Source organism: Sitophilus oryzae, unplaced genomic scaffold (genome assembly GCF_002938485.1).
Source record: "Sitophilus oryzae breed Bouriz unplaced genomic scaffold, Soryzae_2.0 scaffold_1494_pilon_pilon, whole genome shotgun sequence".
Taxonomy (NCBI): domain Eukaryota; kingdom Metazoa; phylum Arthropoda; class Insecta; order Coleoptera; family Curculionidae; genus Sitophilus; species Sitophilus oryzae.
Genome location: NW_022146163.1, coordinates 5610488 through 5682576, shown reverse-complemented (window position 1 = coordinate 5682576; position 72089 = coordinate 5610488). Strand labels below are relative to the sequence as shown.

Genomic DNA, 72089 nt, shown 5'->3' with positions numbered 1-72089 from the left:
AAGTTAAAACAAAAATCTCAAACAATATTTAGAAAATTATTACCTTTATAACAATTTTCTTATTTCTTTTTACTTAAAACCTCCAGTTTCGTTATTAAAACACTACATTTTCATTCAAATAAGCGAAAGAGTACCACCATCCTTAACTCCTAGTTATTCAGGCTAAGAAATTCTTCTTCACTTAAGATAAACTTTACCTGGCACTTTTACAAAACACTAATCAATATCCGATTGGGATAAATCGACAAAATCACTAATTTCGTACACTAAAACTAGTAAACTGTCCTTTTTAGATGTGTCTCGGCAACAAATCGAACATACGGCAACGCGAAAAGGTGGTACCATTCAACCGAACGACGAGCGGTACCATTGTACCATTGCAGTACCAGCGGCAAATGAGAGACGCGCGAAGAGAGGGGGTTCGGAATTCCTACAAGGTACAGGTAAAATCAACGAGGTTCGAACGGTTGGAGATCGCTGGATAACTATCTAGTACTATCTACAATTGAAGGGTAAAGCCCCACACTCACACTTCGCTCCTTCGTCCCTTCGAGACGTTACTTCACTTCGTTCCTTCGTCCCTTCGCTTTCTTCCTTCGTCTATTCGATGCTTGGAAATTAGTCGATTATGCAACAACAACAACCGAGGCAACAACACACCACAAAATATTTTAATATAGCAGCTACATGTTTATTACGAAATACCTAGTAACCTCTAAAATTATTAAAAAATCCGAAAGGCGCATAATTTTTATTTTATAAAACTGCAACTCTTTGTCGTGTCAAAAATAAAAATTGAATTTTAATAATATATTTTTTTAATAAATCGAATGTTTCAATATCAATTTATATCGAAACTATGAAATATGACATACTAATTAAACGTTGATGTAAATCCCCATTTCTTCAGATATTTTTGTAAAGGCATCATGCACTCTATTTCTATTTTTTTATTTTTGTCGCTGCGATTACATAAATATGGACATGTATTTCTTCACAAATATGAAGACAATATATTATTGTCTTTTCCTTCCATTTTTAAGAATATTGTGTGTTATATCTATTTTTATTTTTATATCGACTGGCGATTTCTAGATGTTCAGGGTGTCCCATTTTTGTGTGTTTTATGGGGTTTCTGGTTTATGAGTAGAGATATAAAAGATGCCCTTTTCACATCGTTGTTCTACTTATTATGAAACTAAATATGCTACACACAGATTTGTCCTAGCCTTCTTAGTTCAAATTTATTTCTTATTTCTTTCTTTTATACTTTTTATTTTTTAATTAGTAGAATTTTTTGCATTTTTCGATAACATTTGTATCTCCATTATCTTATAACTTATCGAAAAGGTGAAAAGGGTAGTAATGGGCTGTGGGTAAATACCCAATTTGTAGATAAATAGAATCTGGGTTGTAGTTTGGTAGTAAATCTGGGTAGGAGTTTAGGACGACCGCATAGTAAATACCCGGTATAATACCGGGAATAGGAATATACCAATATATATTAGAAATATTGTAGAGATATTACTGGTATACCTGGTATACCTGGTATACGTGATATTACTGGTATATTTCTGGTATTATACCTGGTATTTACTTATAATTACTATGCGGTCGTTGGAAATACCTTTTATAAAATTAGACTGTTCATCTAAATGTACAGGTATATACTGGATACCCTGATTTTGTTTTGTTCTATCCAATGAGTACTTACCCACCGCCAGTGTCTCGTTTTCCAGGTAGAATGCAGTGACAACACTAGTTCTTCGTTGGGAGCTGTCTATTTCGAAAAATGACTCAAACTTATGTTCTTTTTTTAAACAGGACACACTCTATATATTATTTTTTATTTTATTTGCCTTGTTATGAGCTTTCTAAAATTATAATATACTCTATACTTATTTATTTAGGTACTACTAAACTGCTAAACGGCTCTTATTTTATTTAACTTAATGTTACCAGATAATTTTGCTTTGCATCGTGATATTTTGATAAACTACACGGAAACTGAACTTGTGCTGCTTTTAAATAACATGCTCTCAATCAGAGTTATATCACGGGTTATATTATAACTATACATAAAAATTAGCGTGGCCAATAACCAACATTTTACGTCGAATAAATTAGTTGATTGTTTTGATTATCTAATTTAAACCGGCCGACTATGTAATAAAGTTAAATAATGCGTTTTTACCCCGTTTATGAAAATAAGTATTTTAGAACGCCCGTAACAAGGAAAATAAAATAATATACAAAATATCGCATTTAAAGAAACATATAAGTTTTAGTCAATTTAAAAAGACAGATTCCAACGAAGAAATAGTTACGTCACTGCATTCTACGTGAAAAACTGTACGGGAGACCGTTTTCGCCTTTTCGATAAGTTATGATACAAAGGGGATCAAAAAATGCAATAATTTCAGATTCGCCCTGTATTTTAGGAAGTAAGAGAGCTAGGACATATATGTATGTAGCGTCTTTAATTTCATAAAAAAGTAACATCGTAATGTGAAAACCGCATCTTTGTATCTCGACTCATAAACAAGAAACCCTGCAAACACACGAAAATGGGACACCCTGTACAGAGGTACTGCCAAATCAAGAAATCAACTACGAATGAAATCCAAGATCGATTTATATATTTTAATATTTTTTTGTGTTCATGATAATTCCTTTGCTACTTCGTCCAAAAACCGACAGTACGGGGAAGGAGCGTTTTGAGGAAGTAAACGGACGAAGAAGCGTTTTGACGAAGGAACACACAGTCGCATAAAATCAACAATTTCCCATAGTAAATATAGGATTTTTGGACGAAGGGACGCGACGAAGGAACGAAGTGAAGTAGCGAAGTGTGAGTATGGGGCTTAAGGGGAAAAACGGTTGATGTTCATTTTATGTAATCAATTTAATATTATGAGAATACCAAGTCCTAAACACATGCTAAATTATAATTGAATATAGCAAACGTCAAAAAATTATGTCTAAATTATCACGCATACAGTATTGGTGTATCTTTAACATGGTATTTGGCAACATTAAATCAGTTTCCCCTTACACTTCATTTGTTTTGTTTATTAATAAAATTAAATAAAAATTGCCAAACTCCAACCGTACGACCTCAATGATTTGCTTTCTTCGCGAAACGTAGGTTAGTACTGCCGCCTCAGTTGAATGTAGGCATCGCATGAGCCACTCCTTAAACAATAGATCTGAGTACCACGTAGTGAAATATATTTTTGTCGAAATACAAACACACATACAAATTCAACTCTAAAAAAGGCACCATATGGTACTTTCTGAATCACATTTTATGATTGACGTTCAATTCTGTATTAGTCTATTTAAACAAAAATAATTCTCATATTTAATATTTTTACGCAAATAGATACACAGAAATTTAATGTTAGCACTATTTTTAAAATCCAATACGCCCATACTCACTATGTGCTTATGCAGTTCGTCGATGCGGTTCGTTAACGCGTCGATGCGATAAATTGTGCGGCGGTTCGGCGGAATATCGGTTTTTGGGCGCACCGTCAAAAGAAATTTCACGAACACAATGTACGAATTGCATCGACGCATCACATCAATGAACCGCATTAGTCATTATAAGTGCATGGAGGCATGGACGGCTTTTAAGCCCCATAAATTTCATTCGTCCATGCGTCCATGCATGCATAGCGAATACAATGCAGTTCGTCGATGCCATTCATTAGTTAGTTTGGAAATTCGTACAATCCTACATATTTCTGTTGATGGTTCCAAAATCCGACATTCCACCGAACCGCTGTCAACCACGCACTGAAGAACCGCATCAGCGCATAGTTTAAAAACTTAATTTCAGTGTAAAAATATAATATTATAGGTATGTATATAGATAGGTAGAGTTCATATCAAATCTTTGAATAAAATATTAAGGCAGGAGTATAATGCTATCCATATATTCATGCACGGTAGACGGAAAAAGGGCCCTAGGGTGGGGATCCTTTACAGTTCTGTTTGACGATTCATTTAACACATTTAAATTTGTTGTGAAATTTTGAGAGATTGCCAGTCTTTACCGAGCTTATTTTATGTTATTTATTATTTATTTTACTACTGATAGTTGTTGAAAGGTAGTAAATCTAGAAGGAAATTGTGTCAGAACTTAAATTAACAGTGACACTATTGCGATTTATCGAAAAAGAAAAAGACTGTAAAATAGTTGGTTGTGTAGCGTGCTGTAGATCTCGGTCAAAAATCGAGGGAAATAATGGAATAACTTTTGGCTAGTAAGTGACCATATAATATAAAAAATACGTGTAGTAAACCGATCATTTATGAAATTCATTTAAAATTAAGTAATTTTATATTTTTTCTTGCATTTTTGCCTTTATTTGCTACTTGTCAAAGATTAGATGTCAAAGAATTTAGATACGTCAATTTGACTTACCTGCTTCAGTAGCGTATCGGATGTTTGTGTTAATAAATAAATAATTATTATAACTTCTCTATTTTTAAGAATTATATATTTTTATAACAATTTTTTAAAATAAAATAACAAATTATTGAGTCTACTAAGTTTTGAATAAAATTAGAACGGCACTGATAAACCGGAATTTAAGTCGGCCATTTTAGGACCCCGTCGCGCGTTCGATGCAGGATTTTTGATATACTCATTCCTTAATATTTTTATTCAAAGTATCAAATGAACTTTTAATCACGTGATTAAACTTGACCGGCACAGCATTGCCCACTTTTACATATTTTCGTTTAATAAAAATATTTTAGGGAACAAAAATAAATTAATTATAAATATATAAACAGTTATTATTTACATCAACAAAACTCACCTCCTTAAAAGCACTTAAGGAACATAAAGGGTCATTATACCGTTTACCCGGGCCCTTTCCCGTTCAAAATATTCTAATAAAGTTGCGATGTGTTTTTAACGGATATTAATGTTCGACTGCAAGGTCTGCTAGTAAAATTTTTTAAGCTTAATGTATCACGACACAATTCATTTAAACCAAAAACTCGTAATTCAAAACTAAAGTGTCAAAACGAATGACAATATCAGGAAATAAATAAATAAATGTGGCAACTTGGCATTTTTACAGCAGAACTATCACCTGAATCCCCAGCGGGAAATTTAAATTCCAGTTAGTCAGCCCGGCACCGAATATATCCATGGTTGGCAACAATGAATTTAAAAATCGCGCCTTCGATTACGTAACTAAAAGTTTAATTGGTATCGAATATATGTGTATACTACACAAAACGTAAATATGTCTTTATGATACAAAGAAAAACTATATTTTGTGAAAATAAATAAATCAATTTTTTAATAGAATATACATATTTAATACTATACGACCGAAAAAAAGCGGCGTCAAAGACAGCTGGGGACTGACAAAAAATGATAATTTTAGCGAGGTCAAGCCCTAGACGTCATTACTTAGTCCATACTCTTCTTTTTTTAATGGAGCTTACTGCCAGTTGGCCGTAACGGAGGGTCCACATTTAGTAACATGTTATATAACATTGCTATTTAACAAGCTACATGTAACATGTTAAAAAACCGGGAGTCGTCCACATTATAATTTTCGTAGTCATGAATCGTTTTGGCGAGAAAGCAAGGTCTAGAACTGAACTCAATTAGCTTATCTTTTCAATATTTGCCTCGGCTGTTTCTCGTGGTGTGTTTCTGTCTTTTAAAAACATTAATAACTAAAAGCAAAAGCAAACCATTTTGAATTATCCACTTCATCTAAACCATGCAGTACCTGATTTGCCTTTCTTTTGTTCCCTCTGGAACTGGCCTATTAGATAACGCATTTTTTTCTCAACTTTTTCTCTTTCCAAATACTTACTATGAAATGAAGATCGCTGTCATTTTATATGGAAAATTATATGGGGAATGTCATCGATTGTCATGTCCAAGCCAACTGGACGGAGGCCGACGGGACGCAGTTTTTTTTCCGATCATACGGTATTATTGACCAGTAAATAAACAAACCAAGATCAGCTCACTACAAGCCCCATACTCACACTTCGCTCCTTCCTCGCGTTACTTCCTCGCGTCCCTTCGTTCAAAAATCATATATTTACTATGGGAAAATGTAGATTTTATGCGACTGTGTGTTCCTTCCTCCTTCGTCAAAACGCTGCTTCGTCCGTTTACTTCCTCGAAACGGTCCGTCCACGTAACTGTTGGTTTTTGGAGGAAGTAGCAAAGGAATTATCACGAACACAAAAAAATATTAAAATATATAAAATATTTAAATCGATCTTGGATTTCATTCGTAGTTGATTTCTTGACTTGGCAGTACGTCTGTACAGGGTGTCCCATTTTCGTGTTGTAGGGTTTCTCGTTTATGAGTCAAAATACAAAGATACGGTTTTCACATTACGCTGTTACTTTTTTTATGAAACTAAAGATGCTACATACAGATATGTCCTAGCTCTCTTACTTCCTAAAATACAGGGCGAATCTGAAATTATTGCATTTTTCGATCCCCTTTGTATCATAACTTATCGAAAAGGTAAAAACGGTCTCCCGTACAGTTTTTCACATAGAATGCAGTGACGTAACTCTGACGTCTTTTTTTAAATTGACTAAAACTTATATGTTCTTTTAAATACGATATTTTGTATATTATTTTATTTTCCTTGTTACGAGCTTTCTAAAATACTTATTTTCATAAACGGGGTAAAAATGCATTATTTAACTTTATTACATAGTCGGCCGGTTTAAATCAGGTAATCAAAACAATCAACTAATTTATTCGACGTAAAATGTTGGTTATTGGCATGTTATTTAAAAGCAGCACAAGTTCAGTTTCCGTGTAGTTTATCAAAATATCACGATGCAAAGCAAAATTATCTGGTAAAATTAAGTTAAATAAAATAAGAGCCGTTTAGCAGTTTAGCAGTACCTAAATAAATAAATATAACAGTATATTATAATTTTCGAAAGCTCTCGTTAATCAAGGATTAACAAGGCAAATAAAATAACAAATAATATATAGAGTGTCCTGTTTAAAAAAAAGAACATAAGTTTGAGTCATTTTTCGAAATAGACAGCTCCCAACGAAGAACCACTTTCGTCACTGCCATTCTACCTGAAAAACGAGACACGGGTGGTGGGTAAGTACTCAATAGGTAGAACAAAACAAAAATCAGGGTATCCGGTATATACCTGTACATTTAGATGAACAGTCTAATTTTATAAATGGTATTTCCAACGACCGCATAGTAAATACCCGATAGAATACCAGTAATGTCAGGAATACGAGTATAGCGAGTATATCTACAATATTTCTTATATATATTGTAGATATTATATATTGGTATATTTCTATTCCCGGCATTATACCGGGTATTTACTATGCCGTCGTCGGAAACTCCTTTTATTAAAATTAGGATGTTCAACTAAATCTACATATATACCCAGATTTTATTTATCTACAAATTGGGTACTTACCCACCGCCCATCACTGACCCTTTTCACCTTTTCGATAAGTTATAAGATAATCGAGATAAAAAGGTTATCGAAAAATGCAAAAATTTCTACTAATTAAAAAAAAAAGTAAAAGAAAGAAATAAGAAATAACTTTGAACTAAGAAGGCTAGGATAAATATGTATTTCAAAGTTATTTCTTATTTCTTATGTAGCATATTTAGTTTCATAATAAGTAGAACAATGATGTGAAAACAGCATCTTTATATCTCTACTCATAAACCAGAAACCCCATAAAACACACACACTAGCAATCGCCAATCGATATAAAAATAATTCACACACAATAGTCTAAAAAATGGAAGAAAAAAACAATATTGTCTTCATATTTGTGAAAAAATGCATGTCCATATTTATGTAATCGTAGCGACAAAAATAAAAAAATAGAAATAATGTGCATGATGCCTTTACAAAAATATCTGAAGAAATGGGGATTGACATCATTAACGTTTAATTAGTATGTCATATTTCATGGTTTCGATATAAATTACATAATGAACTTTACTCTATTGTTGACTCGCCTTGTACATTCATACTGATATACCTTGTACATTCATACTGATATACCTTGTACATGATACTAAAATATTCGGACTTATTAAAAAAAATATATTATTAAAATTCAATTTTTATTTTTGACACGACAAAGAATTGCAGTTTTATAAAATAAAAATTATGCGCCTTTCGGATTTTTTAAAAATTTTAGAGGTTACTAGATATTTCGTATTAAACATGTAGCTGCTATATTAAAAATATTTTGTGGTGTGTTGTTGCATAACTGACTAATTTCCAAGCATCGAATAGACGAAGAAAGGAAGCGAAGGGACGAAGGAACGCGAGGAAGTAAGGCGAGGAAGGAGCGAAGTGTGAGTATGGGGCTTAAGATTCTGTCGCGCACGTCCCTGAAAATATGAGCTGCTAAACTAGAAATTTAGCAAGTGTGGACACGTTGTTTCATGTTACAATAGCAATGTTGCACAACATCTTTTGATCTTTACCGACTACAAATGGATAACATCTAGCAAGTTATATAGCATCGAAATTTGCTAAATATAACTAAAAAATATGTAAAATGTTATATAACTTTGCTATACAGCAGTGTTATATAGCAAGTGTGGACCGTCCTTAACAAGGCTGTAATTTATTTTTATATTGAATAAAAATTATTTTTAAATGGTGTAGTAAGAGAATTTTTTTTAGTAAATGATTTCGAAAGATTGACATCCACAAAATGATCATCGATTGTCAGTCGTCAGCCTTCTTTGACGTCGTTTTTTTTTCGATTATACGGTACCTTAATTATTAATTTATATAGTGCTCAACAGAACTTAAATGAAGTATTTACCGTGCTTATTTGGAATAATACAGAATTGAATGCCAAAATATTACTAGGTACATACATATTTTATAAAATATACCGTATGATCTTTAAAAAAACGGTATCACGTTGTCTTAGAAATACCGATCTTTATTCGATCACACGGTAATGATCTAATAATTATATTTTTGATGGATGTAGACTCTCTAACTAAATCTAATAAATACGGAATATTTCACTTACCTTTACTAGGGCCAATGTCCGTCCAAGTGTGATGGTCATCATGTAATTAGGTCTATAGGAATGCAATTAAATTTACATAGAAAAACGCTTTCCGCTTAAATTTGAATGAAGTTCTTCATTTCATATTCAATCGGGCTGTTAATTTGTAAATATATTTAAATTATTTAGGATAAAACAATTTACCGTTGTGATTATATTATGTTTCGTATGATTTAAAATGATAAATCGGCGTGAAGAATTGGTATTTGATTCAGTACAGGGTGTTTCAAAAAATATGTACCCTCTCTCGTAGGGGGATTCGTGTGTAAAAAAAGATTTGTTTTTTATATCTACATAGGTCCGATTCTGCCTTGTTTCGTATAACTACATGGGGTTAAATCATTTTTTTTTTCGATTTATTATAATTTTCGTCCAAGAGTTTTAGTGATTAGAATGAAATTTTATTTGTAAAAAAGTATCGTTAGATTCACCACGGATGTGCATATGGGATACCACTAGAATATTTTTCTAAAAAAAACATGTGCGCCACTGAGTTTTTTCTCTTGTTAGCAAAATTGTGTAGTCCGTTTAATGCCGATTAAAAGTTATCTCTTGATATTTTATCGATTTCGATCTCCTTGATGAGATAAACGCAATTTTATTAATGACAATTAATAAAATTAAATTAATAAATTATTTATTCAATCTAAAGCTTCATTCAGAACCTCGAAATCAGTGGAATAAATTAGTGATTTCAATTAGCGTAGAAGTTTGTTCATCTAATTTTAATGTAAGCATTCAGAACGTCATAATTAGTAGTAGTAATTTTCAATTATTGGAAAAAGTTAACAAACTTTTGACTTTTTCACTGATTATACTTTGATTATCACCCGTCAACAAAAATTTTGGTTAGAAATCAAAAGTTTATTATTTTATAAGCTAAATATTATGCTTTCTCTGTGGGTTCAACCAGGATACCAGACTACCGGAAGCTGTTGCTAGGATATTTTATTAATTTTAATTGTGTTTTTTAGACATTGTGAATGATCGTAAATTAAAAAGTATAAAGTGTAATTGAAACCACTAATTTATTCCACTAATTGCGAGGTTCTGAATGAAGCTTAATTATCAATAAATTTTGAAAAAAGAATGGTGTTTAAGATAAATACAAGATCTATTTTATAAAAGTTTTAACATTCTGTAACTTTAAAACTATGCTATTTCGCGCTCGTTGTTTACCTATAGGAGCTTTTATTTATTTTCATATTTCATTTTTATAAGGAAACAGTTAATACATACAGTGGTGGCCAAAAGTATGGAAACTTTTTTAATTTGTCATTTATGCTGAGAAATTAAAATATAAAATAAAACGACTTATATAATCGTGACCTACAAATAATTTCCTACAAAACCTAATACATTTAAATAAAAAATTACAGCTATCAAAAAATATATAAAAAATTATGAATATTTTCTTGGTCAAAAGTATGGAAACTTAAGAAGAATGTTTATTAAAATTCAAGATAATATAAAAATTACTAATATTTAGTGGAATATCCCTTTGAATTAATTACTTCTCTACATCTTCGTGGCATCGAATCAATCAATCTCGTACAATCTTTACTGGAAATGGCCGCCCATTCAGTATTTAGGACTTCCCATAATTCATTTTTATTTGAAATAGAATGGCTTCGAATTTTGCTATCCAAATGGTCCCATAAATTTTCTATGGGGTTAAGATCCGGAGACTGTGAGGGCCACTAATGGATTAGTGGAACATTATGTTCATTTAACCAATTTTGAACAAACCGAGATTTGTGCTTGGGATCATTGTCTTGCTAGAACAACCATCTGAGTGGCATTTCTTCATCAGCATGAGGCAGCATATTATTCTCCAATATGTCTTTGTACAAAAAACGGTCCATTATCCCATCAATTTTAACAAGAGGACCAACACCTGAGCGAGAAAAACACCCCCATACCATTATACTCCCACACCCCATGTTTTACTGTGGGCATCTGGTACTTATGGCTGTATCGTGTACCTTTTGGTCTTCGGACATAACGTCTCCCGTCACTACCAAACAGTTGAAACTTGCTTTCGTCGCTAAACAGTACAGTATTCCATTTCTGATAAGACCAGGTGAGATGATCTTGAACAAATTTAAAGCGGGCCATCCTATTTTTCTTTGATATTAGTGGTTTCTTCACCGCAACTCTTCCAAAAAGTCCCATGTCATCCAACCTTCTTCTCACCGTGCGTGCAGACACCGATATTCCCCTTGCACCCATTTCTCGAGAAATGTCTGTGGATGTTTTTCTTGGATCTCCCATTGATATTCTCTTCATTACTTTCATTGTCCTGTTGCACAACTTTCTTGGTCTTCCTGACTTAAAAGCTGTTGAAACGTTCCCTGTTTTATTAAATTTACGAATTATTTTCGGAAACGGTGCCTTTTAAAATGTTTAAATTTTTACTTATTTGAATTTGTTTATAACCGCTCTTGTATAATTCAACTATTTTATTTTTTAAATCCGTAGAGAAATATTTAGACTTGGGCATGATGTTTATATTTATCTGAAGCAAATCGTACCGTTTATCAGCTTAAACTAAATAATTTTAATGTATTTATTTATGGTTTCCATACTTTTGGCTACAAGAAATCTATTGCTCTCCTACAAAAACTGCTAAACAGTTTTTTTTCGCTGTGTAATTTTTGGAATACTTTTATTTGCTGATGAGCAGCATTTATATTCCTGAGAGTTTAAGCATAGCAATATTTTCTGTGATATTTTAAAAAGTAAAAAGTTTCCATACTTTTGGCCACCACTGTATTTAACACTTTGGCCGGTTAATGATATTAGAAAATTTTAAAGGCTGCTTTTAGACTTGAGTTAAGGCAAATTAATATAATTGCGTTTATCTCATCAAGGGGACCGAAATCGACAAAATATCAGGAGACAATTTTTAATCGGAATTAAACACAATTTTGCCAATCGGCCTACACAGTTCTGCTATCAAGATAAATAATCATTGGCGCACATATTTTTTTTAGAAAAACATTCTAGTTATAACAGAGTAAGTAGACGGTTTACTTACTCTGGTTATAACCCTTATGCACGTCCCGAGTGAATATGTCGACACTATCTTAGCATTAAAATATATCGCAACTATAGTAACTTTTTCTCCTCAAAATTTCATTAAAATCGCTAAAACTAAAAGCACTTGACAGAAAATTATAATAAATCGAAAAAAGTTGACGACTTTAACCCCCTGTAGCCACGACCTAGGTTGATATAAAAATATTATTTTTACGTAAAGAATCTCCTCAAAGAGGGAATTTCGAGTCTACACCAAATTTTAGTTATTTATATATTATAGTTACCAGAGACAGTTTTGTATTATTAAAAACAATATTAAAATTCGCGACCTTTCTTTTTCATTTTTGCGTGAGCAACTTGCACATTGCACACGCATATACAACACATTACAACTTGCATATTTCATGGAAAAATTTTGAATATCGTCAAAAAAATCATAACCGCTGTACAAATACAAGATCCCTGACAAAAAGCAGTGATCAAAATGAGATTATTTTATTTTTGATTAAGTTCTCTCCGATTCGTATTATAAACTTCTTCCGAAAACAAGATACAAATTCAAAATATGCCAGTTCAGGCAAATTATACACAAATTAAACGAATATACACTTGAAAGATTAAAGGAAATAGTTGATAAAAATTTCAGGAAAAAATTAGTTATAAACTGGCCGTTTCTAATTTTTTTGTATTGTAATCATTACAAAATATCTCATGATTGATTTATGATTAATTTTTCGTAATAGGTTATTGACTGATTTTTTTGACTGAAACATTTTACTGTCTAGATCCATCAAAAATATTATGACAATTTAAAAATATAATATTCAAATAATTTTAACATTTTTTATTTAATATAAATATATGTAGATATATATAGTGATCAAATTAGTATTTAAATTGCCACCAGATTATGGATTTTAAAAAGGTCGAAAATCCAAATAAATTAACTATGTATACAGGGTGTTAAAAAAGTGTTCGATATGTAAAATTACCCTGTATACAAACGTACTACATCTTATATTAACCTTTTAAAATCCATAATATTAGTATCCCGTCACCTCAACAAATGCCTATTACTTACCTGGTACTGTTTCCCCGTTAAACTTGATGTCAACTCGATGTGGTAAGGCCTGGTGAGGAGTGAAGGCCGCCCTAAACCGCTGGCCTCCCAAACTCCTCACACTTGAGGTCACGCGACCTCCTTCGACCAATATTTCCAAATCGCCAGAACCAGCACCGCTTCCATCGACTGTAATTTTCAAAAGAAAAACGTAATTGTAAACAAAGGTATTGGAAAAAAACTTTCAGTAATTATGTACAGGATGTCCCATTTTGCTTGAAATCATACAGTATCTCCGTTATTAGTGAAGATAGAAGGGTGCGATTTACACAAACCTGTCCCACTTTTTTGTCAAATGGGAGAATGGCCGTAAACAAAATTTTCATAGCCCTCTGAGCTACAGGATCTTTTTAAACATTTTGCAATTAGGGACACCCTATGTATCTCTGTTATTGTTAAGGGTATCGCAAAGGTAAAAACTGTTGTAAAATTGTAGAACTTTTTACGGGTAGAATAGAGGTGCCGTAGTCTGTTATTCTTCGAAAAGAATATTTTTAAAGATATGAACTAAAGTTGTGTTTTCTTAAATGGAACACCCTGTATATTTATAAATGATATGATCTGGCTTGCCATAAACGTCTCAAAAATATATATCACTCTATATTTATTTTCACTATTTTCTGCAAATTTAAAACTTTTTATTAAAAGATTTGATTTATTATTAGGCCATGATTGATAACAAAAGAAACTAAAGAATTATTAAAAGTATACTGCTACTTGTCTCTTGTTTTATTTTGGGAACCACTAATAAATTCTTTATATATTAGGGAAACTTAACTCTATATCGCTATTTATAAATCTTGGAAGCTATCGTACTGGAACTTTTAGATATTCCTTTAGCCAATTTACGTGAAATATACTTTCAGCACGATGGGACTCCCGCTCGTAACTAAGTAATATGAGAATAGTGAATGTAACATGAAAAAATATGAGAATTTTTTTAACCAGTATTTGAATTTGGACCAATGGGCCCATACGATGGCCTTCCATATCCCGGGATTTGACCGTTCTCGATTTCTGTATTCAGGGATTTAGGATTTTTGAAAAATTAAATACATCGTAGCAACTATGTAACAACAATGTCGAACACCTGGAAAATGCTTTAAAAATGCATTCAATAATGCATGATTTTAGATATTTGCAAACCCATCCCGTTATAATAAATTCCGTTATAAAAAAAATATACTCAAAGATTCAGTGGTAGCAGGATCAAGAGTAAAATATATCAATCCCAAATAAAAGTTCAATGTGTATGACTATTTTAGTAAATACGATTTTAATTTTTTTGTTATTTATCACGGCCTTCTAATTAAAATCATATACAGGGTGTCCCAGAAATAAGTGCAAGTATTTTAAGGGCTACCACCCCTTAAAATACTTGCACTTATTTCTGGGACACCCTGTATCTCGATAAAAGAAACATATTTTCTCTTTATCGTTTTTCAAATAAGTCCAAAATAACGGAGTTATTTTACTTTGAAATTTTCCAAAAAAAGTGATTTTTTGCTAAAATTTTGAGAACCACAGAATCTTTTCTGAATTTTCTTTCTTGTAAATTTAATCTAATACCTATGTTGCCATATTATCAAGAAATTATGTTTTTTAACTATAAACTAAAAAAAATTGCAAAAAATTTCGAATTTTCATTTTTTTTTTCGCGAAAAAAACCTCATAGGCGTGTTTCTGGGGTTGAACTATACTACCAGTTAAAATACTTGCACTTATTTCTGGGACACCCTGTATTTTAAATATTGCAGTAAATAATGAAACTAAATATAGAGTGATATATATCTTTGAGAAGCTCATAGCAGAACGGATCATATGATTTATAAATATACAGGGTGTTCTGTTTAAAAAAACATAACTTCAGTTCATATTTCAAAAATATTTTTTTCGTAGAAAAACAGAGTACGCCACTGTATTCTACGTAAAAATTTCTACAAGAACCAGTTTTCCTGAATAATCGAAAAATTGAATAAAATACAGTGTGTTGCATGCAAGTTGATATTAGCCACTACTACAAGACACACTTTGATAATTACATACTAACTTGGCCGGCTGATAACTGAATAGGCTGTTATATAATATCGTTTATTTACTTTCAAATTCCACAGGTTGTCCAAGAACCCCATCGGGTACCGGCTGGACCTTCACAGATGACGCACCACCGGCAGAACCCTTCGAACTGGTTTTGTAAATGGGAGAACTCCTTCCGTAGCTTCTTTCGTTGTAACTGTCGACGTTGTTCGTATATTTTTCGGAGTAATTGTGCTTGTAATCGGAATGTGACGACGTCGTGTACTTCTGCTCGTTCAATAAAAATCTAAAATTAATTATTATTAATATCAAATTTACATCTTCTATTTACTCTAATCTCACAAATACAATTAAAATCCAAAAGGAACAAAGCCAATTCGCATAGGAAGAGGTGTCAGACAGGGTGACACAATATCCCCTAAACTCTTTAACCAGGCATTAGAAGACGTTTTCAAAAATTTAGACTGGTAAGAAAAATGTATCAAAATATGTAGACAATACTTGAATCACCTAAGATATGCGGATGATATCGCCTTAATAACAGAAAAAGAAAGAAGAACTGGTAGAAATGCTGGAAGAACTGGATACAGCAGCTAGAAGAATAGGCCTACATATGAACTACACTAAAACTAAAATCATAACAAACAGATGAAAACATAACAACCAGAATAAACCAAGAAAAAATAGTTGAAGAGTATATACAGAATGGTCCGAACTGTATTCCGAAAACTTCGGCGGTGTATTCTGCAGATAAAAATAAGTAAAAAAGTTCGTATAAATGTATATCCTAAAATGCTTAGTTTCAGAGATACAGGGTGTAGAAGTTTCATTTTTATTTCGATTTTTTCTAAATAATTTCTGAAATAACGTCAATATTTGGATGAAAATTGGTGTCTGGGAGTTTTTTGACATGATAAAATTGATTTTGATGTCAATATGACTCCTACTAGTAGAGGGCGCCACCTACGTGTGTTTTAACTGTTTTGAAGCGTAGTAACTTTTTATCCGTACCTGTATAAAACTAGCGAGTGACAAAATATACATCTCTGTGATTTTTTACGTAAAAAATATCTCTTTATAAAAATCGTTACGAGCAACCGTTCTTAAGATATTTAGAATGGAAATAGTAAATACATGTCATTATTGACGAAAAATAACGTTGAATAGATAGTTATTTCACTGAAATAATAAATTTGGGAAATTTTTATTTTTTTAAATTAATCATTAATTTTTCTGCAAAAAATGATGATAAAACCGTTTCTGTTGAACATTTGACACAAAAACATTTCAAATTTATGATTTGAGTCTAATAACTATTTAGTCAACATATGTTTAATTTGTTGTGATGTATGTTTTTTATGGCAATGATGACAGGTATTGATAATTTCTATTCCAAATATCTCGAAAACCATTACACGTAGCGGTTTTTACCAAGAGACCTTTTTCACGTAAAAAACGTCGTAAATGTATATTTTTTTACTCAGTAGTTTTATACAGATACAGACGAAAAGCTATTACTCTTCAAACCAGTTAAAAAAATGTAGGTGGCGCCCTCTACTAGTAGGAGTCATATTGACATCAAAATCAAATTTCTCATGTCAAAAAGCTCCCAGACACCAATTTTCATCCAAATATTGACGTTACTTCAGAAATTATTTGGAAAAAATCGAAAAAAAAAATGAAACTTCTACACCCTGTATCTCTGAAACTAAGCATTTTAGGAACTTTTTTACTTATTTTTATATGCAGAATATGTTGCCGAAGTTCCCGGAATCCAGTTCGAACCACCCTGTATATCTGGGACAAATGATTAAACTGAAAAAAGAAAACCAAACAGCTGAAATAAAGAGACGAGTAAGACTGGCCTGGGCAGCATTTGGAAAATTAAGTTACATATTGAAAATCAAAAGATATCAACAGTACCTCAAAACCAAAGTATATAATCAATGTGTACTCCCTGAACTTACTTACGGATCCCAGACCTGGACACTAACAAAATCAAATATGGATAAGGTAACAAAAGCTCAAAGATCTATGGAAAGACAAATGCTTCATGTAAGGCTGGCAGATAGAAAAAGGAATGAGTGGATCAGAGGTAAAATAAAAGTAAGGGATGTTAGAAGTGAAGTAGCAAAATTGAAATGGAAGTTTGCCGGTCACAATGTCAGACAGAAGGATGATCGATGGAACAAATGCATCGTAAACTGGAGGCCCTGGAAGAATAGAACAAGTAGAGGAATACCTCAGATGAGATGGGCGGACGATCTCAGGAAACATGCAGGCACAAGATGGATGAGCACGGCGACAGAGAGGGAAGAGTGGAAGAGATTGGGGGATATCTTGGAGGCCTATCTCCAACGATGGACCGAAGAAGGCTGAATAGATAGATAGATTAATTTACTCTAATCATATCTAAAATTGAAGCAAATAATTTTCAATAATTTAATGATATTCCTTCTCACTGCCAATTTTATACGCATCAATTTAAAGTTAAAATTTACCTATTGTGCTCTTCCGTTTTTTGTCTTCTGATATCGGAATCTAGCTGCGACTCGGTGAGATTAGCTAAAGATTCTAAACTTCGTTCGGAAAAAATATTCTTCGTTTTATTGATGGCGTCCCACGAATCTCTTCTCGTTGTATTATCCACCATAGAAGAAACTTTTACTATTGGGCTTGTATCAACACCTAAAATCAAAAATAATTTTAGACATAATCAGTGGTTATTATATGAATCGTCCAGGGGATAAACATGATAAGCGCTATTTTACTAATTTTACACGAGAGCACTAGACCGGTTGGCGGTTATCAGGTTCTTTACGTGTGTTCTATATTTTTACTACTATAGGCATATATCAAGGATTTAACAACTTATTGCCCTGCAGAGTTTATAAATTTTGTAGGACGATAGGCCAATTAGACCTAATATAATATTGTAAAATCCTAAAATTAAGAACTTGGCGCTTATCAAGTTTTTCCCCTGGACCCTTATAATATAAGGGTCCTAACCTAACCTAACCTAAACATATTATGTTTTAGTTACTATACAGGGTGAGTCTTAAATAAGTGCAAATATTTTCAGGGCTGGTAGATCTCGATAAAAGAAACATATTTTCTCTTTACCGTTTTTCAAATAAGTCCAAAATAACTGAGCTATTTCACTTTGAAAATTTCCACAAAAAAAAATGATTTTTTGCTTAAACTTTGAGAACCACTGAATCTTTTCTGGGTCTTCTTTCTTGTAAATATAATCTACCTATGTTGCCATATTATCAAGAAATTATGTTTTTTAACTAAGAACTAAAAAAAATTCAAAAAACTCCAAATTTGAAAAAAAAAATCGCGAAGAAAACCTCACAATCCTGTTTCTGGGTCGAAATATACTATCTCCAAAAATATTGCCACTTTTATTTAAGACTCACCCTGTATAGTCAACATATACCGTATGATCGAAAAAAAAACGTCAAAGGCTGCTGGGGAATGACAATCGGTGATAATTTTGGCGAGATCAATCTCTAGATGTCATCTACTAAAAATTGACATAAAACTTAACACTCGAAAATTAACACTAATTATAGAAAGATTAAAAAAGATAGAACGTTTTCAGACACATAAATCTATTTCCAAAAAATATTTTTTTTTCTCCAATTTAAAAAAATAATAATTACAACTTTCTTAAAGCCAACTGGCAATAAGCGCCATAAATAAATGTAGACGAATTTGGGTCAAGTAAATGACTTGACCTCACCAAAATTATCATCGATTGTCATTCCCCAGCCCTCTTTAACCATCTTTCAGATTTGGTATTTTCTTATCTTATTTTTCCTAAACTGTATAGAAAATTCAGATCAAAAATTGTTCTTGAAAATGCATAATATCTCCAAATTGCTAACTAGATATTCAATTAGTCAGTATCAGAGAAACTAATTAACAGCATTGTTACACTGAGAATTTAGCTAAGGTGCCAACAAAATGTCAAGAAGAATATACTCCGAAGAATATAAGACTCTTTCCTGAAAATTATATATATTTTTTTTATTATGATTTATTAGCAATCAGAATATTTGCAGGGAAATTCTATGGGCTAATTTAATGACTTGAGAGCAATGACGCTCCAGTTAACGTGATGAGGTCTTCTCCAGTGAAAAATCCTCCTTAATATTCTTTCAAATCAGATGGCCATTGTCTTTTAAGTCTTCTTGTAGGTACTTGTTCAAGTACAGGCTGAAGTAAGGTATTGGTGTGATCGTGTAGTCTAATGAAATGTTTTTTACTCCGAGTTTGGATGACTTCTTTGACGTACGGAATTTTTAAATCTTCATGTATAGTGTGATTGGAGACATACCATGGTGCGTCTGTTATCATCCGTAGAATTTTAGATTGGCTCCTTTGTATTATGGCTATATTTGATTTACTAGCGCATCCCCAGAGTTCTGCTCCATATGTCCAAATAGGTATTATTATGGTTTTGTATAAAAGAAGTTTATTCTCTAGATATAGTTTGAATCTTCTTCCCATTAACCAATATAAGTCTTTTTATTTTTAAATCTATTTGCTTACGTTTCTTTACTATGTGTTCTTTCCAGGTAAGCTTAGTGTCCAAGTGCATGCCTAAATACTTGGTAGAGGAAGACTGCGGAATTAGTGTGTTGTTTAAATATACTGGAGGGCACTGGTCTCTATTTAAAGTAAAGTTAAGGTATTGGTGTGATCGTGTAGTCTAATGAAATATTTTTTACTCCGAGTTTGGATGACTTCTTTGACGTACGGAAATTTTAAATCTTCATGTATAGTGTGATTGGAGACATAACATGGTGCGTCTGTTATCATCCGTAGAATTTTAGATTGGCTCCTTTGTATTATGGCTATATTTGATTTACTAGCGCATCCCCAAGTTCTGCTCCATATGTCCAAATAGGTATTATTATGGTTTTGTATAAAAGAAGTTTATTCTCTAGCGATAGTTTGAATCTTCTTCTCATTAACCAATATAAGTCTTTTATTTTTAAATCTATTTGCTTACGTTTCTTTACTATGTGTTCTTTCCAGGTAAGCTTAGTGGCCAAGTGCATGCCTAAATACTTGGTAGAGGAAGACTGCGGAATTAGTGTGTTGTTTAAATATACTGGAGGGCACTGGTCTCTATTTAAAGTAAAAGTTAAGGTATTGGTGTGATCGTGTAGTCTAATGAAATATTTTTTACTCCGAGTTTGGATGACTTCTTTGACGTACGGAAATTTTAAATCTTCATGTATAGTGTGATTGGAGACATAACATGGTGCGTCTGTTATCATCCGTAGAATTTTAGATTGGCTCCTTTGTATTATGGCTATATTTGATTTACTAGCGCATCCCCAGAGTTCTGCTCCATATGTCCAAATAGGTATTATTATGGTTTTGTATAAAAGAAGTTTATTCTCTAGCGATAGTTTGAATCTTCTTCTCATTAACCAATATAAGTCTTTTATTTTTAAATCTATTTGCTTACGTTTCTTTACTATGTGTTCTTTCCAGGTAAGCTTAGTGGCCAAGTGCATGCCTAAATACTTGGTAGAGGAAGACTGCGGAATTAGTGTGTTGTTTAAATATACTGGAGGGCACTGGTCTCTATTTAAAGTAAAAGTTAAGGTATTGGTGTGATCGTGTAGTCTAATGAAATATTTTTTACTCCGAGTTTGGATGACTTCTTTGACGTACGGAAATTTTAAATCTTCATGTATAGTGTGATTGGAGACATAACATGGTGCGTCTGTTATCATCCGTAGAATTTTAGATTGGCTCCTTTGTATTATGGCTATATTTGATTTACTAGCGCATCCCCAGAGTTCTGCTCCATATGTCCAAATAGGTATTATTATGGTTTTGTATAAAAGAAGTTTATTCTCTAGCGATAGTTTGAATCTTCTTCTCATTAACCAATATAAGTCTTTTATTTTTAAATCTATTTGCTTACGTTTCTTTACTATGTGTTCTTTCCAGGTAAGCTTAGTGGCCAAGTGCATGCCTAAATACTTGGTAGAGGAAGACTGCGGAATTAGTGTGTTGTTTAAATATACTGGAGGGCACTGGTCTCTATTTAAAGTAAAAGTTAAGGTATTGGTGTGATCGTGTAGTCTAATGAAATATTTTTTACTCCGAGTTTGGATGACTTCTTTGACGTACGGAAATTTTAAATCTTCATGTATAGTGTGATTGGAGACATAACATGGTGCGTCTGTTATCATCCGTAGAATTTTAGATTGGCTCCTTTGTATTATGGCTATATTTGATTTACTAGCGCATCCCCAGAGTTCTGCTCCATATGTCCAAATAGGTATTATTATGGTTTTGTATAAAAGAAGTTTATTCTCTAGCGATAGTTTGAATCTTCTTCTCATTAACCAATATAAGTCTTTTATTTTTAAATCTATTTGCTTACGTTTCTTTACTATGTGTTCTTTCCAGGTAAGCTTAGTGGCCAAGTGCATGCCTAAATACTTGGTAGAGGAAGACTGCGGAATTAGTGTGTTGTTTAAATATACTGGAGGGCACTGGTCTCTATTTAAAGTAAAAGTTAAGGTATTGGTGTGATCGTGTAGTCTAATGAAATATTTTTTACTCCGAGTTTGGATGACTTCTTTGACGTACGGAAATTTTAAATCTTCATGTATAGTGTGATTGGAGACATACCATGGTGCGTCTGTTATCATCCGTAGAATTTTAGATTGGCTCCTTTGTATTATGGCTATATTTGATTTACTAGCGCATCCCCAGAGTTCTGCTCCATATGTCCAAATAGGTATTATTATGGTTTTGTATAAAAGAAGTTTATTCTCTAGCGATAGTTTAGATCTTCTTCCTATTAACCAATATAAGTCTTTTATTTTTAAATCTATTTGCTTACGTTTCTTTACTATGTGTTCTTTCCAGGTAAGCTTAGTGTCCAAGTGCATGCCTAAATACTTGGTAGAGGAAGACTGCGGAATTAGTGTGTTGTTTAAATATACTGGAGGGCACTGGTCTCTATTTAAAGTAAAAGTTACTTGGGCCGATTTTGATGGATTAATTTTTATTTTCCAATCACGTAACCATGCCTCTATTACATTTAGATGTCTTTGTAATATCAAGGAAGCTGTTTCCGGCTTTTTGTTGACAGCCATAATTACTGAGTCATCTGCAAAAGTAGCCGTTGTTGTTTCGTTGTTTGTGGGAAAGTCTGCTGTAAAAAGAACATAGAGTAGTGGTACTACTCTACCTTGTGGGACACCTGCATTTATGCTGTAATTTTCAGATATATCCTCACCTGTTCTGACTCTAAACACTCTACCATTTAGGTAGGATTTCAATATCGGAAAGTAGGACATTGGAAGATAATTTTTAATTTTGTAAAGTAGTCCTGTATGCCATATTTTGTCGAAAGCCTGACTAACATCAAGAAACACTGATGTGCAATACTTTTTGTCCTCAAGAGTTTGAGTTATATTGCTGGTAATCCGATGTATCTGCTGAATAGTGGAATGTCATTCTCGAAACCCAAACTGGGGATGTGGTATCCAGTTTTCGATTTTTGGATCTGAATTGATTCTACGAAGTATCAGTCTTTCAAAAATTTTGGAAACCAATGGTAGTAAGCTAATAGGGCGATATGAGGAGACTCTGTTTAAATCTTTACCGAGTTTTGGGATCATTATAATTTCAGCTGTTTTCAGCGATCTCGGCCAGTAGTTCAATCTTATGATGGCATTAAATATATATGTGATAAGTACTAAGTCCTTCTTTGGTAGTTCTTTTAACATTTTTGACGTTAACTTATCCACTCCAGGTGCCTTACGAGGGTTTAGGTTGTTAATTTCGTGCTGAATTTCTTTAACTGTTAAAAACTTGATTGCTGATATGTTTAATGGGAGAACTGACACACTTCTTTCTATTTCTTGATTTAAGTCATTGTTATGCGGTGAGAATACTTTTGCGAGGTGTTCTGGAAAAAGGTGTGCTTTTTCTTTATCACTTCTGACCCACGGCAGATTCAGGTCTAGCTCGTTACGAAGGGGAGGTGATTGAGTCTTTTAACTGCTGAGCAAATGTTTCTTTCTTTTTGTTGCTCAATACTACAGAAATGTTTCTCAATGTTGTACACTCATATTATCTCACCTACTGGGAGTTGGAGCAGAGGAATTTGGTTTGGATATTTTGGTGTTCCGGCTGAAAATGGGCCCCTGGCCTAAAAATTCTCCCAGTACTGTTTCAGTCAATGACCATTGTAATCATTGTCGCATTGACCAATCTACCAATGACAATATGCAATGGTGTTAGATCTAGAATGATCTCCATTGCTGCTGTTGGGCAGGTTCTCATGGCACCTGTGATGCAGATGCGTGCCAGTCTCGGTACTTTGCACAGGTTTTGCCTTGCCGTACGTTGCTCTAGTTTTGTGTACCAAGCAACTGCTCCATAGGTAATCATGGGTCTTACTATCATTGTATACATCCAGCGCAAAATGTTAGAGGCGCAGCTACATGTATTTTCGGTCAGTCTTCTTCATGTCATGTGGATTTGCTGGAAATGCTCTGAATATGCCTGTTCCATAGAAGTTTACTGTCCAGGGTTATTCCCAGATATTTGACTTCCTGTGATGGCAGTATTTCTTTTCAATCTAGTTAGATTCTTTTCAGGTTTTTCAGACCTCGTTTTCTGGCGAATGGCAGTACCGTTAATTTAACAAAGCTACTAACAGTTAAAATAAATATATTGCAAATTGTATACCTTCGCTGTAACTATTAAAATTTCGGTTTTCGGTATATCGCTTGTCGAATCTCGAAGATGAAGTGTAGCCACCCACATCTGGACTTGACCTTTCAAAACTGTTATTCCTAGAATCTGTAATTTTCATTGAAGACATTTTGTTTGTGAAACTGGAGTCTGAAGTTTTCTTAGCAAAACTGGGACTGGATGTGTCATAACGTCTTTCGTTCAATCTAAAAATAAACAGTTCTGAAATTACTATAAACATATTTTTTTCAATTGAAGAATGAATTTTTATGTGCGAAATAATCAAATACCGGTACCTTCTTTTGAGACATCAAAGAACCGGGATTCGAAATTATTAATTCCCGGTTCTTTCGGTACTTTCAGGACTCGGTAATAATAATTAAAAACATATTTTTTGTTACGTGCCAAAGACTTTTAATACTTTCTAGCGGTCCAAATCAAACTCTTCTAAATAAGTAGTGATGCTATCTCTTACTGTTCTTACTTCTGAAGTTATTTTGAAGTTTCTATAATGTTTATTAGCAATTATTGAAGTTTAAATATGTTATTTTATTATTTAGTATAATATTTGCTAAATGTATTAGTTATATTTTTTTGTTATGTTTTTATAGGCATTTGCAACTTTAATTGGAAAATGTTAAGTTTTTTTTAAATGATGATTTTTTTTATGTAATTTTTAAGCTGCCTATGTGTTTTCTTAATATAAATATAAAAAATTCTAAAAAATATACGAAATAATATATATGTACTGATTTCTTTCGAAAATCGACAACTATGAAACTATGATCCCTTCCCCGACACAAACGATACATTGTGAGACAGGAAATTGTAGAGAGAAACAAGTCCTATAACATAGGATACAACATTTTAATGAACAGTGCTTGGTTTGGTTCGCTTTCGAAAATCGACATCTATAAAACTATGATCCCTTCCATGACACAAACGGTATATTGTGAGACAGGAAATTGTAGAGAGAAACAAGCCCTATAACATAGGATACAACATCTTAATGAACAGTGCTTTTCATAAAATCTATAAAATGAAAAATATACGAAATAATATACATGTACTGATTTCTTTCGAAAATCGACAACTATGAAACTATGATCCCTTCCCCGACACAAACGGTACATTGTGAGACAGGAAATAGTAAAGAGAAACAAACCCTATAACATAGGATACAACATTTTAATGAACAGTGCTTGGTTTGGTTCGCTTTCGAAAATCGACATCTATAAAACTATGATCCCTTCCATGACACAAACGGTATATTGTGAGACAGGAAATTGTAGAGAGAAACCAGCCCTATAACATAGGATACAACATTTTAATGAACAGTGCTTTCCATCTTTTTTTTTCGCTTGTTGTTCATTATTTGTGTTCATGTTTACTGTCCCATAACTTCATAATTTGATATTATTTTCATTTGAAACTCAATTTTTTTGTCGGTTTTACTTTTGAGAACCATCCCTTGCTTGCTAATTGACGAACTCCACAATCATTCAACGAAAATATTTTAGTACGGTTCCGTAAACTCTAATTAATACTACCCTTATACTACCAACTACGGTTCAGATCTTTTTGGCCATCACAGAACCGGGCCTCGGTAACAATAATTAAAAATTATTTTTATGTTACGTGAGAAAGTCCTTTGATACTTTCTAGGGGTCGAAATAAAACCCTTCTAAATAAGTAATGATGCTGTTTCTTATTGTTCTTGCTTCTTTTCTCTTTTGAAGTTCCTATAATATTTACTATGTTATGTTTTAATAGATATTTGCATTTTTAATTCAATATTTTAGGGCTTTTGTTTCAAATTCAGTTAAGTTGGTTTATGTTGTTTGATATGAAATTTAAGTTACCTATACTTTTTTCTTTACTTGTGTTCATGTCAATTTTTTCATGACTAATTAGGTACTTAAATATTGTACGTATAAAGTACTGGCAACATATATAAAAGAAATGTTAGTGGAGGAGGTTGATGAGAAAATTGGAGAGTACCAGTGTGGATTTAGGAAAGGAAGAAGTACCGTTGACCAAATATTTACCCTTAGAGAAATACAAGCGGAGACTTATGAATATGGAAAACAGACTTTCAGCAGGCATATGTCAAAGTTAAAAGGACGGAGGTGTTTAGAGCATTAACAGAATTAGGGGTTAGCAATAAACTGACCAAGATGATAAAATTGACACTACAAGAGAAAGTAAATGAAGTCAAAGTAAACAAGAAAACAACGGAAAAATTTATAATCAGGGACGGATTAAGACAGGGGGATCCATTATCTGGAGTACTGTTTAGTGTAGTATTAGAAAAAGTTATAAAAGATGCGGGAATCAAGAGAGAGGGCCTTCTGTATACAAAAAGAAACCAATGCTTAGCCTTTGCCGATAATTTAGTTATCTTAGCAAGAGATCGGAAAGAGCTGATATCGGTGACCAAAAGACTAGAAAATTAAGCGCAAAAAGTAGGCTTAGTGTTTAATGAGAAGAAAACGAAATTTATGGAGTGATCAGACAGCGATTTTGAGAAGGAAAGATGTCTACAAATGAATTCTGAGAGAGGTAAACAATACAAGTTTGAGGAAGTTTGGTTTGGTTGGAGCTCTATTTCTAAGGAATCCAAATGTAACTCAAGAAATTATGGCAAGAATAATGACAGGAAATAGATGTGTCAGCACACCACAGAAAATTATTAAAAGTAAGAACATTTCTAGAAGTTTAAAAATCAGAATGTACCAAACAATGATACGACCAATAGTGCTGTATGCATGTGAAACGTGGACGTTCAATGCAACGGAAAGTTCGAGGCTAGAGATTTGGAAAAGAAAAATACTGAGAAAGATTTTTTGAGGCAAGAAGATAGAGAACATATGGACTAGAAGAACAAATGAAGAATTAAAGCAACTATATCAGGCATCGAGTATAATGGGAGTAGCAAGAACACAAAGACTGAGATGGCTGGGAAACATTGAAAGAATGACTGAAGCAAGAATTCCTAGTATAATAATGAAACGTGAAATAGGTGGAAAGAGAAGGAGGGGTAGACCGAGAATCAGATGGAAAAAGGATGTAGAAGAGGACTTGAGAAGGATAAGAGTGGATGGGTGGAGAATAAAGGCGAAAGACAGAAACAAATGGAGAAAGATAACCAATCAAGCCATGACCCTTTTAGGCTTTTAGAGCTATTATATACAGGGTGCTACAAATTCGAGGTACGAGCATTGGTATCTCGGTAACCGTAATAGATACGAACATAACTATGTTCGTATTTAATTTAACTAAATTGGGGCAAAATTGCGCTTTAGGATGTTCACAAAGATGCCATCAAAATTTTTTTAAAAATTTCAAGGATTGCTGAGTTTTTTGAAAAAAGCGGATTTTTTTGAAAATCATTTTTATTTTTTCCTGGAGTTACTTTTTAGGAAATCAAAAAACTAATTACACATTCTCATTGCCACTTTATTATGGCTATCTGATAGTATTTTTGGGTTTTCAAATTAGCTGATAATTTGTGAGATACAGTGGCTAACTTAATTTTTTTAAATACGGACCTGCATTTTTTATTTCAGATTTTGAAAGAACTCGCTCTCCTGAGTATAATGATATGCCACACTTAATATTTTTTTTGTTTTGGAAATTTGCACACAATTTATTTAAACTAATTTCAAGTCCGGCTCTGTTTTTTTTTAATATTTAATATATTCATCCTTACAATATTGATAAGCTTTCAAAGTTAACAGTGACGTGGGTTGAATACGGAAAATCAAATGCAATAAAATAATATAAATAAAATGTAATATAAACAATCAAATCATTTCCCCGGAAAATGGGTTGGAAATGGTAGAGCCGTATAATGGCCAACGAGGTTCCTGGACCGTCTGATGACGTCAAGTAATTCGACAGGTCCAAATTTTACAAAAAATTAAAATCAACACATCTAGGCAGTTACAATAAATAGTACAAAATGCATTAGAAATTATAAGAAGAAGATCTATTCAAAAGTTAATAATAAATATAAATAAAATCTAGGGAGGGTGGTAACCCTTTTGAACATGTAGACTATGAGTATTAGAAACTAGTTTGTAGAAGTTAAATTAATCATAATAACTACGATTAATATTATGCAAATTATTAGATCGAACACTAAGAATTTCAAATTCACAATAAGAAAAGTTAAAAATAATATCTTTAAATTGTTGATCTGGATATTAATTATTTGAATCTTTCAATTGGCTCAATTTTCCTTATTCAATGTTAATTAGCACTGATCAATATTGTTGCGTTGAATATAATCGGATTAAATAATTTAAAAAATAGAGTTGGACTTGAATTTTTTTAAATAATAATAATTAAATAGTTTTGTTGTACCCAAAACAGCAAAAAAGTATAAAGTGTGGCATATAATTGTACTCAGGAGACAGAGTTCTTTCAAAATCTGAAATAAAAAATGCAGGTCTGTATTTAAAAAAATTAAGTTTGCCTCTGTATCTCACAAATTATCAGCTAATTTCAAAATTTAAAAATACTTTCAGATAGCCCTAATAAAGTGACTATGAGAATGTGCAATTAGTTTTTCGATTTTATAAAAAGTAACGACAGGAAAAAATAAAATTAGTTTTCAAAAAAATCCGTTTTTTCCAAAGAACTCAGCAATCCTTGAAATTTTTAAAACTTTTTTGATGGCATCTTGGTGAACAGCCCTAGGCCCCAATTTAACCATCTTCGTATCTATTACGGTTTCCGAGATACCAATGCTCGTACCTCGAATTTGTAGCACCCTGTATAGATTACTTAATAATTTGATATTATTTTCATTAAAAATCTCAATTTTTTATCCTTTTGATAAACCATCCCTTGCTTTCTGATTGATAAACTGCACCACCATTGAACAAAAAAATAGTCAGTACCGAAATTCCCGGTTCCGGAAACCCTAATACCTACCTTTTGCTGGTTATTAAGTCAGGACTGTCCCTCCCATAAGCCGGACTGGGCCCTCTGTAACTAGGACTCTCGTTCCTTTGCGTGTAACTGGGACTAGAAGTTCTTTGCATATAGCTCGGGCTACCATTTCTTTCGTTAAAACTGGGAGAGCTCGAAGTAATCCTGCTCTTCTCCGCCACTGACCTACTATGGTAGTCCTGCGCGTATTTGTGCGTTTCTTCCAACAGGGGGCTGGCGTTCTGTCGGTAGCTGTTGTACAGGGTGTTTTTGGACGTTGGAGAGGGACTGGCATAACGATTGGTTGGACTTTGTCTGTAGGTGTTGTTCGGACTGGAATGAGAAGATTTGGATCGGCGCTGAGTACCGACGCGCATCATGAACGGAGAACCTTTAACGTCGTAACCGTTGAAGTAAACGTAAACCTAAAAAAAATTAAAACCGCTATACTACAGGGTCCGGCAATAGTGCGTCAGGCATCTGTAGCTCCTAGAATAAAAAATTTGGGAATTTTGTTTTTAAGTGTAAACATAAAGTATGTATGATGATGTATTTCAGGAAAATATTTTAACTTCTATAGGGTGGCTCAAAAAAGTGTGAGTGGATCGGGAGGATTTGTTTTAAATGGAACACCCTGTATATTATTACATCTTTGGCTTTCTTTCAGATCGCTTTACATAATCCTAAGGCATGAGTAAATATATTTCGATTAGTTTCAGATATATTAAAAAATAAATCAAAAATATAGTGTTGCAACGTCGGACGGGACATAGGAAATCCCATGTAAATTTTAATGGGGTCAATTATTGGCTTCCCTAATTATTTTAGAGAATAATTTTATTTAAGTTTATTGAAGAGCACTAAAACCCACATTCAAAAGAATAACTTTAGATATTTTTGATTAGCTCAACGAGTTTACGAGTTATCGCCGATTTCTTTTTAAATATTTCTCCTTTCTTATGGCCCTGTATTTACTTATGAGCACCAGTCAAGGTAAAAGATAACTGTCAAATGAAGTTGTCATTTCAGAAATTTACCGATTTAGTGCTTTATCATTATTGAAAACTCATTCCTACATCGGAAATCTTAAAGATGTATTTATAAATTCAAATTAATATGAATTAAAGTAAAATAAAGTAATCAATTACAAGGTTAATTATAGTATTATTACAATATTCAATAACTTATTATTAAAGCAAACTATACTACAGGGTCAAACTATACTAATTTTTTAGCTGATCTTTCCATCGTTCTCTTCCACGCACAATAAAACTTCCAAGTCGGTATCATTTCTTGCATCTTCTCTTTATTCCTGCCTTGCTTGACATCTGCAGTTATTTATTAGGGTACCTTTGGTCTCAAATCTCTGGATATTCCTTGCGATTGTAGATTTTCCAGGTATCGGTCTATTCGGATACAGAGCAGCAAACATGTCCGACACCTTTGATAACTATTTCTTTGATAATACCATTTAATCATCAATACTTTTTCTTCGGTAGTGTAATTCATGGCTAATATTTTCGATGTAGGTATGAGTTTTTAATAATAATAATAAAGCACTAAATAGATAAATTTCTGAAATGACAACTTCATTTGACAGTTATCTTTTACCTTGACTGGTGCTCATAAGTAAATACGGGGCCATAAGAAAGGAGAAATAGTTAAAAAGAAATCGGCGATAACTCGTAAACGGGCTAATCAAAAATATCTAAAGTTATTCTTTTGAATGTGGGTTTTAGTGCTCTTCAATAAACCTAAATAGATTTCCTATGTCCCGCTCGACGATGCAACACCCGGTATATTTTTCAACCCTTCTTAAAAAAATATTAAAAATACAAGAAAAGTCTTGATATGAAAACTATATTAGGTATTTACTTTAGATGGTCTGTTCTTACTGCTATAAATATGATAATCGTAAAAAATTTTGAATTATTCTAAATACAAAAAAATGTAATTTTTTTAATTCTCCATCTATTCAAAAAATAATATACAGGGTGTTCCATTTAAAAAAAAATTATTTTATATTTTAGAAAGTTTCCCATAGAATTTTGAACATCCTGTATGATTTACGATTACCTTATTTACAGCAAAGTAAATACGGACCATCTAAAGTAAATACTTAATATTATTTTTATTTTAGGACAGTTCTTGCATTTCTAATAATTTTTTTAAGAAAGGCTAAAAAATATATATTATTTTTTTATTAATATCTCTGAAAGTATCCAAATATATTTACTAGTATTTTAGTATTATGTAAAGTGATCTGAAAAGAAGCCAAAAATGCAATAATATACAGGGTGTTCCGTTTAAAAAAAATCATCTCGATCCACTCACACTATTTTGAGCCACTTCTAGAAGTTAAAATATTTTCCTGTATTACATCCTAGTATATACTTTAGGTTTGTACTTAAACAAAGTTCCCAAATTTTTTATTCTAGGAGCTGCAGATGTCCGACACACTATTGCCGGACAGATGCAAAATAATAACTGTTTATAATATATTTATAATTAATTGTATTTTTTATTTAATAAATAGACCTTATTCTAATGTGTGGTTGATTTAATCTAAATAGAGAACCTGGAACTTAAGCGACCCTAGCCAAAAACCCAAAGCTAGGTCGCAACAATATGCCATAAGCAAAGAGCAATATGGAAGGTTTAGTCTCCAAGAATTGTTTTTTCTTAATACGTACCCTATGTTTTCCAGCATCTTTGGGCGTGAAATGGATCCTGTAGTGGAACCCGTGGCTGTCCACCTTCTCAACATGACAATGAACTGACCGTTTATCATGTACAATATCCGCAAACACTTCTCCGGGCACCCCAACATTTCTACAGTCCAGCTCTATGCTGTGAGGAACCAATGGTAGAGCTCCTTCAAGTCCGGACACTCGTACACCGTTGGGGTCAAATACGGAACAGGTGAAGGGACCACCCTAGAACATGAAAATATAGAAGATATCTAAAGAATAGTATTATAAAATATGCAGCTACAGCCATAGTTGAAGTAACTGAGTATATGTACAAGGTGTCCCAAATTCGAGTATCATTATCGGAATCTCAGAAATTACAATAAGATAAAAGGAATTATAGAAGAGTTGCGCAATTTTATGATGAATTAAACTTGATTTTCATGCATCCGTTGTCCGACGATACGTTGATACGATATTAATTTCATTGGTTGTATTTAAAGGCTTCGATTGGTTAACCGTTTCTAACCAACCGAGGTCTTTAAATTCAACCAATAAAATTAATATATCGTATCATCGTATCGTCGGACAACGGATGCATGAAAATCAAGCTTTATCCGAATACTTCCAAAGATATTCGAAAAAAGAAGAGATATTATAAAATTATTTTTAATTTTTCTGGGTTTATTTGAAGAGAAGTTTTTATAATAGTTGCCACTTCATTGTTACTTTTTACTCTTTATAAGATAGTTCAATTGAAGATACCATCGTCAACTTAACTTTTTTAAATACGAACATGGATTTCTATTTCCTTTTTAAAAGACTATAATTTTATACTAATATCTAAATTATTTAGATTACCAACAAAATTAAAAAACTTCTAATATTAGAACTTATGGAGCAGTTGCTTGGTACACCAAACTAGAGCAACGTACAGCAAAGCAAAACCGGTGCAAAGTACAGAGACTGGCATGTATCTGCATCACAGGTGCCATGAGAACATGTCCAACAGCAGTAATGGAGGTCATTCTAGACCTAATACCACTGTATATTGTTGTTGGTAGTTATGCCAATGCAACAATGATTAGAATGGTCATTGACGGAAACAGTACTGGGAGAATTTTCAGGTCAAGGACTTGGAACACCCTCAAAAAGAAAATTCAACTTTTGAGAAACACCTCTCTGTAGTATTGAGTACTAAAAAGGATTGGAAGGAAAAAACGCTTACTCAGCATGTAAAAGACCATACCATAACGTGGTATGATGATGCTTCAAAAACCACAGCAGGGACAGAGATAGGAGTATTTAGGCCGAAAACTCAATACTCCCAACCTAATGGGCACCTACCCCAGTATCCTTCAGGCAGAAATTAAAAAAGAAGATATCGAAAGATGCGTACAATTTATCTTAAATAGGAACTATCGAAAACAGGAAATTACCATACTATACGATAGTCAAGCAGCACTAAACGCGTTCAACTCAGTAACCATCAATTCGAAGTTGGTCAAAGAATGCCTAGAGAAGCTCAACAAATTAGGCAAAGAAAATAAAGTCCTCCTACTCTGGGTGGCTGCTCACCAAGGGATAGAAGGCAATGAAAAAGCAAATGATCTAACTAGAAAAGAGAAAAAATCAAAGATTTTCCTTGGTTTCTAACAGGACACTGCCTCCTCAACGAACATCGCAGTAGGCTGAAGCTGAGAAACAACGGCGAATGCAGATTATGTGGGGAAAATAGGGAAACACCAGAACACCTTATCACTGAGTGCGCCGAGACGACGACCATTCGTGCCATGAACTTTGGTACGGCTGATGTCGAGGATAGAAAGAGATGGCCTCTGTGGAGCCGTCTCCAGATAGTGGCTTTGATAAAGCCCTGAGACTGTATGATGAGTTATAGCTCGTTATAACTCAAGAAAGGGAAACACACAATAGATCTTTAAGGTCGCGGTGATTAACTCCCCAGCTAAACATTCTACATTCTACGACATTAGAACTTATATTCTGAAAAATTATTTTATGGGTAAATGGGACCTGTTATACTAAATAAAATTTTCATTGCTACACATTACTGAATATATTCCAGAAAAAATAATACAGTCTTTAACACGGACCAGCTTAATAAATAAATCAATAAAATTAATTTAGTAAAATATTATATTAGATTTATTGGATTTTAAATGTTGACAGCTAGACTGTAATATTTTTCCTTCACTGTCAATATCCCAAACAATCCCGATTCATAAATTACCTAGTAATATACCGTATAATAAAAAAAAACAAAAAAAACGGCGTCCAGTTGACTTGGAAATGACGATCGATGACATTCCTTATATAATTTTACATATAAAATGACAGAGATTTTCATTTCTTCGCAATCGCTGACGTCGTTTTTTTTTTCGATCATATATTGTAGTTATCAAAAGGTTTTATTGTCAAGTATACTTCAGACGTTGGGAGAATGTCAGTTCTAATCGGAAATTACATTAAAATTTTACTATCAAAGCCTAAACTTTTTGATCATTCTGTATATTATACCTGTATTTGTTTTCCTTGATAAGTGATTTCTATCCGCCATTCTCCGGGTTCATCCGGTTTGAAGGTGGCACTATTAGTGCCATCTATCGTGGTCAACGGACAATCTAACGGTCTACCTGTAGGACTATAGGCAGTTACTAGAATATCTTCCCTCTTAGGAGCACCTAAAGAACACAAAAGGATCAGACAAAATACTTGGTTACGAAAAGTTATTGTGTAACTGTTAATCAATCTCTTCACAAATATATCTATCAGTTTATTACCTGTTGCATTCACCAACACCTGTACCAGTGAACCCAGTGCGCAAGGTGCCATTCCAGGTGGAGCTACTTCAACCAATGGTGGCAGGACTCGGAAATAGTGTCCAGCAAGTACTTCCTCTCCTTCGTATTTGACCACCAGCTCGTGCATGCCAATCTTAGATGGCACGAAGGATCCTCTGCCCTTGCTCAGGTGCTTGTCCAGGTAAGTTTTATTATCGGGACCTCGGATTTCTACCGAAAGTTTGGAGTAAGATAGTTCGGAGTCCAATAAAGTTATTTGATAGTGAGTCTAAAAAGAACACAAAAGAAATAATTAGTATTGTATTAAATTTGTATTATGTATTGGTGAACTAACTATATTTGGAATCAAAAAGTTACCTTTGAATAAAAAGATTAAAGGAGTACATATTGTTTAGGGTTCAGAACCGGAATTCCCGGTTCTTTCGTGACATCAAAGAACCGCTACTCGAAATTATTAATTCCCGGTTTTAAAATTTTCGGGACTTGGTAATAATAACTAAAAACATATTTTTTGTTACGTGCGAAAGACTTTATTTGATGCTTTCTAGCGGTGGAAATCAAACTCTTCTAAATAAGTAATGATTCTATCTCTTACTGTTCTTACTTCTGAAATTATTTTGAAGTTTCTATAATGTTCTTTTATATTTTTTTTTTCTGTTATGTTTTTATTAATATTGCACAAGACAAGAATTCTTGTCTTGAAATTCAATTTCTTGTCTTGTCTTGAAATTCAAGACAAGAAATTCTTGTCTTGCAGATTTCTTGAATGGCAAAGTCTTGTCTTGTCTTGCAAGACTCTTTAAATTTCTTGTGTTGAAAAATTTTACATTCTAACAAAAAGGTAATAATATTTCTATATTTTCTTTCATAGACAGCGTCGTATACAAAATCTAATACGAAAAAATGAACAACAACGATGCTAATTTTAGCAAAAAAATCTTAACGGACCGCAAACGAACTACGTCAACGCGCCCATTTGACGAAACAGGAGCCATTGCCAAATAAAAGCTAATAAGAATATGGAAAGGTCATGCTAGAGTATACTATTTGCGCTATTTGATACTACTTTTTGTTCGCAGGGCAATTTCGTGCATGAAAAGTAGTACCAAATAGTGCAAATAGCGTGCTCCACGAACCCACCTTTAGTTTCAACTACCGTTAGTTTTTTTAAAATACCATTATACCATATAATTTTGTCTGTAATACCAATTACCAATATACGGTTTGTTGCCTCAACTTTATTTCATTTTAATTCAAAAACACTGGCTATAATAGAAAAAAAATGAACACTGGTCAATATTAATGCCGGGTTTATACAACATTTGCATAAGTCGAAATCATAACCACAGTCTTAATCATCGTCATCATCACAACGCAATTTAAATGTGCGTTTATAGAACATTTTTATAATCATAATTTTTATATCAGTGAAGTTGGGTAACATAATTAAAGGCTATGTTCATGGTAGATGTCAACAGGTTTATAGAAGTGGATAGTTTAACTTTTATGATTATGACTAGGATTGTGATTACGACTATGTAAATGTTGTATAAACCCGGCATAACTTGCGCAAAGACCTAATTATCACATAAAAAATGTATAATTTCTAACTTTCAAGAAATCTTGAATTCAAGAAATCTTGCAAGACTCTTGAAATTTCTTGCATATCAAAGTCTTGTCTTGTCTTGTCTTGAAATTCAAGACAAGAAATTTTGAAAGTCTTATCTTGAATTTCTTGCAAGAGTCTTGGTCTTGCAAGACTTTTTCAAGACTCTTGTGCAACACTAGTTTTTATAGGCATTTGCATCTTTAATTGAAAATGTTAAGTTTTTTTCTAATTTAGTTAAGTTGGTTTCGAGGTTGGTTGATGTTGTTTGATGTAATTGTTAAGCTCCCTATGTGTTTCCTTTTTTTTTTTCGCTTCCTTTCATTGTTCGTGTTTATGTTTACTTTCTCATGACTTAATAATTTGATATTATTTTCATTTGAAACTCAATTTTTCATCGGTTTTACTTTTGAGAACCATCCCTTGCTTGCTAATTGACGAACTCCACAATCGTTGAACGAAAATATTTTAGTACATATATTTTAGTAGGTTCTGGTAACTCTAATTAATACTACCAATTAGGGTTCAGACCTTTTTGGCCATCACAGAACCGGGCCTCGGTAACAATAATTAAAAACTTTTTTGTTATGTGAGAAACTCCTTTGATACTTTCTAGCGGTCGAAATCAAACTCTTCTAAATAAGTAATGATACTATTTCTTATTGTTTTTGCTTCTTTTCTCTTTTGAAGTTCCTATAATATTTATTATGATATGTTTTAATAGATATTTGCATTTTTAGTTCAATATTTTAGAGCTTTTATCTCAAATTCAGTTAAGTTGGTTTATGTTGGTTGATGTGAAATTTAAGTTACCTCTGCTTTTTTCTTTACTTGTGTTCATGTTAATTTTTTCTTAACTGACTACTTAATAATTTGATATTATTTTTATCAAAAATCTCAATTTTTTATCCATTTTACTTTGAAAAACCATCCCTTGCTTTCTGATTGATGAATTGCACCATTATTGAACAAAAATTAGTCAGTGCCGAAACTACCGAAAAAAAACGGGAGATCCCGATTCTTAAGAGGCGCTATAACGAAATTCCCGGTTCCGAAAAACAACTTCGGTTCCGGAAACCCTAATATTGTTATCCATATATTTATAAGTCCCGTTCAAGTACTCAAAACAAGTTACAAAAATGTATTGGATAAAAATCAATTATATAGCAATCCGTACGTCGATTTTGTTGTCACCGGTAATTTTGATTACGGTACCTAATTTTATGTCAATTTAAAATATTCTATAATTTTTTAAAAACAGAAATAATTAAAATTTAGACGACTTACGGTATTATTTGAGAGACACTCAAAAATATTGACACTTTATATGTTTACCATACGCACGAACAAAAACATTTAAAAAATAAATGGTTTCTTACACAAAAGGATGTACGAAAATCGAATACTAATTATTAATAACAATGCAACATATGCGTAATAGGTATAGTTTATGATTATAGCTTGGCTTTATCTAACCACCTGGGGTTATCATGATAATATGGGGCCACGAAAAGTAAAGGTACCTATTAACATTTTTGTAAAACTATAATGCTGAAACTGAATTTAATTTATTCAAAAATAAAATAGAATTTTAACTAAAATACTTGGTTTGTACTTTGCGATGATCAACCTTAGTTTGTAACTAGCAGAATGGTATGAAAACTAATAAGAAATTGAAAAAATTAAAAGTGGTTTCCAGAGAAGAAAATTAGGAAGAAATAGAAAATAAAAGGAAATAGAAAGAGAGGAAAGAAAATTGATTATTATAATTGATGCAGTTATAAATCTCTTCGCTACAGACAAAACCACGACTCTAGGAGCGCGACGGCTGGAGCGAACACGTCGCGGTCGAGATCGCGCGACACTACGTACTTACCTTACCCGTTCCAGTTACTACTGTTCGCGACCGATGAAATCTCGACACTAAGAGCGCGACAGCTGGAGCCAAACACGTCGCTATGTGGTTACTCCGGTTCGAGCTAACTCCAAGAACGATTATAAATAATTTATTTGCATTACAGTTGAGGGTTGGAACCTTTGGTGTTACACAGCAAAATAAAAACACTAAATCACCACAATACACCAAAACACTTTTACTTTTACACTGGACGCGCGTTTCGCTAACCATGTTAGCAGCATCAGCAAATGATTATAAACTAAAGTACAATCTACAAGTTGAGCGTTTATATACTCGCTCAGTGGGCACCGAGTGGGCGTGGCAAAATCTAGCCAACCCAAGGCAAAATCTACCAACAAGTTGATAAATTAATTAGAAAACGTAGGTATAGGTTAATGATTTCTGAAAATTCGACTTTTCAAGTGGAGAAAGATACGTCTAAATATTTTTCGATACCGTTTGATAGAGAGTTAGCCCGTGGTCTAAAAGGAATTTTTAAGAATGTCAATTATAAACTTGTGTATAGTGCTAATAATAAATTACAACAATTATTAGGTAATCAAAAGATAAAACACCTCCACTGGAAAGGTCGGGTATTTATGAAATTTCTTGTAAAGATTGTAATCAGAAATATGTTGGGCAAACTAGAAGATCAATATTAAGTAGATTTAAAGAACATTTAGCTCAGATAAGATATGGTAGACCGGATAAATCTTGCGTTGCCGAACATATTGTTGATAATGAACATTGTATAGATCTTAATAATTTAAAATTAATTAAACAAGCCTCAAATTAGAGGCAATTAGATGCATATGAAAGCATCAGAATTAATAAATGTAAAGATGGTATGAACAGAGTCAACGGTCCAATTCCTTCAAGTTCCTACTACTCTAGTGGCGGAAATCTAACTGTTACGCTCAGTTGGCTATGACTCGGTTGGCTAGATTTTGCCACGCCCACTCGGTGCCCACTGAGCGAGTATATAAACGCTCAACTTGTAGATTGTACTTTAGTTTATAATCATCTGCTGATGATGCTAACATGGTTAGCGAAACGCGCGTCCAGTGTAAAAGTAAAAGTGTTTTGGTGTATTTTGGTGATTTAGTGTTTTTTTTTATTATTTGCATATTATAAATAATGTATAGTTTCGTCGTTATTATGATCGTCGTTTTCCAGTAACAGGTTCCTGATTCGTTGTGCAGCGCGACACGACGTTACAAAAAAATACCGCTCTAAAATCGCGTTACTCAAATACCGACACAATAATATCACTAATAACTACACCCTAAATGCATAATTTCAATTAAAGGCAATATGACACTTACCGGTTCACCCACTCTTCCTGAGGTAGAGTTTAATGTCACGTTAATTAAATCGTGCAATGGCGGCCTTTCCGGAATCCATTGGAAGTGAGCAGCGTAAGCCATCACTCCCAAATGCTCGACGTTCTTGTCCGCCATATCTTTGGCTGAAAGTACTGGCTGAACCCCTAAAAATTTGGTTCAATAATAGTTAGTGATTCATCTGTTATGATATGCGTTTAAAAATTATATTATGTACAAAACCTCTTAATACAAGGTGGTCCGAACTGTGTTCCGGAAACTTCGGCAGCATATTCTGCAGATAAAAATAAGTAAAAAAGTTCGTATATAAATGTGTGCCCTAAAATCAGGGTTCGCAAAACTACATGTTACTTTGAAAAACTACATAAACTACATTACATGTAGTTAATGTAGTTTATGTAGAGGGTGTAGTTTATGTAACCTATGTATGTAACTTTCAAATATCAAAGGTTTGAGGTGAGGTTATAATAAGTTGAAGCTTTAAAAACACATAATATATTTAAGAAAACAGAAGAAATATGGCTTTAAATATCATATTTACATCATATTATCTCTTTTGCACCTCATACAAAGGAAAATTATTCATAAAATCAATACATAGTTTATTAACGTAGTTTTCATGTAGTTAATGAACGGGAAAAGACGTAGTTTTTGAAGAAAAACTACACGTAGTTAATCAGGTAAATTACGTCTTAATTAACTACTTCCGAACCCTGCCTAAAATGCTTAGGAGATACAGAATTTTCATTTTTATTTCAAAAAATTTTTTCCTAATCATTTATGAAGTAACATCAATATTTGGATGAAAATTGGTGTGTGGGAGTTTTTTTACTTGAGAAATTTGATTTTGGTGTCAATATCTACTTGGGGGCGCCACGTACATATTTTTTAACTGGTTTGTAGAGTACTCTAACTTAATAACTTTTCGTCCGTACCTGGTACCTGTATAAAACTACTGAGTAAGAAAATATACATTTACGACGTTTTTTTAGGTATAAAAGGTGTCTTGGTAAAAATCGCTACGAGTAATGGTTCTCGAGATATTTGGAATCTAAATTATCAATACCTGTCAACATTGACATAAATAAAACATGTTATTAGACTGACATCATAAATTTCAAATGTTTTTGTTTTTGTTTTGTTTCCAAAAGTTCAACAGAAACTGTTTTATCATCATTTTTTCGAAGAAAATTTATGATTAATTTAAAAAATATATTTTTTTTCAAATTTATTATTTTAGTCAAATAACTATTTACTCAACGTGTTTATTTTTTGTCAATAATGACATGTATTGACTATTTCCAATCTAATTATCTTGAGAACGGTTGCTCGTAGCGATTTTTACCAAGGGACATTTTTTACGTAAAAAGTCACGGAAATGTATATTTTTCGCTCAGTAGTTTTATACACGTTCGGAAGAAAAGTTATTACTCTTCAAAACAGTTAAAACACATGTAGGTGGCGCCCTCTACAAATAGTTGTAAATAAAAATAACATATTTAGTTTATTTTTGAGAAACTGGTGGTATGTTTATAGGAACTTTTTGTTATATTTTTACCTGTAGAATTATCCACCGAAATTAGATACACTGTTATTTTTACACTCTGTATATTAGAGTGAGCCAAAAAACTAACGTATTGAATTTATGGGTTAAAATGGACCTAATAACCGAGAAAAAAATATCCCCGGAAGGCAGGATTTTTATCTCATTTTTAAAAGGTGTCGGTGAAGATTCAAAGTTTTTCCATTAAATGAACCATAACTTTGAAACGGTTTACGATAAAAAAATTACATTGCGGATTCTTGTAGAGCATAAAATTTACTAAAAAATCTATGTGAGAGTAATTTTTTTCAATTCAATAACTTGTATATTTGAAAGCTTTGAAAAGTGAAAAAAATCAAAATATGCAGTTTTAGTGTTTATTGATTAAACATTTTCATATTTGGCAGAAAAGAAATAGATTACTCTCAGATAGATTTTTTAAAAAATGTCTGTACCTATGTGGCGGATTCATTTATCCAAAAAAATCCTTTATGGGTATTTCGCCACTGCACTGCAAGAAAAATCTACAAAATAAAATAGTTATTTTTTGTAAACACTTCTGCGTTAAACCTAAACGGACGCTGCTTGTCAGAAGTTGTGTTTACAGTTATAAAAATTTGCCTAACAAAGAAAAAAATGCTAACTATTTACTCAACGTGCTTATTTTTTGTCAATAATGACATGTATTGACTATTTCCAATCTAATGACTATCCACCCTATTTTATTGGCAAAACATAAAACGAAATACAAACCCCAAATCATAGACACAATGATAACAATACACAATATATACAACTTACAATTCCATACATACGAGGCGTTTGGGAAAAAATAAGAAAGATAGGAAAACAATATAACATACGAACATCTTTCAAAACACAAAATGCACTTCACACAAAAGATCCATTTTATCACAGACTAAACCAATAAATACAGAACAACAAACAAAAAATGTAATATACCAAATACCCTGTGAATGCGATAAATTTTACATTGGTGAAACATCTAGACCCTTAAATGTTAGAATTAAAGAACATAAAGATTATTTAAGAAAGGGAGATTTTCACAAATCTAAGATTTGTCAGCATTCATGGGACACAGGGAACAGAATAAATTTTAATAACGCCACAATTATAATGAAAGAAGCGATAGCCTCTAAAAGAAAAATAAAAGAGGCTTTTTTAATTCTATCTAATAAAAATAAATGTATTCGTCATGCATCTGTAGATGTTAGTAATGTATGGCAACCGCTTCTTTGATTTTAAAGAACATAACATAAATAAACATAACATGCGTAAAATTTAAAAATAATCATACAGAAAGTTTGGGGCTTTTTGGTTTTACCTTATTAAGTAATTGTTATCGGGTAATAATTGTTAATTTTGAAGTTTAACTTGATATAATGTCATTTTAACAGAACGTCAACGGTTTCTTGTAGACGTATCTGTTTTAAAAAAAGTAAAGTATTCTCGAATAGTTGAATTTAAATAATTCAAATAGTTTTTTTCGTTATTCTTTGTATTTTTCTTTTGCTTCCGACGACGGAAAGAGATAAACTTTCCGAAACGTTAAGCGTTTTTTTCTTTGTTAGGCAAATTTTGATATCTGTAAACATAACTTCTGACAAGCAGTGTCCGTTTAGATTTAACGCAGAGATGTTTACAAAAAATAACTATTTTATTTTGTAGATTTTCTTGCAGTGCAGTGGCGAAATACCCATAAAGGATTTTTTTGGAGAGATGAATCCGCCACATTAGGTATAGACATTTTTTATTACCTACCTAATCTTTTTCCTGCTGCAATAGCTTGATTTTGATTCTGTTCCCAATAAGCAGGGTCGCTCCTCATTTTTTCAGGAGCTGTAGCTGATCCCCCTAATGATCTGATTATTTCGCTAATTACTTTACCATCATTCCAGTCACTCTGAAGCAGAGAAAAATAAATCTTAGTACACTAACAAGATATATTCTTCATAAAACTTGGTTTTAATTTAAAAGAAAAATTATAATTTACACTGAAAATAAGTTTACATACCGTAAAGTTTTGTACTGGCCTCTCAAGTCTGGAATTTACCCATCTGAGCGTAGCGTGAAATCCCGGTGATCCAGGTTTCATGAAGTAGGAGAGATACGTCATACCCGATAGTTCGTCTAGCCAAGGTGAGGCTAAATATTCCGGCTCCAAGACAGCTGGAATGGAGAGTTCTTTCTGGGCAATGTCCATGGCACGTCGACAGTTTTCTATTGCATTGCCCTTATCTAAAAAAAGAAAATGTCTTTAATTTGAAATTTTGTAAAGATAATGACAAAAAAATGTTATATTTCAAGAATGACAACTCGCAGCAAAAATCTAGTTACACCACTGAATTTTACATGAAAAACTCTATAGGTCTCTATGTCCAACAGCAGCAGTGGAGGTCATCCTAGACCTAACACCACTGCATATTGTCGTCGGTATTTATGCCAATGCGACAATGATTAGATTCGTCATTAACGGAAACAGTACTGGGAGAAATTTCAGGTCAGGCGCTTGGAACACCCTCAAAAAGAAAATTTCACTTCTCCAACTCCCAGTGGATGACATACCAAGAATTTACAACTTTGAGAAACACCTCATTGTAGTACTGAGTAATAAAAAGGAATGAACGGAAGAAACGTTTGCTCAGCATGTAAAAGACCATACCATAACGTGGTATACTGATGCTGGGACAGGGATAGGAGTATTTAGGCCGAAAACTAAATACTCCGAATCAATGGGCCCCTACCCCAGCATCCTTCAGGCAGAAATCTACGCTATCGAAAGATGCGTACAATTTATCTTAGATAGGAACTATCGAAAACAGGAAATAGCCATCTTATCCGATAGTCAAGCAGCACTAAACACGATCAACTCAGTAACCATCAATTCGAAGTCGGTTAAAGAAAATGCCTAGAGAAGCTGAACAAATTAGACAAAGAAAATAAAGTCCTCCTATTCTGGGTGCCTACTCACCAAGGGATAGTAGGCAATAAAAAAGTAAATATCTAACTATAAAAGGAGCGAACACTTCACTAATTGGACCAGAACCGTTCTGTTTCCCAAGCGAGAACCAACTGAAAGCGGAACTGAAGAACCTGGAAGACTCCATCTGTAATCTGGAATGGGTGTCCTCCAACGGTCTAAGACACTCGAAAAAGTTCCTCACAACTTACGACCGAGAAAAATGAAAGATTTTCCTTGATTTAAGTAAAAACAATCTTCGGATTGTTACGGGGTTTCTAACAGGTCACTGTCTCCTCAACGAACACCTCAGTAGGGTGAAGCTGAAAAACAACGGCGAATGCAGATTCTGTGGGGAAAATGGAGAAACACCAGAACACCTTATCACTGAGTGCGCCGAGACGGCAACCGTTCGGGCCATGAACTTTGGTACGGCTGATGTCGAGGAAGGAGGGCTGGCCTTTGTAGAACCGTCTCAGATAATGGCTTTTTTGTTAAACCCCTGAGACTGTATGATGAGTTATAAGTCGTCATGACTCAAGAAAGGGGAACACACAATAGATCTGTAAGGTCGCGGTAACTCCCCTCCTAAACATTCTACATTCTACATTCTATGGGTCTTTAGAGCATCTCTAGATTCGTAAAAAAAGTAGTACAGTAATGCAAAAACCTCTCTTCCTGGTATATCAAAATTGTAGTGAATTCAATACATAACTGTTGTTAATCAGTACACCAAATGCATCTTAGCTGTGCGTTCTACCCTTGTATTTAACTTTCTTACCTAATCTTCTCCAATGAGGAAACAGTCCTGGTCGACAATAATCCACCAGCGCAGACAACAATACTCCAGAATTCCAATCTGTGGTAAGATTGGAAACTCTGCACTCCGGGAGAACAGCTTGTAACCAGGCCAACATCAACTTTCTAGGTGGGAATTTCGATCTACCTATCTGGTAGCGGACAATAAGTGACCAGATGAGTCCGAGAATTAGTTTGAGATTCCCGTTCACGATATCTACATTTCCTGCAAAAAAAACAAAAAAAATTAAAACAAATCATAGTTAAAACCTTTGGTCAAAACTAACATAACTACATAAACGAATAAGTAAAGCTAAATCGAAAAATGCGAACGAAATAAATCTCGTGAGTTTTTTTAGGGGGCCTTTTTTATGATTCATCGCCATCACGGTTTTTCTACCGAGCAGCAAAGGGCAAGGCACCACCTACCTGCTGAGTCTTATCCAGGCTCAGAACTCCAACGTTAGGATATCGAGTTGGCGAGTCATCTCGAGAGAGGAGGGTCATGGTCAGGTCTTCACAATAGGAATTGACCTCAAATCCAAGAAGGCAATAGAGAAAGAGGGATATATCCTCTATTATAGATACGGGGCAACACCGGTATCAGGTCTAAGGAGAAACCAAGTTTAAGAGGTGGAGAAAATGGGGACAGATCCTCCAGCCTCCACCTCACGGGTACCTCAGCCGGAGGCAAGCTCCTCGACTGTGAAGGGCACGGAGGGCTAAATCCCAACCGTGGAGGGTGTATACCGTTGTAGATGGTAGTCTACTCCTCGTAGGATGAACAATTGGTGTCAGAGGAGGGTGGGAAATACCCTATCCTCCCTACAACAGGAAGATCCTTATATTTGATGAGTTCTAGACTGTATGATGAATTAAAACTCAAGAAAAGGGAACACAATAGATCTTTAAGGCCGCGGTGATTAACCCCCATCCATTCATTCTACATCCTACGTTTACAAAAAATAACTTTTTTATAAGACAAAGATTTTTAAAGATATATAACATATAGACAGTATTTCAACTGCTGTAGTCTAAGTAGCAAAAGGATCCCACGACACCATTTTTATAATAAAATCTGTCTAAATATTGAAATTACAAGTTAAGAGTATATACGCGCTCAATTTTGTAGATATTAGTTTAGTTTTAATCATCTGCTGATGATGCTAACATGGTTAGCGAAGCACGCGTCCAGTGCAAAAGTAAAAGTGTTTTTCTTTTAATTTTTCTTTTAATCTGTTTTATTTTATCTATAAATATTGTGTTCTCGATATTTTTATCCATTGTTTCAAATATTTAGTTTCCATTTTCAGTATCAAAACAATGGAAAAGTAAAAGTGTTTTGGTGTATTGTGGTGATTTCGTGTTTTATTTTGCTGTTGTAACACCAAAGGTTCCCCAACCAAAAAAACCCTAACTGTAACAATACAATATTTGCTTCAAATTTGAAACATTGTTTATAGGTATTAACAGACTTTACTGAAGTTTCAAAAAATACCAAGAAATCAACAAATCGGTTCAAAATACAATTCGATATAATGTGTTAATGCATGACGTTACTTAATTATTCCTGTGTATTGTAAAAGTGATTTCATGGTAAATAAGAAAACCGGTGCGTGATTCCAACGAAAGCGTTTTTATTATCAATAGAGTTCCCACATCGCTAGAACAATTTATCAACTTTTACGTTATTTGAATAATGAAACGCTTTTTAATTCAATTTTAGAAAAAATCCCATTTTAAATACCATAAAAATGTGTATTATCTCTACTTATATAGATACGCAAATTTGATTTATACAGGGTGACCCAGGCTGAGCGTGCATTAGAAGTTTCTAGAGAACACAATATCTAGATCGGAGATTTTTTGCACATCATTGTTTTACAACAAGATCTATCGATTAAAAATATTTTCAATATGGCGGCACTTCCGGAGATACCGGAAGTTGACAGCAACTTTCTTATTTTAAATGGGCGTCCCTATTTGTTATTACATACTTCAATTCTTTGTAAAATTCTATGAATATTGATGTTAAACACTCTATACCTAACATTAACCGTTTTTAAGAAAAAAAATATTTAAAATTTTTGGACGAAAAAAATATCTGTCAAAAAAATTTGTATAGCCTAAAAGTCAAATTTAGTGATTACCACAGCTACTGTGGCATAAAGAGAAGACATCTAGCTATCTATTTCAAGAATTAAATTGTTCAAATGTCATATCATAATGGCGGTAGCTGTCATGAAATTGAGCGATTCAAAAGTTATCATAAACCATTTTCAAATGGAAACCCACTTTTTTATTTCACAAGTGAAAAGGTTTTTCAATTCGTTATTTTTTAACTATTCATGTTCCTGTACCAAAAAGAAATCGTTTTTAAGTTATTTAAGATTTAGTTTAAAAACGTATATTTTTCTTGATTTTTCTAGTTTCCTTTGACATTAAGAGTCAAACAGTCAGACAATTTATTTCCATCTGTCAGAAAACGAATTACTTGAATTTCCTATATTGTAAATACTGCCTGCTTAAGAATTTACACAGTGTATTTATAAACATATATCTCGTATTTTCGCTCTTTAATGATATTACACATTGCTCAAATGTTCTCCTCTTAAGATAAAGTAGATTCTAGATTTGAGATTTGAATTGAACTCGCTATTATATTGTAAAATTATAGTAAGACCATCTAGATAATATAGCCAATTATTTATTTATTTTTTAACTGAATATCTACAAAATGCAGTTCTCGTTAGTTTAAAAAAAATTAACATTCAAAAAATGACACTCTCACAGTTAATAAGAAAAAATAACAGCTAAAATTATTATAATTATTGAAAAAAGGAGATGTTTAACCATGTCAAGTATTCGATGTGGTCTTTCAACAATATGAAACTTATTTTAAAGCCAGGTTTATTCCGTGACATCAATTCTAATTTTAGATTTTTACATATATCGAGACCAGAACGTTTCTTTCTTTAAGTGCAGTTTTATTCAATTAATTTTAATTCATTTAACTGTTCTTTAACCACTTATTTAAAAAAAAATAATTAATAAACAATGCTTGTAATTTTACAGAACAGCCAAAAAATATTTAAATTAATAATTCATAATTCATTTTAATTTATATTGGTGAAGCTTAAGTCATTATTATTGCTAACTATGAGGTAAACAAATGACATTATACAGTTCTTAATAATTATTGAATAAATGAATAAGTAATGTCTTTATAACTTTATACTATAGCTAAAACAACTAACTATTAAGATGGAGCTGTTGGGTTTCTCTAAAGGTTCTATAAATTTGTCAGCAGTGTAATTTTTTACAACTAAATTATTTACTTTGTTTTCTAAAAAAAATCTGAGGCGTTAAGTTGCCAAACCCGTCTTATCCCAAAAACGTTGTTTCGAGATAATATGCAAAAAATGTTTTAGCAAATATTTTAAGCGTTATTTTACAAAAAAGGTGTCCATTGAGTGGAGTCATTGACTTGTATCTCGTTTTTCTAGAAATAAAAATTAATATTTAATTTTTAAAGAGAAAAAAAAACAAAAATAATTCGGACAAGGTGGCATGATGCATATTGGGAGTTTTGATACAAGATATTTGCAACCTAACTTGGAGTTATTAGGTATGCTATTTTACTAAAATTAGAAAATGATTTTTAAGGTTGTACCAGAGAAGATTAGATGTAGCCCTAGAGGAAGTGAAAGCCTGTAACGATGTAGAACTAGAGTATACCAACCTAAAAACCCTAATTAAAAAAGTAGCTTTCGAAGTTTTAGGTGAACAGAACATGCAGAAAAAAAAGATGAACCAGCTTGGATAACTGACAACATAAAGGCCTTAATCAATGACAAACAAAAATTCTATCAAAGATGGCTCTCAGACCGAACAGATACTAACTGGAGTCATTACAAGCAAAAAAATAGAGAGGTACGAGCCGCCATTAAGGTAGGAAAAACAGATATTTGGGAAAGAAGGTGCCAGCAAGTGGAAAGCCTAATCGGGGGCGCACGGAGTACGAGGTATGGAGAACAATCCGACAAATGAAAACCAATCAAACGGACAAGCTCTTGAATAGAATGGATATAGAAAAATGGCGCAACTACTATGCAGAATTACTGACAGAAAACCGACCAGAATTCCGAGCAGTAGAAGATGAGAACAACCTTGCAGGCACTTTAATGATAAGCAAAAGAGAAGTACATCAAAGTTTCAAAAGAATGAAAAATGGACGGTCACCAGGTCCTGGTAATATTGTAGCCGAATTGTTAAAGTGTGGAACCCAAAGACTACGCTGGCGTCTGGCAGAGCTATTTAACCAATGCTGCCTGCAAAGTAAACTACCCCGAGAATGGCGAGTGGCTCACATAGTGTCCATCTTTAAAAAGGGAAATCGTAACGACCCCACTTGTTATAGAGGCCTAAGCATTAACAGTTCGGTCAACAGACTTTTTGGAAAGGTGTTACAGGGTAGGCTCAGGGACAGTATTGGTGACAAAATCTCGGAAGACCAAAGCGGATTCACACCGGGGAAATCTTGCACAAATAACCTTTTTGTCCTGCAGCAGGTGATGGAAAAAAAGATAGCAGTAGATCAAGAAGTCCATCTAGCATTTATTGATTTGGAGAAAGCGTACGACTCTATTCCCCGCAGCAAGATATGGGAAGTATTGAATATCTTAGAAGTAGATAGACCTTTGCTTAAGATAATAAAATAGCTATATAAAGAAAATGAATCGTACGTTAAGATAGGACACAGGCTATCTAATCCAATTAACACCACAAAAGGGTTGCGACAAGGATGCAGCTTATCTCCTCTGATCTTCAACGCTTACGTCGAATTAGCCCTTAGGGAATGGAAGACGAAATATCAAGGTATGGGAATACCCATTGGGGACAACACACTATTTACCCTGAGCTTTGCAGACGATCAGGTCGTGATTGCGCAGGACTCATACGATCTAGAGTTCATGACTAAGAGGCTTTATCAAGTATACAACAAATGGGGACTTCAGGTTAGTCTAAAGAAGACCGAATACTTAGCTGTCAATTCCAACACTTGTTTTGAAGTCTTCATTAATGATAACGTCCAGATTCAACAAGTAGACAAATTTAAATACCTGGGTGCTACTATCAACAACGAGGGTTTGGGCAAAGAAGAAATACAAACCCGAATTCAGAAGAGCAAACAAGTTATTGGATGTCTTAACAGCCTCTGGTGGGACCGAAACTTATCTGCAACAACTAAAAGAGACTTGGAAGAACATTGGTGGAGTCAGTTCTTTGCTATGGTTCAGAGCTGTGGACTCTGAGTGCAGACGCGAAGCGCAAAATCCAAGTTGTTGAAATGGACTACCTTAGAAGAAGTGCAGGTATATCTAGGATGGAAAAAAAGACAAACATCGAGGTCAGGCGTATCATGAATGCATCGGAGGAGACAGTACTGGATCGAATCGAAAAATCCAGCTTAAAATGGTTTGGACATGTTCTGCGTATGCCGGAGAACAAAAAGAGTTTTTCAATGGGCTCCCCAGGGCAGAAGAAAGAGAGGTAGACCTAGAAAATCCTGGAACGGAACGGTTACGGAAGCAATGGAAGCTCGTAACCTAGAAGCTGATGACGCTCTAAATCGAGATGTGTGGCGTAGGGTAACGGGAAGGCAGCAATAGGCTATAGTTGGAAATGAGTATTAAATGCTTAAACCAAATCCCGTTTATATATAGAAAAGGATTTTAAATGGATAAAACGCCAGTAGTAATATTATACATGTGTAAAAAGCCTATGACTAAATGGGGGATTTGGAACAATAATGACAATAAAAAGCAAATATAAGTGGATAAGACGAATTTTGTTTCAGTATCGTAATTTATAGTGAATTTTATATAGGAATAGGCGACTTTTGCTGCTATTAATATACCGGGGCGTCTCAAAAGTGGCTCACCCCTATAATTAGCCGACCATACCAATAGGTATGGTAGGCTATTAGGATCCACAAAAAAAAATTTTTTAATTTCACTCAAAATGAGTTATTTGGGTCATAAATGACCTAAATACAAAATATTTTCATGGTGTCTGTCTGTCTGTCCGTCTGTAACACGATAACTCAAAAACCGCTGAACCGACTTTAACCAAATTTGACACAAAAATACTGTGGCACCCGAAAATCTGGCTATTAGTTTTGGTGGGGTGGGGGGGTTGGTAAGGGGGTATGGGAGGGTTAAAAATTTTAAAAATCGTAACTCCAAAATTACAGTAGCTATGAAACGCGGTTTTCAAATTAAGATTAGGAATAATATTTGCAACAAAATTTGTAATAACATCAAAATCAGTCAAAGTCGCAGTTTTCGAGATATTAACATATTTTAGTATGGGCGGCTATACGAGCCTCCCGGCGCCAATTTTTTTTTTATTTTTTCAGATAAAAAACGAGGTTTGGTATGTTAGTATATGACATAAATTAGGATTGATTGACGTATTCATTTTTTTTCGGCCACTTCCTGTTTCACCGGAAATGACTACAACTTTTGATTTTTAAATTTCATCATCGGAATTTTTTACTTTATTCGATAGAAAATAACATTCTGAATAGAATGACAGATCATATGTCAACATTTGACATTTTCCCTTAAAACAAAATTGGATTTTAAATTACAATCTAGAAGGCCATGGCTGTGTTAAAAACACTAATTTTTAATCAAGGAGCTTTGGAAAGTAGATTTGATCATCTAATGTTTTTAGTGTCTTTTCCTAGCCTGTTAAAAGATGCACAAATTGAATTTTTAATAATATCTCAAATTTTTTTCAAATAAAACGAAGATGGGTCATTAGCATTTTTGGAAAAAGCATTTTTTAGGGAGAATTTGGTACCACACACTTGGTATTTCGAGTCAAATTGTTATTTTTGCAATTTCGAATAAAGCTTATGCGAAAATGTCAAAAGACATATGATATGTCATTCTATTCAGAGTGTCATTTTCTATCGAATAAAGTAACAAAATACGGAGGGTTCCATTTAAAAATCAAAAGTTGTAATCATTTCCGGTCATTCCTAATTTATGTCATATACTAACATACCAAATCTCGTTTTTTTATCTGAAAAAATCAAAAAGTTATACAGGCGAGCCACTTTCGAAACGCACCCGGTGTAGAATTCCATTTCCATTTTAACTTTGATCTGACCTTAGATATATGAAAATCCAAACAACTGAAGAAAAATATTAGGTTTAAATATTGCTAAGTGTTCTTTATCCTAAATATTACAAAGTAGTCATTTTCAAGTTTTAAAATTAGAATTAAATTTGAATGCAACATTTTTCCAAATTATTAGATGCTTCTTAGTTCCCTTTTTTCTCTCTCTTTTAAAGTTATTATTAACATGGCACTATTAGAACTTTAATGAGACAAAATTGTTCAAATAACTTGTGCTGAATCACATACATTATGATTCGTCGAGGCGAAAATAAAATAGATATTATTTGTTGACGCAATTTTCTACTATCCTATTTTAGTCAATTTAATCTACTTATGGCAAACATACTAAAAACGCATAATACAGATAAGGAGAATAAATGGATATATCTTTCTAATACAAGTTTTTATTATTGCAGCAAATTATAAATAAATCAGAACCATCTTTGGTTAGACCGCTTCTTACCTAATCGACTGTTGGAATCTCCGAGACTGTGTATAGTTTAAGAAATCGTTTAAGCGGCGCGCTTAGAATTCCATTACCCTTTTTACTTTATAGTACAGTCAATCTGGTACAAAAAAGGTCTAGACTCCTATTAAATTACCCCCACTCTCATACTTTGCCAGTCGTAAGTGGTCCATTGGAAAAGCTTAAATTCGAAAATTCGTATTCCCCCACCAAACGTTTTTGTGAAACTCCAAAAAAAATTTGAAGTCGATTTTCTGGCTGAACCGTACGTCCCACAGAAAATTTTATAGAACAAAAAATGAGGAGAATTAAATTCTCTACATCATCTCTAAGTAACAAATCTCTGGCCAAATCGCCAAAGTCACTCAAATGCAGTTCTTTTCAGTTTTTCGAGTGAAACCATTTTTTTTTACTGGCGCAAAGTTTTTGTAGAGAATTTAATTCTCTTCATTTTTTGTACCATAAAATGATACCCATTTGTACCATAAAATTGTACCATTTTCTGTGGGACCTACGGTTCAACCAGCAAATCGACTCCAAATTTTTTTTTAGTAGTTTCCAAAAATGTAATAATATACTGGGTATTTCTTTTAAAATAAGAAAGATGTTACCACTTTTCAAATAACGGACAACAGTGTAATGCTGAAAATATTTTAGAAAAATAGAAAAGCTGCCTTTATGTAAAAATTCAAATTTTCAAAAAAATTCTATCATCGGTTCTCCATAAACGTCTAACGTGCCATCATCGCCGTGAATCACCCTATATATATATTTTTATTGATTACTGATATTTTATAATATTACATATTATTTTCTATTCATAGTCTACAGTGGTTAGATGAGTAGCTATTAGTTCTCGCCACTATTTTTGATTTTGTCAACTTTATAATTATTTATTTTTGCCTTTGATTATTCATCTTATCAATCTTATGAAGACTAAGGAAAGAGTATATCAAAAATCTTAGGTCCACCGCGATGGGACTCAAATATGGCCGACTTCCGGTTTATCAGTGCCGTTCTAATTTTATTTAAAAAATGTAAAACTATGATGTAGGGTAGACTCAATAATTTTTTTTTATTTTACGTTTGTTATGTTGGTAGTTATTAAAATTGTTATAAAAACATATTATTATAATAAAAATAGATAAGTTTTAATAATTATTCATTAACACAAACATCCGATACGCTACTGAAGCAGGTAAGTCAAATTGTTCAAACGTATCTAAATTCTTTGACATCTAATCTTTGACAAGTAATAAATAAAAGCAAAAATGCAAGAAAAAATATATAATTAGTTAATTTAAGTGAATTTAAGTGAATTTAAGTGAATTTCATAAATGATCGGTTTACTACACGTATGTATCTTATACAGTCACTTACTAGCGAAAAGTTGTTCCATTATTTCACTCGATTTTTGCCGAGATCTACCGCACGCTACACAACCAACTATTTTAGAGTCTTTTTCGATAAATCACGGTAGTGTCACTGTTAATTTAAGTTCTGCCACAATTTCCATCTAGATTTACTACCTTTATACAACTATAAGTAGTAGAATAAATAATAAATAACATAAAATAAGCTCCGTAAAGACTGAGAAATCCACAAAATTTCAAATCAAATTCAAATGTGTCAAATGAATCGTCAAACAGAACTGTCAAGGATCCCCACCCTAGAGTCCTTTTTTCGCCCACCATGCATGAATACATGGATATCATTATGTTCCTTCCTTAGTCTTCTTATTCAAAGATTTTTGCTATAGAAAGACATATTATACAGGGTGTTTCAAAAAACATGTGCCATCTCTCGTTGGGAGATTCCTCACGTAAAAATAAGGTTTATTTTTCATATCAACATAGGTCCGATTCTGCTTTGTTTCGTAGCTACCAGTTGTTAAGTATTAGTAATTTTTCGATTTATTATAATTTTCTTACAAGTACTTTTAGTGATTCGAATGGAACTTTGAGGGTAAAAGTTATTATAAATGCGACATATTTTATACCTATAAAAGTGTACCTATAATACCTATAAAAGTGTCGACATATTCACTAGGGACGTGCATATGGGTTATCACGTTATCAATAGAATATTTCTCAAAAAAAAACATGTGCACCACTGACATTTTTTCTTTTGATATCAAAATTGTGTAAGCCGTTTAATGCCAATTAAAAGTTATCTCTTAATATTTTGTCGAATCCGGCCTCCTTGATAAGATAAACGCAATTTTATGAATCACAATTAATAAAATTAAATTAATAAATTATAAGCATTTTACCTAATTTATTATTAAATATTATTACTGTTAGTTATTATTACTATTAGTCCAACCTACAAGAATTTCAAATAAAAAAATAATGATATTTAAGATAATTAGAAAAAACCTAATTTTAAAAAGTTTTAACATCCTGTAACTCTAAAACTATGCATTTCCATACCTATGTTTTTAGAAACTTTTTTTCATATTTTTTGATGAGGAATCAATGAATACTTATTTAAACTATTCGCAAGTTAATGATAATAAAAATGTTTAAAGGTTGCTAATAGATTTGGATCAAGGCAAATTAATAAAATTGCGTTTATCTCATCAAGGAGGCCAAAATCGACAAAATATCAAGAGACAACTTTTAATCGGCATTACACTAGTTCGCTAACGAAAGAAAAAAAAGTGGCGTACATGCTTTTTTTAGAAAAAATATTCCAGTGATAACCCATATGCACGTCCCTGGTGAATATATCGACACTTTTTTAGCTTTAAAATATGTCGCGTTTCTAGTAACTTTTACCCTCAAAATTTCATTCAAACGCTAAAAGTGCTTAGAAGAAAATTATAATAAATCGAAAATTGTACACCCTGTAGCTACGAAACAAAGCAGAATCGGACCTATGTTGATATGAAAAGCAAATCTTATTTTTACGTGAGGAGTCTTCCCACGAGAGATGGCACATGTTTTTTGAAACACCCTGTATATTTTTTATATTATTATTATTATAAACTCTCAAATTTAATGCGTCTTCTTGAGAGAGAAAAAATTATTTAAATTTTTAATTTCGTGTGTGGTTACCTAGTTCAATATTCGATAAACCACGAGCCGCCACTGGCTTGAAAATATTTTACATTTTATGTATGCAAATTTAGATTTGACAATAGCATGAAATAAATTATCGCCAGATGCCACTTTCAAAGATGGTTTCCTGAGCACTTGCCGATTAAAACAAGAAAAAAAGATAGAATTTTATTATTTAGATTTAGATTCTACAAATTAATCTCTTGTAATTTATTTCAAAAATTAGCAGCCTTAATTTATTAATGAAGTAGTAGCTATTGTTAAGTCTATTAATAATAGACCAATCGATATATTCGTTATATATTTCACTGTGCCTACATGCTAATTAAAATTCAGAATTACCATATTCGTAGCCGGAAGACCTCAATTTATCTGGATTATTCTAATGTCGTGTGTTATATTATCAGTAATTTATTCCTAAAATTCGTTTATTAATATCTCTATTGCGTAATGATTTAGATTCATGGATAAGATGGGTTTATAATAGTAGGACAGCCCAAGATGCTAAAGTCTGGCTGACACCTCCCAAAAACGTTGTTTCGAGATAATATGCAGAAACTGTTGCAGCTAATTTTTGAAGCGTTATTTCACAAAAAACGTGTCCATTGAGTGGAATCATTGTTTTGTATCTTGTTTTCTTAGAAATAAAAATTAATCAATAATTTTTAAATTTAATTAATTAATTAATAATTTCTCTTTAAAAATTTAAAGAGAAAAACACAAAAATGATTTGGATAAGGCGGGTTTTGTTTGCAGTATGATGCATATTGCGGGGTTTGCTACAGCAAGATATTGATAATTTGGTTTATTAGATATGCTATTTTATTAAAATTGGGTAAGAATAAGACCTCAGTAGTAATATATTTGCGTAAAAAGCATCTGGTGTATCATTTGTGTATTTCAAGATTTTTCAAACTTGTAAAATCACTAAATTATTGATGCTTTTTTAACCTGGAAGTATTCTATAGCATATTTTCCCTCCAAGAATATTCGTACTAAAATATATTACATACATGTTTTGATATTGTACACTCAGATGCAAAAAAACTTAACGGAGAAATTTTTGGTAAAATTTAAAGTATTATATTTTTCTTATTTTTAGCCCTATTTTTATGAATTTTTTAGCAAGCTTATATTTTTTTTAACTTTAGTTTTTTATTAACTTTAGTATTTGGCCTATTATACAGGGTTAATTGAGGGGTTGCTTTTTTACCCTAACTTTAAAACACCCTGTGCAATAATTTCGTGTGTAAATTTTCCTAAAATATAATTTTACGGTCAGAACCATGTCTACTGAGCATTTTTTTTGGATTATGTCAATACATGCTTTGGTTAATTTTTAAGAGCGAAATAAACTTGCAACCAACAATTTGCAATTTTTTCAATTGTCACTTCTTTTTAAAGTTATTTTTCAGTATGACAAGCCGACTTCGGTGATTATTGTGAACTATATACTACTATGAACTGCCCATCATGTTCGACGTTTGGCTTGGTTGATGCTTGGCAGGAGGGTTAGAGGTCGCGAAGCGGTACCAGCTTCATTAAATGAACTTTGTTTGGTTCTTAAAGAAAAATGGGAAAGCAAAACACAATATGATCTATGCAGCCTCAATGACAGTATGAGCAGAGGTATACAGGCAGTTATAGGGTGGTTATAGCAGCCAAGGGAGGCATCACAAAGTATTAGGGTATATTTTACAATTTTTTTTTCTGTTGTATACTTGAATATTGCAGATGTTTTCTGTAATATCGTTAGTTCTGTTATCGTTATTAATGTTTATTAAAACCAGGACTGTATCGTTAGTAGTATCCAATGCAGCGTAATATGACGTTACGACAATACCAAAACCATCTCTTCATATTAAAAAATTACATCAAAGAATAATGATAACTGAAAAAATTGCAAATTGATCGCGATCTGTTCATTTCGCTCTTAAAAATTATCCAAAGCATGTATTGACATAAATTAAAAAACAAAATGTTTAAGATGAGTCATGATTCTGACCGTAAAATTATATTTTAGGAAAATTTACATACGAAATCATTGCACAGGGTGTTTTAAAGTTAGGGTAAAAACAACCACTTTTTAATTAACCCTGTATAATATGCCAAATACTAAAGTTTATAAAGAACTTAGTTTACAAATTTAAGTTGATATAATTATATACAGTTTGCTAAAAAAATCATGAAAATACGGCTAAAAATTACAAAATATAACACATTAAATTTGACCAAAAATTTCTCCATTTCTTTTTTTCTGCATCTGAGTGTATAATATTAAGTGACAACCGTATAGTGTATAGTTTAAAGTAATTATCAAATTTTCGGTATATAGTTTACTTATTTACTGTTATATACCTAGAACTTACCTATATTTACAAGTTTAACCCCATCCTGCTCGATGGCATTTAGAGCAGCAGTGACATTTTCAAGGTAATGATGCTGATTGGCTGGCCGTTTGTTCCAGGCCGGTTTTATGGGCCTTTTTTGTAAAGCTTCGACTAGAGCACACAATCTGACACCCGTACATAAATCCTAAATTAAAAAAAAACAATTCAGTAAATAAATAACGAAAAAAATAAGCAAATTTATTAACAGCAAGAATAAAGATTACTTATGCAGGGTGTTTCAAAAAACATGTGCCATTTCTCGTGGGGAGATTCCTCACGTAAAAATAAGATTTATTTTTCATATCAACATAGGTCCGATTCTGCTTTGTTTCGTAGCTACAGGGTGTTAAAGTCTTAATAATCTTTCGATTTATTATAATGTTCTTCCTAGTACTTTTAGTCATTCGAATGAAATTTTGAGGGTAAAAGTTACTTTGAGTGCTACATATTTCGATGCAAAAAAGTGTCGATAAATGTATCAGGTACGAGTATATGGGTTATCACTGGAATATTTTTCAAAAAAAACATGTGCGCCACTGACTTTTTTCTTATGATATCAAAATTCTGTAGGCCGATTAATGCCAATTAAAAGTTATCTCTTGATATGTTGTCGAATTCTGCCTCTTTGATGAGATAAACGCAATTTTATTTAACACAATTAATAAAATTTAAATAAAAATAAAATTAATAAATTATATATTTTACCTAATTTATTATTAATTATTATTACCAGTTTTATCTTATTATCAGTTTTTATTACTATTAGTCCAAATAAAATGTTTATAGAAGCTTTTTTTCTTATTTTTTGATGAGGAATCAATGAGTAGGTACTTATCTAAAACTTTCGCAAGTTGCTATTAAACTTGAATCAAGGCAAATCAATAAAATTGCGTTTATCTTATCAAGGAGGCCGAAGTCGACAAAACATCAAGAGACAACTTTTAATCACCATTAAACTGCACTCTGTCACAAAACGCTAAAAGTACTTGAAAGGAAATTAAAAATAAATAAATAAATGCCTTTATTATCAAAAAATTTTTCAATTTGTAGACAAAGGTAAACTAACAAACAAAGTAAAAAAACAAGGTACACAAACAAACAAACAAAAGATAATACAAAACATTATACAAATAATATTGTCAGTCTTATCTTGTTTAAAATAAACAATATGTGGATATGAAAAATAAATCTTATTTTTTACATGAGGAATCTCCCCACGAGAGATAGCACATGTTTTTGGGACACCCTGTATAGGTAATTCAAAGCCTGGGTTTAAATTCACTTCCAGAAAAAACGGAATCAGTTGTTTTGGAACATAAATTTCTACATCTTATACATTGAACCGAAGTATGAAATTTGTTCTATAAAACGAAATGGAATAGGACTTTGTAGAACAATGCCGTATCTAAGGCATTACACGTTTTCTTGTCTAATTGACTGTTGATGTCTCCAAAAAAATAAATCATTTTGATATTTCCATTTCATAGATTCATCAAAAATATTAATTCCATCTAGATGTTCAGGGCAACGGCCCAGCTACGTCTAAACACCGGTCCCCATTAGAACACCGAAGTTAAGCGACGTAAGGACGGATGGACTAGTGGATGGACGGGTGACCGGTTCGAAACTCTGTATCGTGCTGTTGTCCAAAAAAGGGCAAAAGTGTAAAATCTATTGACAGATACTGCTCATTCACGCCGGTTCGAGGCCGGATGAGATCGGATATCTCGTGAGTAAGAGTCGATTTAGACACTTGCCAAGCCGGTAGGCCATTCACCATGATATGGCCGAGGACCGCAGTTCGGATTCCGCGTAAACAAAGTAGGCCCCGTCCAGATTAGCCCTGGCAGTAAAAAAGAGACGTTAACTGAAATCTTTACTTCTAGATGTTCAGACTATAAATTTTCGACAAAAATTGATTTTGAACGGTAAAAGTTATTTGCCAAACACATTATTTACCACACAATATACCGGGTGTTTCTCAAAAGTGGTTCACCGCTATAACTTTTTTATTTTTTCAGATAAATAAACAAGATTTGGTACGTTAAGTATATGACAAATCGGGATTGATTGACGTATTCAATTGTTTCGGTCACTTCCTGTTTTACCGGAAATAACTACAATTTTTGATTTTTAAATTGCACCCTCGGTATTTTTTTACTTTATTCGGTAGAAAATGACACTCTGAATAGAATGGCATATAATATGTCAACTTTTGACATTTTCGCTTATGGTTTATTTAAAATTGTATCATGCGGTTCATATAAGGACAATTTGACTCGAAACACCTAGTGTGTGACACCAAATTATTTGTAAAAAATGCTTTTTCTAAATATGTTAATTAGTCACCCTCGTTCAATTTGAAAAAATTGAGATATAATTAAAAATACGATTTGGGCATCTTTTAACCGGCCAGGACAAGGCACTAAAAATTTTAGACGATCAAATCTATTTTTCGACATCACCAAATCGAAAAATTTTATATAGAAAATACATCTTATTCTTAAAAACTCTATTTTTAATAAGCCTTTTCTACTTTATAAAAAAGACATTCTTTATAACAAATGATTTCCCACACTAAAGGACGCTTTAATGACTAGTCTTGTCAAGGACACCTTTTATAAACAATTATAGTAACAAACAGGTAATGTGTATTCTTTAAAAGGAATTCTAAATAGTGAGTAGTTAGATTTTTTCTTTGTATGAACTGACATTAGAACGCATAATATTAGCCCTAAACCAACCATATGGGTCGGAATTGTAACGTTAGTACCATGACAGGGTCATATTTGACCTCTGGTGCTTTTTACCATAAGTGTTTATTTTCAATAGATTTATTACCAAAGTTACATTATAATATTACGTAAAAGTAGGGTTTCCATAAAGGCTTTTGGAAATTCCGGACAAAATCCGGACGTCGCAAAAAAGAAACTATAAATTTATTTATAGTTTCTTTTTTGCGAAAAAATTTAATTGCTTCCTTAAATATATACAGGGGTGTCAAAAATTGCTCTATTTTAAATATTTATTTTACATAAAAACTTCGTTATTTCAAATGCAACACTATGTTTTTTTTTAAATAAGTCGAAGCAGATTTAAATGCTCTTTCAAACTATATTAGGGTTTCCTATACCGATCTGGCTCAGGTTTTGAATAAAAAGCGATTTTTCAATAAAATTGTAATCAAGATGGCTGATGTCGCCATGGCAATTTTCTAATGACACTCAAGTTATTTTCAAAATCGACATTAGTTTATGGATATTATTTAAATTTATAACAGGTTATTTCAAATTAATTTACCTACAATAAGGTTAATAAGTAAGTATTTATTATTTTATCAAGAAAAATGAAGCAGTATCTGCTGACGGAAGGAATGGATATGTTACTAGTGATTTTATTTTGTGAGGACAATTGCTTGTTGGCCTGAAGGGTTTATGTTCAAAGATATCGAAATAGAAATTTTCTTGACAAGAGTTTATTTGAAATACTATTTTTCCTATTTCGCAGAGCTGATAGTGCTGGTGTGTGAAAAACCTATTAGGCAGAAACATGTAGTTGGGAATGAAGAAAATGAATTGGTCTTAACTGGTTCTTTTATAGAAAATCCAATATATCTACAAATCATCATAATATAAATCAAAGAACTACTTCTTTATTTTTCTTGATAAAATAATAAATAATACTTACTTCTTAAACTATTGTAGGTAAATTAAATAAAAGTTAACTGTAATAAATTTAAATAAATTCCATCAAGTAATATCGATTTTGAAAATAGATACTAACTGTCACTAGCAAATTGCCATGGCGACAACAGCCATCTTGATTGCCATTTTATTGAAAAAATCGATTTTTATTCAAAATCTGAGCCAGATATGTATAGGAAACCCTAATATAGTTTGAAAGAGCATTTAAATCTGCTTCGACTTATTTTAAAACATACATAGTGTTGTATTTGAAATAACGAAGTTTTTATGTAAAATCAATATTTAAAATAGCCTAGCAATTTTTTATACCCCTGTATGCATTTAAGGAAGCAATAATATTTTTTAGTGATATTTTTAATAGTATTTTTAGTGTGAATGAAACTTCTACACCCTGTATCTCCGAAACTAAGCATTTTAGGACATACATTTATACGAACTTTTTTATTTATTTTTATCTGCAGAATATGCTGCCGATGTTAAAGTGCAAAGAAATACCTATTTTACACTAGATAGGTATACGTATTGTTCATATTTGTAATAAATTATATTATTATTTTATACTAAGTACTTCAATAAATCGGTCTAATATTACCAGAATGGTTTTATCTTTAATCGTATAACAATATACAAATTATTCAGCCATTGCAACATATTCCTTTATGCAAATTCTCTGTAACTCGTGAGTTGAAAATCGTGACCAGAAGGAATTTTATAACGACTTACGTAATAATTTTCTTCGTTTTGACTAAAAATGATAAGTATGGTTGTAATCAATATTGTGGGTATTTTTAACCTGCCTTTAAACTAAAAAAAAATTTTCCTAATTTTTAATAAGTAGATATTTGTTAATATTTTGTTTGAGAAATTACAATAACTTTGGTTGCACATCATAATACTGTTACGGATTCCGTGGGTCTACTAATTTAAACTCACGATAATAATACTTAATGATTTTATTTTTCTCACTCTGTACACACAACTTATACTATTTACAACACAATTGATGCAACTACTATTACTCTAACGGTTCTGGCACCTTCACCAATTAATTCACAATTTAAAACGCGGTATTATCAAACTTTAAAACTGGTCCAACTGCCAAGCGCAGACTTTATATACTCTCTGACGAGTGTTTCTGGAACGTTCTAAAGAATTCTGTAAAATTCTTTTACTTTCTGGCGAATGCGCCATTTTTCTTGACACATTGCGGTTGTGTAGGCAACCAGCAATACAGTTTAGCGCCACATACACCTTGACAATACGACCACCAGCAAACTCCATACGACGACACATGGTGTCATTAATGACGTGCAACCAAAGTTGTTTTAATTTCCCTTTATGTTTTAATTTAATTAATACATGGATGATGTTAAACGAAAAGGAACCAAGCGCCAAATTACGAAAACTGAGTAAAAGACATCATCCGACAGAGCAGTGTTCAATGTATATGTAGAAAAAGATCCACGCTACAATTAGGTGACATCTATTGAACAGGGTCCTAAGCACCACCACTGTGTAGGAATCTTTTGAATTTGTCTAAAAGGATCCAAGTGACAATTCCTTTTATATGTATGTCCGTTTTCTGTTGATTCTCTTTAAATGTTTGCTTAGCCGCGTGCTTCTCATATTAAAACTACAAAACTATTATAAAAAAGAAAGGTATTAGCCTAAAACAAGGGTAAAATAGCAATTAGTGAAAGATATAAAAGTATTGTGTTGACTGCTTGGGAACATATAATTTTCGAAACGATGGAAGGAGACTTCTATTCTACAGAACAAACAGAGAAACAAATCTGCAATAGAAAACACCGTAAACCATGTTGTAGATTTTCTTTTTGGTTACAAGTAACCAAGAATTTTTCAAGAAGGTTCTTTTTTAAAATTGATAACAGTACTCCGGTATTTCTTAGAAAAGAATTATCCGCTAAATGTTTATTAAAATGTGTAAAGTTTGAAGCTATGTTTTGTCAATTTGTTCTTGTACTCATCTTAAATCAATTTTGTCATAAATTGTAGATACATTTTTCTTGATAGCTCAACAAAGAGAGATAGAGCTCGCTCATACGTTAGAAGGCAATATCTCAAAATCACAGTTTGGCGCTTGCGTCCTTTTCGATTAGCATTATCCACATTATCTAAAACAATATTCCAAAATTAACACATGTAGAATGTAGAATGTTTGGGAGGAGAGTTAATCACCGCGACCTTACATAAAGATACTTAATAAAGATCTCAATAATCATAATCATCAATAATTTAGAACATAATTATAATACGCGATTTAAAGCAAATTTTTCAATAAAAACAAATAGATCAAATAAGACGATTGATCAAAGGAGCTCTTGCTATCTTCTGTCGAGAGCATAAAATATAATTTTTTACCCAAAGATTTAAAAAATATTCTAATAACTTCGAATTCCAGAGCTCTATTCAAAAAGCATTTAAAATTGTTTCTGCTAGAATCCAATAGAGAAACAATTGATAGACTTGTGAATGTTCATAACTAAATGTTTGGTCTGGTTCATTGTTTATTGTGTTGATTTTTAAAAAAAAATTATAGAAATATTTTGTAAAGTCTATATTATAGTTTTTTTTTATATAAAATTATTATTATGGTTTGAGTATTTTAATAGGCTGTTTTATTTTCTATAGTGTAAATGATTTAGTGATTAGGATATTTGAATATGATTATTATAGAAATTACTTTAATATTTAGAATTGTTGAAACATATGTGAATGATGTAGACTTGTGTATATATGTTAGATATGTGAATGATGTTTTTTTTGGAACAATAAATATTATTATCACATATTATTATTATTATAGATTACCGCTTTATAATGTATATGAGTTATAACGAGTTATTTGCTTTGTGTAGTGTCTACGATATTATTCACCAAAAATATTCAAAGAATTTATGTTTAAAAATATACATATATGTACATAAATATGTATAATGGTAATCTTTATATGTTTACATAAATAGCTGCATTCTTTACATTTCAGTTAAACCAACGCACGGTTAAAAATGGCATATTTCAAAAATACCATACAAATATCAGGTTTTAAACCAAAAAATAAGAACTGTACAATTTCGACGAGAAATTTATATACAGGGTGATTCAGGCTTCCGAAAAAGCTCTATACTAGGTCTTTGGTTGTGTGGTCAATGTTTGTGTGTTGTGTGTTGGCAATCCCAACGCACATTTTCAAAATATTTTTATCTACAGAGTAATTCAAACATATTTTCAAACCAAAGTGGTTTATTTTTAAATGGAATATTATATGTTTATTTAGCTCTAATATAACCATTTTTAAACTAAATTTACTGCATATTTAAATCCCTCTTTACCGCATATTTAAAGCCCTCTAATTTCGAAGAATTTTAAAAATGCAGGAAGTACTGTGTAATAGTATCTTCTTCAAAATTCGGTCGCCCAAAATTTGCAATCTTGTTTGATATATACAGGGCGAGTCAAAACTAAATGTTGTGTATTTCTGCAATTTTAAACGGAACACCCTGTGTTTTGTATCATAATCGAACAAGGATTTGTTTAATCTCTTTGTTTTAAAGCTATAAGCACTTCCTATATCTAAAATCAATATTTAATGAGAAATATGTGTTTTCTGAATGTGCGTTACCATTGTCCCCATGTTATATAAAAAAATGGAATGAAATCCACAAATAGTCAAGCAGCACTAAAACGATCAACTGAGTAACCATCAATTCGAAGTTGGTTAAAGAATGGCTAGAGAAGCTCAACAAATTAGGCAAAAAAAAAGTCCTCCGTCTCTGGGTGCCTGCTCACCAAGCGAACACTCCACTAACTGGACCAGAACCCTTCTATTTTCCAAGCGGGAACCACCTAAAAGCGGAACTAAGACACTCGAAAAAGTTCCTCAGAACTTACGACCGAGAATAATCAAAGATTTTCCTTGATTTAAGTAAAAAAACATCTTGGGATTGTCACGGGGTTTCTGAACACTGTCTCCTCAACGGATATCTCAGTAGGCTGACGCTGAGAAACAACGGCGAATGTAGATTCTTTGAGGAAAATGGGGAAAACACCGGAACATTTTATCACTGATTAACGCCGAGACGACGACCGGTTGTGCCATGAACTTTCGTACGACTAATGTCGAGGATGAACAGCTCGCCTCTGTAGAGCCGTCTCAGATACTGGTTTTTGTTAAAGCCCTGAGACTGTATGATGAGTTATAGCTCGTTATATCTCAAGAAAGGGGAACGCAATAGATCTGTAAAGAAGTGTCTAGCCCTAGCAGTCAACTTTTAAGCTTAACCAATCAGGTTGGTTAGCGTGGTTATTTGAAGTGTGTTAATTCATTTGTGTTTGTCAAAAACTCTAACGTGATTGGTCGGGCCTAATAGTTTCCTGCTAGGGCTAGACACAAGTATCTGTAAGGTCGCGGTGATTTGGTTTGGAGGGAGAAGAGAGGACAGTAAACACGTTGCCAAACGTATGAAATAAACCGAGAAACTGTGCATATCGCTAAGAGACGTGGAAGGGGATATAGCAGATTTGTCGCAGTTGACCAGTCGACCCAATCAATACCTCTATCAGTACTTAAAGTTGTAGGGAAAGGTGTATATCATGCGTTCAGCTTCACGATTTAATTACGTCTCGTGATACTTAATTTGTTTATTTATTAACGAGTCGTTGTAATTTTCCCTATAGTTTGAATTTTTTTTAAGTGCAAGCTAGAAACACTTGCATTTTTGGTAAAAATAAGTGGAATTGAGTGGGTGTTCGATAGTGGCCGCGCTATTAGAACTCTGAATTCAAAAATCGATATCTCGAAATCTATTAGAAATAATAGAATGTAGTTTTTTCAAGAAATTTGTTAATATTTCTGCTGCATTTTCTTTGTATACAATATGTGAAAATCTTTATCAATAAAAAAAATACACGATTGCTGAAAATTGCTTTGCTCTAAAAGTGAATGGATGGATTGTTTACAATTTTTTTGAATGGAAAAAACACCCTTATCGAATTTTTCTTATGTAAACATATTGTAAAATATCCGATCTTGAAAATAAAAAAAGTTTCAATATCTAAAGTGGTTCTTGAGTTATGGCCTGTTATGTGTTAGAAAGTTGAGTTTTTAAATCATCACGATTACTGACGTTTTCTCGTTATAAAAAAATGGCACCCTAACGATATCCTTATAATTCCATTGCAGATGCTCAGAAACATGTCTAATGATTTTATCTAGTTACCTCTTGAAAAAAAAGTCTTAAAAATAAGCGGTTTGCAATCGTGAATTTACTTTACCTGATAGGGAAAGGCGTATCGGCAACGCCGCTACAGCACACCGTCGCGCGTCGGTCGGTCGCATTTCTCTCACTCCGACTTAATAAGATCCCTATGCGATTTACTTCCACACATGTAAATGCCGACCGAAAAGTAACAGTTGCCAGCACGGTATATTTCCTTCGGCCACACACCCGTTTTACCCGACCCAGCGTAATAGACTCTTAACCAAATTACCTGCGACAAATCGACTATCCGCAACTCCTTCGGTAGATGCTCGTTGACCCAATTTCGGAACGTGTTCGCCTGTATCTCCACCCATACGTCCTCGTTGCCTTTGATCTGCATTCCGCGTGCGGCATGCCCTTCGGGACTTCGCGCCAGAAGGCCGCTATGTGATATTTTCCCTTCCATTGTGGCTCAACTGAAAGAGAAAACCAACGAATTAGTGACGCTATCTTCGAATAAATCTTATTAAGAAATAATGCAGCAGGCGCTCAATAAATCAATTTTAATAGTATTGCTAGATTAGATAATAAATACTGTATTTGTATTAAGCAATGTCTATATATTTTTATGGTGAGTTAATTACTGTTTTTTTGAGGAATTTTACCACAAACAATAGGCTGAAAAATCTTAATGTACAGAGTGGGCCCAATTGGACGCTTTTTAGACGAAAACTAATATCGGTGTCTGGAGCTCAATTTTTATCAAAAACATGATAGTGAAAACCGCACATCGATATATCTTATCGTTTCGAAGTTACGGGGTGTTTTTCAAAAATGTGCATTTTTAACAAATCGCTAACGTAACTTTTTTGCTATAGAGAATTTTGTATTTTTATGAAAACATTTTCAAAGCACCTTTTTACGTAAAATTTAATGGTTTAAGTTTTTTTTTAATTAATAATTTAAGAATTATTAATAGAAAAATTGATTTTTTATATGGGACACCTTGTATATTTTTAAATCATTGAAAAGAAGTTAAAATTGCCTTTCCAAAAATATAGCATACTTGATATTTTGCTCGATTCCTCTTCAAGATATAAAGTTTTTAAAAATTCGCCCACTTGCCAAAAAATTCTCTGTGAGCAGCAATTAAAACTAAAATAATATTTGCAATGAGAGTTACAAGCAATACTAGTTACAAAATAACAAGTGTACTATATTTTTGAAAAGGTAATTTTAAGTTCTTTTCAGTTAATTTTAAAAATATACAGGGTGTCCCAAATAAAAAATCATTTTTTCTGTTGATAACTCTTAAATTATTAATTTTAAACAAAATTATACTTAAACCATTAAATTCTACGTAAAAAGGGACATTGGAAATGTCTTCATAAAAACAGAAAATTTTACATAGCAAAAAAGTTACAGCGATTTGTTAAAAATACACAATTTTTAAAAACACTCCGTAACTCCGAAACGGTAAAAGATATCGATGTGCGGTTTTCACCATCATGTTTTTAATAAAAATTGAGCTCCAGACACCGATATTAGTTTTCGTCTATCTCCTACCGAAAAGGGTGTTTCCCTTTAAAAGCGTCAAATTTGACCCACCCTGTACAAGGCAGGGACGCATATACGGGAGGGGAATGGGAGTAATTACCTCTCCCAGGAAGAATTTTTTTTTAAAAAGTTTTTTTAGCTGGAATAATACAAGTAAGACCTTCTGAAGGTATCAAAATGTTTACTTTTTAATTTTTATTTTTAGAATTTTCACAAATTATACTTCTTAACACTTTTAGAATAATAATATAACAAATTTTTCGTATACTCCCTACTTAAACCCGTTTATTTGTATATACTAGTTTTTTACGATATTCTCCGATGGTGGCAGCACCGGCGAAGAATTCACCAAGCCTATGCTTATAATAAAATAATAACAAAGCTAGAACTATTGAAAAAAGTGGTACATAATTCTTTATAGTTTAATGAACATTCCCTCTGCCCTAAAAAATTTTATTTTTTACAAAAGCATGACTAATCTCAATTCCCCATATTTTCTTCATTTGGCTTATTAGGATTAATGACATAAAATATTTGGGTTGTCGAAAAAAATACTAATTTACATTATATTAATTAATGAAATGAAACGGTTAGTTGTTCCAGTTTTTAGTTTGATATACAGTAACAATAAGTGGCCAAACGAATTTAATAAATGACTATTTACTATATCATTAGTTTCCTGCTACTTAGCTTATTAACATAACAGTATAGTTCTAATTTAGTTGAAGATAATATTGGCCAATTACAGATATAGTAAATCAATTGGATATCAATTAAACAGTTTTTCAAAACTTAATTTAAAATAATAGGGGAAATGTTTGATTTAAATGGGTTTATTTAACTTAAAACTAAAAAGACTTTATTTTAATTCAATGAAAAATACATAGTGGTGTATTTAAAATAAATATTTAAAATAGACCAGCAATTTTTGATACTCCTGTATACATTTAAGGAAGCAATCAAATTTTTTAGTAAAGTTTATTTCTCTGGCTTGAAAGTCAGCACAAGAATTAATTCTGAAAAGTAATGTACAAGGTGTTGAAAACTTTTTTATTATATAGCATGCATATTTAAATATCTTTAAATATCTCAAAAACCAAAGCATTTAAACATATTAATCCCTTATAATAAATGCCTTATTTTATGCCCAAGAATTCAAAAATTAAATAAAATACCGGGTGTTCCATAAGAAAAAATATAACTTTGGTATGGATCTTAGTTCTGACACACCCTGTACATTTGAAAATAATTTTAAATTATGCACATTGCCTCTCTACATTTATCCATAGAAAATTTTGTTTCTACATCTTTCCGTTTTCGTATGATCAGCCGAGGCGAATGAGGTGCCACCCTGTATATAAGGCGTCAATATAAGATTTTTAGGGGCATTTTTATACAAATGTGCATATTTTAAAAGATCGTTTACCCTTTTATCGATAGAGCCTTGGGATGTAGCTAGTGAGTCTTACAATTGTACTGTTTAAACTATGTTTCCAAAAATTAATAGTTTAAGAGATATTATAGTTGAACGTTTTCAATTGTGGATTTTCTGATTTTTTTTAAATGATTTTTTAATCGATTTTTTATTTTTCAATTTTTTACTTAAAATTTACAAAAGGCGACAATATAACAATTTTTTTAAGAGCATTTTTATCTTCTTTTTAAGTTATTATGTAATTAAAAAGAATCCCAAAAATGTAAAATCCGTTTAAATAAAGATAGATCTAACCTTCCCCCTCCACTTTATTTTAGCAGATAGGGGAAAATGGTTCTAACAAAAAAAAATCCAAAATTTACTGAAGATTATGAAGATATTATTTATAGTACCCATTATCTAGGCAAAATTCTGTAAAAATTCTATTTTCTTATTTTCCATAGCAGTTGCGCCCTCTAGCGGCCGATTTACAAATTTGAAAATAATTTCCAGCAATTTCTCATAGCCCCTTAGTTATAAATATTTTTTTTCCATAGGCCCTACGGCTAATACTTTCCGAGATACAGCCGAGAGCTATTCTTAGTGGGACACCCTGTACAAGTGACAAAAATCCGCTGTTTGAATATATTTCATTCGCAAACTCTAGTTCAGAACTAGGTTCTTCTGATGTTAGACTAGATCTTCATTCCCGAGAATATGTAATCGTTGTCAGAAGAGAAAATGTGTTGTTTTATATCTTAACAGCGGCATGTTGATAAAGATAACTTCTGCCTTCTCCAATTTATCTTCTGGTTCTTCCAAATGTCTACCAACATTTCGATCTGTAGTAAGTACTTTACACTTTGACATTAGATAATGATAATACTAATTTCACATTCTCAACTTAAGACTTTTTTTGAACAATAGTGTATTGTTTTATTAAGAGTAAAACGTTTGACGGACAAGTAAAGCTAGTCCGACGTTAAATGGAGGTACAAAAAGTACATTTTTACTCCGAATAATAACATAGTATTTTTATCAAACGTTATAAATAATGTTTTAATCAATTTCAAGCGTTGCAATAGTATATTTTCATCCTCTCGTTTCATACATTTCGTATGAATTTATAACAAATTTGGTATGTCCAAGAATATATCTTTTGATTATACACTTCCCGCTCTGAAATTTATAAAAACCAAAAAATTTTAAACAAGTTTTTCTTCATAACATTTTTTTTAGTTTTTAAATTTTCACCTGAAATGTGGAAAAGGCATCAATACTTATTTATAATTACTTATTTTATTTACTTACGGTACGTTATACGTTATATTTACCCCGTTATTTTTTACCCGTAGTGAATGATTCTAAAAAAATTGTTCTTATTACTGATGTCGCTAAAAAACCTTTTTAAAAATTTTTATACTTCTAGATGTGATAATAATGAAATTTGCCTTTTCTAATTGATTAATTTATGTATTTTAAAGGCCAATTTTTCTTTATGCCTTATATGACTCATCCAGTTTTTCTTGTTTTATATAACTCATCCAGCCAGCCAGCGCAGCGGTACGAAGTTTTATCTAAATTTACCTATTTGGGAGATCTGCGAAAATTTCTTCAAAGTGTTCTTAAGGATCGTTTGCGCATAATTTCATACTTCTATACCAGATATCAGGGAAGTTTTATGAAAGGAACTTTCTCGAACACAATACCCTCTAGGGCTAGGAGAATACATTTTCTAAAATCGCTTTGTCCAGCTAATAAACTAATGTCATGATTTCTCCTAAAATGACTAAAAACTTCATATGTCTAACTGACATACCACTGACAGTGACAAATAACAAATAACTGATTTCTGAAGGTATTTCGTGGCCACCTAGTGGCACCTATAATAAAAAAATACCTCGCCTCTTCTTTGACTGATTCATCGTCAAGAGTCAAGCATTTAAAAAACACCGCAACTTTATATCAGACTGTCATATAATGGCATGCGAAAACCTACGCATTATCGGTAATAAACAACACGAAAACCTACCAAAAGAAGAGTTTCCTTCGACGCAACTGCTTGATTTAACTCCTCCCAAACATGAACTTATTTTCACACTGGTTTTTCAACTTCAACAACTCACTAGAATACAAAAAATACCCTTGATCATTTTTAGGACATCGAACCTTGAAACGCCTTTCCAACAATAATCTTTAAAAAATTTAGAAAAAATGCGATGGGTTAACTACAAATATCCAACTACATGGATATAGACAGACAGTTCATATATTCGGTATATTCAAAATTCGTCAAAAAAATCTGCTTTTTCTTAAACATTTTTTGCAAGTTTTTAATTTGTAAAATTAGGGGAACACAAAAATTACCCTAAAACTTTTGCATCATTAGTCATATCTGTGTTTCTATTTACTCAA

General features: G+C 32.5%; 1 protein-coding gene across 1 annotated transcript; it reads right to left on the bottom strand.

The window, feature by feature from the left end:
- Positions 1-13163: 13163 nt before the first annotated feature.
- On the bottom strand, positions 13164-71446 carry LOC115877612 (filamin-A-like). The gene is made up of 16 exons (XM_030893858.1): positions 71262-71446; positions 66993-67179; positions 57757-57922; positions 44649-44891; positions 42923-43146; positions 42670-42811; positions 39327-39490; positions 34478-34766; positions 34215-34378; positions 31680-31922; positions 28990-29411; positions 24043-24254; positions 17802-17988; positions 15363-15586; positions 13225-13392; positions 13164-13168 (listed from the first exon to the last, which is right to left on the bottom strand). The coding sequence occupies exons 2-16, from the start codon at positions 67167-67169 to the stop codon at positions 13164-13166; spliced, it is 3030 nt and encodes a 1009-aa protein (XP_030749718.1). The 5' UTR covers positions 67170-67179; positions 71262-71446.
- Between the last annotated feature and the right edge of the window lie 643 nt (positions 71447-72089).

Coding starts and splice junctions, on each gene's coding strand:
- LOC115877612 (XM_030893858.1), bottom strand. CDS start 67,169: ATGGAAGGGAAAATATCACATAGCGGCCTTCTGGCGCGAAGTCCCGAA. Junction 34,379..34,477: donor GGTGTTGGTGAATGCAACAG/GTAATAAACTGA, acceptor TGTGTTCTTTAG/GTGCTCCTAAGAGGGAAGAT. Junction 29,412..31,679: donor AAGATGCTGGAAAACATAGG/GTACGTATTAAG, acceptor AATTTTTTTTAG/GTTTACGTTTACTTCAACGG.